The 72,089-nt window shown below is 38.8% G+C and overlaps 3 protein-coding genes and 1 pseudogene across 3 annotated transcripts in view; 2 read left to right on the forward strand and 2 right to left on the reverse strand.

The window, feature by feature from the left end:
• The first annotated feature begins 13,473 nt into the window (after positions 1 to 13,473).
• On the forward strand, positions 13,474 to 14,469 carry LOC126082468 (olfactory receptor 1N2-like; annotated as a pseudogene).
• A 14,281-nt stretch (positions 14,470 to 28,750) lies between these two features.
• LOC126082871 (olfactory receptor 1G1-like) lies at positions 28,751 to 29,692 on the forward strand. The gene has a single exon (XM_049895956.1). It carries the CDS (start codon positions 28,751 to 28,753, stop codon positions 29,690 to 29,692), a length of 942 nt encoding a protein of 313 aa, XP_049751913.1.
• An 8,508-nt stretch (positions 29,693 to 38,200) lies between these two features.
• Positions 38,201 to 39,148, reverse strand: LOC126082469 (olfactory receptor 24-like). Its single transcript, XM_049894981.1, has one exon. It carries the CDS (start codon positions 39,146 to 39,148, stop codon positions 38,201 to 38,203), a length of 948 nt encoding a protein of 315 aa, XP_049750938.1.
• Positions 39,149 to 70,453: 31,305 nt separating this feature from the next.
• LOC126082470 (olfactory receptor 24-like) overlaps positions 70,454 to 72,089 on the reverse strand; it is a 1,765-nt gene continuing 129 nt past the window's right edge. Inside the window, exon 2 of the mRNA XM_049894982.1 lies at positions 70,454 to 71,479. Coding sequence (XP_049750939.1) covers positions 70,454 to 71,470 — 1,017 coding nt within the window. The 5' untranslated portion in view covers positions 71,471 to 71,479. The remainder of the gene's footprint in view (positions 71,480 to 72,089) is intronic.

A 72,089-nucleotide genomic window follows, 5' to 3' on the forward strand; every position in this document is an offset into this window, starting at 1 on the left:
GACAAGGTTAACTGAAATCAGGGTTCAGGGCCAAGAATAATAAGTACAGCCAGAAGCAAAAGTCAGGTTACTAAACTGAAGTTTAAAACAGAGAGAGAGAGATTAGGATTCTAGATGAGGAACCCAAGGGAGCAGCAAAGTATGCAAAGCCAAGGCCGGATCTGAAGAGGAGACTGAAGTAATCGTAGTTATGTTCAGCAGCTGGACTAGAGAAGGCCAGAGGAAAGAGGGTCTGTACTGAGTGCTTAAGAAGGCCTGGGATACTCTGACCTCACCCAACCTAGATCTTCAGCTGAATAGTTGTATTCTGAAACTTGCACTGATGCACTCAGGTACAGGTTGCTGCTTGCTTATCAGACTAATACCAGGAGGAAGCTGAACGGGGTTCCACTCTGAACATTTAAAAGATGCAAGAGTCATGGGACGAAGTTCCCTAGAGCCTTGATAGAGCCAATACTCATAATTGCCCAATTTCCCTGCTGTATCTCTTTATAACAGACAAAATTAGTATAGTTCTGGCTTTGTTAAAAAATTGAGAAGCTTTATTTCTTTCTTTATGTTAAGTGGTAGCATTTAGGTGTGGCATGAGTCCTCTATAATCTCTGTTCATCCCTCAGGCCACTCTTATAAAATAAAAATTGTAATATTTTAAGTATAAACTATTGATGCTTTTCAATATTATGCAAAGTGTGAATAAAATACATTTATAAAACTGTTATTTGTGTTTATTTATAACCACAGCCTATAGTAAAAATGTATTTTCTATGCAACTAAATCTCCTTGCTGCCCCTTGTAACAAGATCATAGCCTTAAGCTCCTCCTACAAAGAAATTTTGAAACTGCCAATGTTCACATTCTCAAACAGTTTAGACAGCATATGACTTATCTTTCCTAAAGAATTCTCATACTTCTGGTTAAAGGTGTTATAGAAAATGCATTTTAACCCATGTGTTGTTATATTAAACATATGGTATATTAATCACTTCCTCCTAAAACTCTACTAAAATAAAGTGATTTTTAAAAAGACATAATATCACAAGAATTATCTTAGGTGAAGGGAAGGACAATACACATTACAAGGGAAGTCAGCACAACTGGACTAATCCAAAAGCTAAGAAGTTTCCTGAACACAACCAAACACTTTGAAAGACAGAGTAGCAGGGGCAGGGGTCTGGGGACCAGACATATAGGTCATTGGCATAACAAAGTTTATTAAGAAATCACCACTTCGGTGAGTGGCATATGGGGTCTTAAAAGCTTGTGAGAGGCCATATAAGATGCATCAATTGGTCCCACCCCACCTGGAGCAAAAGAGAATGAAGACCACTGAAGACATAAGGAAAATATTAGCCCAAGAGACAAAAGGGCCACATAAACCAGAGACTCCATCAGCCTGAGAACAGAAGAACTAGATGGTGCCTGGCTACCACCAATGACTGTCCTGACAGGGAACATAACACAGAGTTCCTGATAGAGCAGGGCAAAGTGTAGTGCAGTTGAAAAACAGTTGAATTAAATGATTATATGCACATCTGCTCTCATAAAGATTACAGCCTAGAAAACTCTATGGGGCAGTTCTACTCTGTCACATGGTGTCGCTGATTTGGAATTGACTGAACAGCATCTAACAACGCAACAGTCTAGCTGCTGTTATGGAGTGTTACATGCTCTGTTATGGAGTAGTTACATGTGATTGAATCAATTGATTTTAACTAAAGCAAATTACTTTCCGTAATATAATGTAACATAATATAATGTAGTGTAGTGCAGTGTAGCTTAGCACAGGCAATGTAATGTAAGGATCTTATACCTAATATAATGCAATGTAATTACTTTCCATAACGTAAACTAGTAAAATGTAATCAGAATTTTACAGTGAGAATCTTTATACTGACCACCTAGATACAACCATTTATATTTTATCATAGGTGATTTACACTATCCATCTATCCACGGCTCTCTCCATCCTTCATCTATCTTATTTCAAAATCTACTGCATTGATGGATAATTTACCTAAATATAATGTCCCCATTTTAACTACACATTTCAAAGAGTTTCAAGAAATTTATATACCCATATAAACACCACCACAGTTAAGATATAGAAAAATTTCCATCATCCCAAAAGTTCTCTTTTGTCTCCTGCCTAGTCAATTTCCCCAGTACCAGACCTAGAAAGTCAGAAATCTGCATTCTGTTACTATTGATTTGTCTTTTCCAGAGTATCAATTAAATGAAATCATTCAGTATGTACTCTTCCATCTGGCTTCTTTTGCTCGGTATAAAGATTTTGTAGTTCATCCATGTTGTGGTGTACATCAGTGATTTATGTTTTTATTACTGAATACTATTCAATTGTATGTTATGCCACAATTTCTGTATGCTTTCTATAGTTGATGAGAGCCATTATGCATAAAGCAACTATTAACATCCATGTACAAATCTTTGTGTGGACATGTTTCATACGTTAAGTGTATGTTTAACTTTATGCAAAACTTCCAAACAATTTTCCCAAGTAGTTGTACCATTTTACATTCCACCAACACTGTACGAGAGTTCCAGTTGCTCATATTCTCACCAACACTTGATATCGCCAGTCTTCAATTGCGGTCATTCGAGGAGGTATATAGCAGTATTATGTTGTAGTTTTAATTTTCATTTTCCTGGTGACTAATGACGCTGAACACCTGAAAACTTTCCCTTAGAACCCAGTTAGGTTGTGAGAAAGCCTAGACCACATGGAAAGGCCATGAGTAGATATTTCAGAGGAGAGTTCCAGCTAAATTCCAGGCTAACCCTCAGCATTAATCACCAAACATGTGAATGAAGAAACCTGAAGATGGTCCAGCTTCCAGCGTTCCAGCCACCAAGCTGACATCACGTTGAGTAGAGATGAGCTATTCTAACTAGGCCCTACCAAAACAGAATGTGCATTAAAAAATGTTGTTGGTATTTAAAGCCACTAAGTTTTAGGGTAGTTTGTTACACAGAGATAGATAATTGGAACATATTTTGGTTAGGATAATTGTAATTTCTTTTTGGCAAGTTTTGCTAGCCTCATAAAATGAATTGGAAACTATTCTGTTTTCTTCTGTCTTTGAAAGAATTTGTGTCAGATTAATTTTAGCTTGCTTTAAATGATGAGAGAATTCAACAATGAAACTATCTAAGCTGGGATTTTCCTCTATGGATCCAAAAAATCAAAAACTCACTGCCATCAATTGATTCCAACTCATAGAGAATCCACAGGGTTTCCAAGATTATAAACCTCTACGGAAGTAGACTACCACATCTTTCACCCACAGAGCCATTGATAGCTTTGAACCACTGACCTTTCAGTTAGCAATAGATTACTTTAACCACTGCGCCATGAGGGCTCCTTTCCTTCTTGGATAGGTGTTGATAATTAACTTAATTTCATTAACAAGTACAAAAATATTCAGATTTTATATTTCCTATTGTATCAATTTTGATAAGTGGTATTTTTCAATAAATTGATTATCCAATTTTTTAGCATACTTTTTTCAAAATGTTGTTGTTAGGTGCTGTCTAGTCGGTTCTGACTCATAGAGGACAACAAAACAAAACACTGTCTGGTCCTGTGAAATCCTAACAATCGTTGTTATGCCATTATCATTGTTGTGGCCACTGTCAATCCATCTCTTTGAGGGTCTTCCTCTTTTTCGCTGACCCTCTACTTTACCAAGCATGATGTCCTTCTCCAGGGACAGATTCCTCCTGATACCATGTCCAAAGTGTGTGAGACATAGTCTCATCATCCTTGCTTCTAAGGGGGATTCTCTCTTTTTCCAAGACAGATTTGTTTGATCTTTTGGCAGTCTACAAAGTATTCGATATTCTTCACCAATACCACAATTTAAAGACATCAATTCTCTGATCTTTGTTATTCATCATAAAGCTTTCCCATGTGTATGAGGCAATTGTAAACACCATGGCTTGGGTCAGGTGCACCTTAGTCTTCAAGGTGACATCTTTGCTTTTTAACACTTTAAAGAAGACTTTTGCAACAGATTTGCCCAATCCAATGCCTCATTTGATTTCTTGACTACTGCTTCCACAGCTGTTGATTGTGGATCCAAGTAAAATGAAATCCTTGACAACTTTTATCTTTTCTCCATTTATCACCATTTTGCTTAATTGTCTAGTTGTGAGGATTTTCCTTTTCTTTATGTTGAGGTGTAATCCACACTGAAGGCTGTGGTCTTTGATCTTCATTAGTAAATGCATCAAGTCCTCTTCACTTTCAGCAAGCAAGGTTGTACATTTGCATAACACAGGTTGTAAATGAGTATTCCTCCAATTCTGATGCCCCATTCTTCTTCATATAGTCCAGCTTCTCAGATTGTTTGCTCAGCATAGAGATTGAATAGGTATGGTGAAAGGATACAACCCTGAGACACATCTTTTTTGACCTTTAACCATGTAGTAGTATCTCCTTGTTCTGTTCGAACAAGTGCCTCTTGATCTATGTACAGATTCCTCATGAGCACAATTAAGCATTCTGAAATTCCCCATTCTTCACTATGTTATCCATAATTTGTTATGATCCACACAGTCAATGCCTTTGCATAGTTAATAAAACACACGTAAACATCTTTCTTGTATTCTCTGCTTTCAGCCAAGAAATATCTGACATCAGCTATGATATCCCTGTTCCATATCCTCTTCTGAATCTGGCTTCAATACCTGTAAGTTCCCTGTTGATATACTGCTGCAGCCACTTTTGAATGATCTTTAACAGAATTTTACTTACATGTGATATTAATGATATTGTTTGATAATTTTTGCATTCCATTGGACCACCTTTCTTTATAATAGGCATAAATATGAATCTCTTCCAGTCGGTTGGTCAGGTAACTGTCTTCCAAATGTCTTGGCATAGATGAGTGAGCACTTCCAGTGCTGCATTTATTTGCTGAAACATCTCAGTTGTTATTCCGTCATTTCCTGGAGCCTTGTTTTTCACCAGTGCCCTCAGTGCAGCTTGGGCTTCTTCCTTCAGTACCATTGGTTCCTGTTCATATGGTACTTCCTGAAATGGTTGTACATTCCACACATTTTAATTATTAATGGCTGTTTGCAGCTGTTTCTTCTCATTTTGAGTCATGCCACATCAGCAAAGGAAAGTCCCAAAAGCTTGACTCCAACCACGTCATCAAGGTAGACTCTACTTTGAGGAGGCAGCTGTTCCCCAGTCATACTGAGTGACTTCCAGGCTGGGGGCTCATTTTCAGGCCCTATATCACACAATGTCCCACTGCTATTCATAAGGTTTTCACTGGCTAATCTTTTCAGAAGTAGACTGCTGGGTCCTTCTTCCTGGTCTGTCTTAGTCTGGAAGCTGAGCTGAAAGCTAAGCGCCATGGGTGACTTTGCTGGTGTTTGAATACCTGTGGTATAGCTTCCAGCATCACAGCAACATGCAAACCCCCACAGTACGAAAAACTGACAGTTGTGGGTTTTTTCCAATTATACTATCATTATCTTTCAAAAAAAATTTATTGTAATAAAATATATGTGACAAAACATTTGTCATCATAATGATTTAAGTGTACAATTCAATAACATTATTTGCATTCACCATGTTGTACAATCATCACCACTACGAATTTCCAAATTTTTTCATGGTCCTAAATGGAATCTCAGTACCTCTTAAGCAAAAATTCCCCATTTCTCCCTCCCCCCAGCTTCTGGGAGACATGAATAAACCTTTGTCTCTGTGTATTTGCGTATTCTAGATATTCCATATAAATGGGATCAAACAATATTTGCCCTTCCATGTCTGACTTATTTCACTCAGCATAATGCTTTCAAGGTTCATCCACGTTATAGCATGTATCAGAGCTTCATTTCTCTTTATGGATAAATAATACTCCACTGTATGTACATACCACAGTGCGTTCATTCATCTGTTGATGGAAACTTGCATTGTTTCTACCATTTAGCCTTTGTAAATGATGCTGTATTGAACGTTGGTGTACAAGCATCTGTTTGAGTCCTATTATGGATTGAATTGTGTCCCCCCCAAAATGTGTATCAACTTGGCTAGGCCAGTATTGTATGGTTTTCCTCCATTTTGTGATGTGATATAATTTTCCTGTGTGTTGTAAATCCTAACCTCTATGATGTGAATGAGGTAGGATTACAGACACAACCTACAGGATTAGGTTGTATTTTTAGTCAATTTCTTTTGAGCTATAAAAGAGAGAAGTGAGCGCAGAGGAGAGGGACATCATTACCACCAACCAAGAAGACGCAGGAGTGGAGCACATCCTTTGTAGCTGGGATCCTTGCACTGAGAAGCTCCAAGACCAAGGGAAGATTGATGACAAGGACATTCCCCTATAGCTGAGAGGGAAAGCCTTCCCCTAGAGCTATAGGGTTGCTATGTGTTGGAATCAACTGAATGGCAGTCGTTTGGTTTTCCCCTAGAGCTGGCATCCTGAATTTGGACTTCTAGCCTCCTAAACCGTGAGAGAATAAATTTCTGTTTGTTAAAGCCATCCACTTCTTGTATTTCTGTTATGGCAGCAGTGGTTAACTAAGACAAGTCCCTACTCTAAATTCTTTGAGTATTTACGTTGGAGTGGAAATGCTAAGTTTATGGTAATTCTATGGTTAACTATTTGAGGAACCACCAAAATGTTTTCCATAGTGGCTGCTCCATTTTATATCTCCACCAACAAAAGATGAGGATTCTCATTTCTCACATTCTTATCAATACTTGATATTTTTTGTTTTTCTGATCATAGCCATCCTAGCAGATGTGAGGTAGTATCTCATCATGGTTTTGATTTATACTTCCCTAATGACTAACAGCATTCAACATATTTGGTTGTGCTTATTGGACATTTGAAAATTTTCCTTGGAGAAACATGTATTTAAGTCTTGTGTCCATTTTTAAATTGGGTTGCTTGTCTTTTTGTTTTTGAGTTGTAAGAGTTCTTTTTATATTCTCGATATTAAACCATATCAGATATACAATTACTAAATATTTTCACCCATTCTGCAGTTTGTCTCTTCACATTCCTCATAAAGTGTTTTAATGCACAAAAGTTTTTAATTTTGATGAAGTCCAAATTACCTATTTTGTCTTTTGTTGCTTGTACAACATATATTACAAAGCTTCTCATTATAAAGCATGAAGGACACAACAGTTCAAACTATCAAGCCATAATTCCTTAAAACTTATCCATGCAATTACCTTTAATGAAGATATGTGCGGCTATGTATGGCCATATGGCTACCTATGTATGGCTTTGAGTTGCTTTCTCGTGTCTTCTTTTCCATCTCAAAGATTCCCTTTAGCATTTCTTGTAGGGCTTGTCTAGTGGATATGAACACTCTTAGCTTTTGTTTACCTGGGAATGTCTTAATTTCACCCTCTATCTTGAAGAACAGTTTCACCAGATATAGTATTCTTGATTGACAGTTTTTTTTTTTTTTTTTTTCCTTTCAGCTCTTCGAATATGCCACTCTATTGTCTTCTGGCCTCCAAAGTTTCTGAGGAGAAATTGGCACTTGATCCTATGGAGAATTGCTCATATGGGATGAGTTGCATCTCTCTTTCTGCTTTCAGGATTCTCTCTTTATTTTTGGTTTTTGAGAATTTGATTATAATGTGTCTAAGTGTGGGTATCTTTGGGTTTATCCTACTTGGAGTTCATTGAACTGATTCAATCTGTAAATACATGTCCATCATCAAATTTGGAAAAATTTCTGCCATTTTTTCTGCAAATATTTTTCTGTCCCTTTCTTTTCTTCTCCAGTGACTTCCATAATGTGAATATTTGTTTGATGATGTCCCACAAGTCCTTTCCTCTCTGTTCACTTTTCTTCATTTTTTTTTCAATTTACTCCTCAGACTTGATAATTCCAGTAGTATTATCTTCTAGTTTGGTGATTCTTTCTTCTGCCAGATCAAATTTGCAATTGTGCCCCTCCAGTGAATTTTCCTTTGTTACTATATTTTGCACTTGTAATTCTGTTTGGTTCCTTTTTATAGTGTCTCTTTATTAATATTCTTATTCCAGTCATGTATGATTTTTTTATTTCCTTTAGTTCTTTTTCCATGTTTTCCTTTAGTTTTGTGAGCATATTCAACACAGTTGTTTTAATGTTCTCTAGTCTGTCCACTATCTGAGATTCCATAGGGATGATGTATGGCAATTCATTTGTTCTTTTGAATGGTCCATCCCTTCCTGTTTCTTTGTATGCCTTACTATTTTTTTTTTTTGAAACCAGGACATTTGATTATAATAATGTGTAAGCTCTGGAACTCAGATTTTTTCTCTTTTCCAAAATGTAAAATTTTTTTATTTTAATTGTTGGAGGCTGTGTTAACCCATCTTCTCAGGAACCTTCTCCAGCTATTTTTGCAATAACTGCCCTCTGGGTGTATACTAAGGACTCTATTCCCTAACCCTTGCCTAGCTAGTGTTTCAAAAAGATTTCTTTGTACTCCAGGGGTTAGAAAAAAGAAAACTACATTTTCCTGTGTTTTCAACTTGGCTGTGTGCTGGGACTTTTCCTCAACATTTAGGATTATTTGCAGTATGCTTAAAAATCAGCCCAAGGTGAAAGTATAAGGTCTTCTTAGGTATTTCCCACACATGTGTTTTCCCATGAGCATGTGTATGGTTTTCTCTATTCCCCCATATATACAGCACTTTTGAAAGTGATAAATTCTTCTTCTTTTAGGCTTTTCAAGGAATGCTCCAATCACATTGTTTAGCCCCATGTAGTTACAGTGTTCACAGCCTTCAGTTATTGCCCACTGGTTCCCCTATCCCACCCTACATTAGCTCTGTGGCAGGTCAAACAAATGGGAATGCCACACTTCCTTCAGGAAGTATCTAGAAAGATGGATGAGGCAACTTTGAATGGAACACTTACACAGCCAGATATCAAGACTTATGATAACACAGTAGTAATTAAAGCAGTGTGTATTGAGGCAAGGATAGACAAACTGACCAATGAAACAGTATACAGAGTCTAGAAATAAACTCACAAATAGTCACCTGAATTATTATAAATGTAATGCTTCTGCATAGTGGGAAAACAATGGTCTTTTTATTAAATCATCTGAGTCAATTGGCTATTCAAATGAAAATAACATACAGTTTGACTCTGAATCATGTCATGTGCAAAAATCAATTTTATTTAAATTTAATTAAAAATTAAAAATCAATTAAAAATCAAATTGATTAATATATAAATGTAAAAGAAAAACAAGTTTTCAGGTGAAAACATAGGAGAATACCTTCATAATGAAGAAGTATGTAAATATCTGCCAAACAGGACACAATCAACGTAACCAGAAAATATAAACTGTACTATATTAAAATTAAGAATCTCTATTTATCAATGGACACCAATAAAAGAGTAAAATCCTCAGAGAGAAAGAAGATATTTGTCACCCATACTTCTCACAAAATACTTATATGCAAAATATATAAAGACCTTTCAAATCAAGAAAAAGACAGAAAACTCAATAGAAAACATTAAAAAGACTTGAAAAGATGGGTTATACAAGGTCATATCAAGTATTTCAATAAATTATGAGCAGGGTTTCAACTTCATTAGTCAATAGGGAAATTTAATTTTTAACTATAGTATGTTAGTGCTACATACCTACCAGAAGAGTTAAAATGAAAGGAGACTATACCAACTGTTGGTGGGATAAGAACAACCAGAATTCTCATAGACCACTCTTGAAAGAGTAAATCAGTGCAATCACATAACAAAACTGAAGCTGAACATATGCAAAACCTAAAACCCAAGAGTTCCATTTCTAGGCATATATTGAAAAAAATGTGCACATGTATTTCCAAAAGACATGTAGTTGAATGTTCATGTTACAACTATTTGTAAAAGCCCAAGCATAAATCATCTAAATGTCCATCAGTAGTAGAATAGATGAGTTGTGGTATACTTAATTACCAGTGGAATATTATCAACAACGAGAATGAATAAAATACAGATTTGAGTTCTGTGCCCACTCTAACTCCCTCTCCCAGGATTGGAAGTGTATATTGAAGTTATCCTATGCCTGTCTCACCATTATGTTGAATATGTGTATGTTGAGTGAGAGGGGGACAACTTGCTCCCTAAGTTTACAGGTATTCATACTGAACAGAACAATACACAAGGAGCTGCACTTGAGGAAACTCATTTTCACCCAGACTTGATTTAGATGAAAAGATCTAGGACTTTGACCTGGTACTGCAATGGGATAAAATTCTGAAGGTCTTGGAAAGGGGTGAGTGAGTGTATTTTGAATGTGGGAAAAATGTAAATAATTTGTAGCAAGAGTGCAGACTGTAGAAAATTGAACATGGCCAAAAATTCTTTGCTACTCCTTCTTTTGAGAGGAAGACTTAATTACCTTCCCTTAGTGATTGCCCTGGCCTTAGTGACTTCTTTGACCAGTAGAAGATGGTACAAAAGACATTCTGGGGTTTCCAAAGCTAGATTATATGAGATCATGGGAATTCTATCCTGACCTTTTGAAATGTTTGCCCTCAAGGTGCTCCCTTTCAAAACCCTGCTGCCATGCTGTGAGCAACCCAAGCTATATCGAAGGGCCAGGAGTAGGTGCTCAAACCTAATAAAACAAATGGAGAATGCTGGAGCTATTAAAAAGTGGCACTGATAAAACTATTTGTGAAAAATTTAAAGTAAAGATAGATGCCTCTCTCCCACTATACCACAAAATAAATATCAGGTAAATTAAATATTTAAATACAGTACTTAAAATTTAAAGAAATAACTAAGTGGAATATCCCTGGTCTATGGGATAGAAAGGAATTTTGCATATGAAAATAATACATAAAATCACAAAACAAAATATCTGTCCATCTTGGCTATGGACATACTTTTTTTAAAAAAAAACTTCTATACATAATGTAATCACAATGGCAAGTAAATAAAGAACAGAATAAAAAATTATGTTTTGTTCTGTTGCCTTTAATATCCATTGGAAAAAGCACAAACACCCTAATAGAAAAAGGACAAATATATTAACAGAACAATTTGAGGAATAATTACTCATGGTGAAACAAATGTTCAATTTTACTAGTAACCAAAGAAACGTAAGGTAAATATTAAAATATTATTTTATAGCTATGAAATTCCTAAGGATTAAAATCAAAGATGATATTGTGATGATGTATAGTGGTTAAGAGCCTAGATCCTAGAGTCATGCCAAACTGGATTGGAATTTCATCTCCATTTAGTAGTCATGTGACATTTGGCCAGTTGCTATCCTCACTAAGCCTTGGTTTTTTCATCTTGAAAACGGTGATACTACTAATTCCTATGTTCTAGGTTTTTTGTTAGGTTACTTGAGATTATGTAACGAAAGCGTTCAATTAGCAGCAGCTAAAAAAAATTTTTTTTTTTTTTTTTAGTATTTATAGTAGTTTAGTATTAATAGAAACACAGGAGCTGTGAGCAATTCTTTTAGTAGCTGCTATAATTTTTTTTTTTTTATGTATCAGCATTATGGCTGGTGTGATTTACATAGCCTGCCTTATTTAATTGAGAGAGTTTTGGACTTGTTTGTGTGGTAGCCTCATATTAAGTTTACTCTGTTTAGTGAAATGGCCAGCAGAAATGCTCATGCTATAATGTAAGTTCCTGACATCTTCTCAATCCTAGGGCACAGGGCAGGCACTGAATTACCCAGTGCAGAGAAAGGATTTCCCAGGAGGCCTGCATGTTAGGCGTACATGCACTCCGCCCTCGCAAGAGGCTTCAGAATCATACCCCTGAGACCCACATTTAAGAAGTTAACCCCTGGGAAAAAGATCCCCTGTGTTCTCCTAGGACCCAGCCAGCGCTAGCTGGAGAACAGGCTGAACACTGAGGTTGGCTCTAATGAATACTTTGGGGGATGGTTTCCAGGAAACTTTATAACCCTAAAAAATACTCCTGCCATCTCAGACCTGGGGAAGATGAAAGTGACTCATACATCCCAGTTGCCCCTGATCAACTCTGGACTCAATAGACTCCAACTTTACTGTTTCTGAGTCGGAAAGGTCCCAGAGAATTTCTCATTGTGAATTTTCCATCCAGAGGCAAAAACTGGAGAACTTGAAGATGCCTGAAACTGACCCATACCCTGACAGGTGAGAATCTGGAAGGTACAGAATGCACATATACACACACCACACACACATGCACACAAACGCACATCCCTCCATTTCCACCCCAATGACCAGTCAAAGTTCTGTGGTAGGGTAGATGAGCCAAAACTCTGGCTAAGATCGGAAATCTCTTCTATGAACCAAAGAATGATGATGGACTAAAATATCCACAAAAGCTTTTAAGATCACAGCTTCTACAAAGCCAATATGAGCTGGCCTTTCATGCCAGGTTGCTCTAAATCCTAGGAGAGTCAAAAACAAGAGCAGTTATTTTCAAGGCTAAATAGCAAGAGCCTGATTTTTTTCACCTTCCTTCTCTCTAATAGGAAGGAAATTTCAGAGTAATATAGTACAATGTAGGGATGAAGGCACAGGATTTGGAGTTTGACAGATCTATATTTTGCATATTTTACTAGCTATATGACCTTGGGTACATTAGGTATCTCTGAGACTCAGTTTCATCATTTGCACAATTGTGGAGTATAATAGTGCCTGGAACTTAGTAAGCCTTTGTAAATAAGTACTAATCATGATGACATGACATCCAAGAGATTAGGGAGACTAAGTGATCAGTTCCCAGAGCAGAGAGGTACAGAGGTGCAAAAGAGAGGACAGGGATAATGGAAAGTGATAGAGGGGAGAGGGTAGTCCCCTGTCCTGTTTGTAGAGAGGAGATTCTAACAGTGAATGAGGAGAATAAGACATCACAGACACACACCGTGCTCAGCCCACGTATCCTATGCTCTCAGCTAGAGAAGAGTACAGGGGCTGCAGCTTCATGGGTGAGACAAAGTTCTTGGAATTGGGGAGGCAAATAGAGAGAAGGCTATGTTATCCTTCAAAGCCATTCTCAGTACCCCTCACATACAGAAGGCTCTAATGTGTGTGTGTTTGTGTGTGTACTTGCACATGTGCATTGTTGGGGGAGGTGGTAAGAAAGTAACAGAGATCATGCAACTCGTTTCCAATTGACAGCATAAATGACTTTTCCTATCTTGCCATCTGGGCCATGCCCAATTCTCATTCTCTCCAAATAGCCCACATTGACATCTCTGGTCAAACTGATATCCTTTGTCTGGACCCTACTATAACATAAAAAAAAAAAAAAGATGGCACTATTTATATTTGACTGGATATTACCTTGACTGTTATCTAAACATCCCATGAGTATTTTCTTGTATTCCCAGTTATATCCAAAGATTCTCATTGACAAGGGCTATTAATTCTCCTTCTTAACATACCACAGTTCTGTAACTCAGAGTCGTAGATACATATCTGCAAATTAATAATTAAATACTGACACATGTAAGGGTTTTATCTACACAGGTAACAAGGACTACAAGGGATGGGGAAACCAGGCAGAGTGAACCAAACTACTGTTTCAGACTTCCTCCTTCTAGGACTCTCTGAGCAGCCGGAGCAGCAGCTTCTCCTATTTTGCATCTTCCTGGGCATGTACCTGGTCACTGTAGTGGGGAACTTGATCATCATCCTGGCCATCAGCTCTGACCCACACCTTCACACTCCTATGTACTTCTTTCTGGCCAACCTGTCATTAGCTGATGCCTGTTTCAGTTCTACCTCGATCCCCAAAATGCTAGCCAACATTTATACTCAAAGCCAGGCCATTTCCTATTCTGGGTGCCTTACACAGCTGTATTTCCTTATCACATTTGGTGGCCTTGACAATTGCCTCCTGGCTGTAATGGCATATGACCGCTATGTGGCTATCTGCCAGCCACTCCATTACAGCACAGCTATGAGTCCCAAACTCTGTGCACTAATGCTGGGCATGTGCTGGCTGCTAACCAACTGCCCTGCCCTGACGCACACATTGCTGATGACTTGTCTGGCTTTCTGTGCCCAGAAAGCTATCCCCCACTTCTACTGTGATCCCAGTGCTCTACTGAAACTTGCCTGCTCAGATACCGGCATTAACGAGCTGATGATCATCACTATGGGCCTGATGTTTCTCACTGCTCCCCTCCTGCTGATTGTCCTCTCCTATGTCCGAATCTCCTGGGCTGTGTTTAGCATCTCATCTCCTGGGGGGCGGTGGAAGGCCTTCTCCACCTGTGGCTCTCATCTCACAGTGGTCTTGCTCTTCTTCGTGTCTGTTATGGGTGTGTATTTACTTCCTCCATCAACTCACTCTACAGAGAGTGAGAGTAGGGCTGCCATTCTCTATAATGTGGTTATTCCCATGCTAAACCCATTCATCTATAGCTTAAGGAACAAAGACATGAAGGCAGCTTTGCGTAAACTTTTTGGCAGTGGGAAAACATCCCTCTTACCATGACAGTAATACCTGATTCTGGCATCTGGACCAACCCCTGCCCTCCCATCACTTCAATGACTCCACCACTCTCAGACTGATTTTAAGGGACAGTTACCAGGTAACTTTTATGCTACACTTAGCGGTGTAACAGAAAGGATATTTCCACTTCTTAGGCTGTGGATTGAGATATTTCTGCCTCAGTCTCTCTCCCAGTACCAGTGAGGCACCCATTACTAAGAGCAGAAAAAATGTTTCCTCTCCTCTCCTCTAAAATCAGCACATTAGCCACATGAACCAAGGCATATGATGTATGGCTCTGGAGTCAAGAAATTCTGCCCTTTGGGAAACATGGGATGAGATGAAGAATATAACCATTTCTTGACTACCTGCAATGTTTCTCATTGCTCCTCACACCAGTTCTTTGACGTAGAATTGTGAAAACTGTGACTTAGGATGTTGAATAACTAAACACTTGGCAAAACCAGGTAAGTTTGCTTCTGATGCTCATTCTCTTTCTATCATACCACATTGTGGAGGTCACATCAGGAAGTTTTTAAAGAAACAGAAAAGTTTGGGGGCATAAATAAGGCCAATATTGCTGTGGCTATCACAGGCTATGGAGAATTTTAAAAAATGTATTTTATTGTATTTCCTCAATATTTCATTTCTTCAGCTATTTAAAAGCCCTTCTTTATGTTATTGTGAGAAATGTTAAAAAGAAGTCATTATTTGTTGTATGCCTGCTGTGTGCCAGTCGTGTACTGAGTGCACAAGTGATTCTCTAGGTTCTGTCATAACATATTCCCTAAAAAAACACATGTGTTGGGAATTTTAGGATAATAATCTGATGAAAAGTAGTCTGGTGGAAATTGGTGTTGTAAGAAGTCGCACAGCTAAACCGTGGTTATCTTTTTGCAGTGGGATTACAAGTCATGATTTTATTTTTATATCTACACTTTAAAAAATGTATGTATTTTTAGAATAATAAAATAAAATTGAGGGGGGCACAGAAAAATGCTCTAATGATTAGCAAGGCATCCCAGAGATTAAAAAAAAAAAAAAAGAATATTGGGTACCTTCATGTGTTTCTCATTGGCCATTCCCTCCCCTTACCCGCTCTGTCCCTTCTCCTTGGAGAGAAGAGGTTAGATTAATGAGACAACTGGAGAAACTAGACTAGACCATCCTAGCCTTGAATCAGGTTACTTGTCCCTGACCACATCAATTTACAACTGCAATTTCTACTGCAAAAACAAAAGTCAGAAAATGCAAGTTTTGTGTTTGTGAGTAATCTTTTTCTGAACTAATTTCCTACCACTAACATCCCCAGTCCTCTCCTCCAGTCACCCAGGTTTCTGACATCATGTAGTTTACTGGCTATTTAAAGCTGGTTCTCTCCCTGCATCAATACATTATAGTAGTGATCTCAATCAAAACTCTCTTTCCTGGGGCACTCAGCTAAATATAATTATATCTTTTAAAAAAGATATGCTCTATTTATGAATAAAGCTCATTCTTTCCTAGGAAAATTTGCATTTTCAAAGGGGAGCTTTTTAAACCAAAATAATTTCACACATGTCTGGAGAGATTTCTAAGCCCAGAAAATTTTAGGTGCAAGGCATATGCTGAATGGTTTTATGGTTATACTCCATCCATTTCTCCATTCCCAACTTTTGAAATCACCTCTATAGGATTGCGAGTCACCAGACTCAGAATATAAAGGGGATATTGTTTAGGCAGAGAGAATGAGTGAGAAAGAATAGCACATATATTGTAAATAAGTAATCCAGAAGTAAAAAATTACTTTACTTTTTCCCACAGAAGTTACGTGTCCCTTCAATTGACATTTTTTAACCTATCATCAAACTTTAATGTGCTTTAATAAGGAAAAGCATTTCTTTTTGTAAATGAAAATTTAGATACTTCATATGTTATCTAAGAAGCCACTGTGTATTGGAAGTACAGCAAATAAAATTCTGAGAATAGAAATAGTCCTTTATATAACACAGAATAATGAAGTATTTTAGAAATAATACCATGTCACATTTATATTTTAAAATACTGTTAGATATTAAAACTGGCTTTTAAAATAACAATTAATACTGTAGAGGGGCAAGCAAGAGAGGTACTCTCAAATGCTGGTAGTACTGGGAACATAAATTAGCACCACTTTCCAGGAAATAAGTTGACAGTATTTATCACAGGTACTAAAAATATTTGTACATCACGACCTACTCTTTCACTTCACAAAATCTGATGAAGAAAAAAGTAAAAAAAAAAAAAAGTTAAGAATTTTTATACAAAGTTGTTAATCAGATGAGAACAGAAACCATCCAAATTCAATTAGTAGGACATAGTTGATTAAATTATGGTGTATTGATATGACATGATAGACTATTGTGTGGACTTGCTAATTCTTTAGTAGCATATCTTTAAAGGCCTGAAAATCTAAATCCAGGATAATGTTAATGGAAACTCTGGTGGTGTAGTGGTTAAGAGTTTGGAAGCTAACCAAGAGGTAGGCAATTCTAATCCACCAGGCTCTTCTTGGAAGCCCTAAACGGCCGTTCTACTCTGTCCTATAGGGTTGCTATGAGTCAGAATCGACTGGATGACGGCAGTGAGTTTTTTTTTAATAATGTTAATAGAAAATAGTGCTACATGACTAGGAAAAAAATACTAAAATATTAACAGTGGCTATCCCAAGGTGATGAAATTATGAATTTTTTGCTTTCTCTGTTCATCATTCTTTTTCAACTCATATTTATTCAAAGAAATGCTACATTGATAACTATAGATTTAAATATATTTAAAATTTTTATGTTACATTGTCATAAACAATAACTATACTTTGGTTATCTGGTGATTGCTCTGGAGATAAAGTTGATATTTCTCTTCTTTAATAGAAAAGTAAAATCATCTCTTTCTACTGTGGAAAAAGACTGCTAGAAAATTCCATGTTGTCAACAAATACTAGATGAGATTCTTATATATTCTGCTACAAGGATGAGGCAGAGGATTTCTTACAGAAAATTAACTATTTAAAAAAGAAAAATAATTTTTACTTCTATATTAGAAATCAGTTGTGATGCTTTTATTTGGACCTGAAGTTTTCTGTCTATCTATATAAGAAGTCCAGTATCGTAGCTATTCCAGGATCAAGACTACATTTAATTATCTATTGTATTAATCAAATTTCTGTGTAGGGGAAAAGAAACCACCATAAATGTTTTAAACAGAAATGGAGTAAATTCATAAAATTGGGTGCTTATAAAGTCATTGGAAGCATTATAGGATCATGGATCATAGGCTGTAGGTTGAGTCTCCAAGAATAACTCAAAGAATAATATAAATTGGACCCACCTGGTATGCTATCTCTTATCCAGTCAGGTAGGAGGGCAATCAGAAGCCTAACATTAGAATGTTGTATTACAAAAAAAAAAGCGGTGGAGCTGAAACCCAAGAATCAGAAAGTCAATATCAAAATGACCTCTTGCCTCCCACTAACCCGAAGATTGGACACAGAAATGTGGGGTCCAGCTGCTGCCCCCAATGCAACTGTCAGCACCTAAGGACCTGGCAATTGGACACGCAAATTCTGCTGCATAAAAAAAAGATCCATGAATATTTCTGACGGTAGAAAAAACAAAAAAAAATAAAAGCCAGGTGCCCTCCAATTCATTTCAACATTCCAAATTAGGCTTGTTTTCAGTATGCTTAGGATTCCTCTCAAGGTGAAAGCATAGGGTCTTCTTAGTTTTTTCTGTGTGTACATTTTGTCCTCAGCATGTATGTGGCTTTCTCAATTCCCCCATATACACGGTGCTTTTGAAAGCATTAATTTCTGGAAGAAACTCTCACTCATGCTCCTCCTTCAGCCCTTAGGCATTAGGTACATACTCTAATCACATTATTTCAGCCCCATGTGACTGAGGACAGTCACAGCTTTTCAGGCATTTCTCACCACTCCTTCTTAGCCTGGGCGAGCACCCTGATTCTGTCCTTCAGGCAGCCCCCAGAGAGATCAGAACACACACACACACACACACACACATAATTGACTAGCAAAACCTGGTCTGCTCAATCCAAAATCAGAAGTCAGGCCCCTTCTCTGAGAGCGCAGCCCAGGGTCCACTGCTGCCATCACTGCTGCAGCTGAGCTGGAAAGTAGGAGAGGTACAGGCAGTCAAAAATAAACCTTTTCCTGTCATTTAAAAGTTCCCTTTTTATTCATCCTGCATTTGCTTTGTCATTGCAACACCCCATTTGCTTTTCAGAGTTCTTACAGAGTTAAGTCTACCGATTTCTCGTTTTCCTCGAGGATTATGGAGATGTAAAGTGATCTGTTTAACATTATTGAGTCTTTCTTATAAGCTAATATATCATCCTTTTTTTCTAGAAACTCATTTAATTTTTGAAATTGTGGTAAAGTACACATAACAAAAATTACCATTTTTAAGCATAGAATTTAGTGGCATTAATTACATTTATCATGTTGTACAACAATTACCACTATCAGTTTCCAAAAGTTTCTCATCACCCAAACAGAAACTCAGTACCCCCAAAGCAGTAATTCACATTCCCATTCATCTTTATAATTTTGTTTTTGGCTCAAGTAGAGTGAATATTCTCACAGTTTTGAATCTAGTGTTCTTCGTGTAATCATTAGATCAAACATATAAATCATGTTATTACATGTGTTAAATCATTATTGGAGCCTTGGTGACACAGTGGTTAAGAGGTTGGCTGCTAACCAAAAGGTCGGCAGTTCGAATCCACCAGCCACTCCTTGGAACCCTATGTGGGCAGTTCTACTCCATCCTATAGGGTCCCTATGAGCCGGAATAGACGCGATGGCAACTTTTTTTTTTAATTATTATTGACTTGCTGCCTAATTAAACCTTCATATATTTGAGAGTTAAAATTCAACCTATTAAAAACTCCTTGTGCTTTCCATGTTGTTGTTAGGTGCCATTGAGTTGGTTCAGAGTCATAGTGACCCTGTGTACAACAAAACTAAACACTGCCCCGTTCTGCGTCATCCTAATGATCATTATGCTTGAGCCCATTGTTGCAGCCCATCTTCTTGAGGGGCTTCTTATTTTCCACTGGCCCTCTACTCTTAAGCATGATGGCCTTCTCCAGGGACTGATCCTTCCTGATAATATGTCCAAAGTATATGAGATGCAGTCTTTCCATCCTTTCTTCTAATGAGCATTTTGGTTGTACTTCATCCAAGAGAGATTTGTTCATTCTTCATTTGTATAGTCAATGTTCTTCATCAACACACAATTCTAAGGCACCAATTCTTCTTCAGTCTTTCTTATTCATTGTCCAGCTTTTGCATGCATATGATGCGATTGAAAATACCATGGCTTGGGTCACATACACCTTAGTCTTCAAGGTGACATCTTTGCTTTTTAACACTTTAAAGAGGTTTTTTTTTTTGCAGATTTTCCCAATGCAATGGGTCTTTTGATTTCTTGACTGTTGCTTCCATAGGTGTTGATTGTGGATCCAAGTAAAATGAAATCTTTGACAACTTCAATCTTTTCTCCATTTATCATGATGTTGCTTATGGGTCCAGTTGTGAGGATTTTTGTTTTATGTCGAGGTGTAATCCATACTGAAGGCTGTGATCTTTGAACTTCATCAGTAAGTGCTTCAAGTCCTCTTCACTTTCAGCAAGCAAGGTTGTGTCATCTGCATATCTCAGGTTGTTAATGAGTCTTCTTCCAATCCCGATGCTCTGCTTTCCTTCATACAGTCCAGCTTGTCATATTATTTGGTCAGCATACAGACTGAATAAGTATGGTGAAAGGATACAATCATGATGCACACCTTTCCAGACTTTAAACCACACAGTATCCCCTTGTTCTGTTTGAATGTTTGCCTCTTGATCTATGTATGGTTCCTCATGAGCAAAATTAAGTGTTCTGGAATTCCCATTCTTCACAATGTTTTTCATAATTTGTTATAATCCACACAGTCAAATGCCTTTGTGTAGTCAATAAAACACAGATAGACATCTTTCTGGTATTCTCTGCTTTCAGCCAGGATCCATCTGACGCCAGCAATGATATCCCTGGTTCCACATCCTCTTCTGAATCCAGCTTGAACTTCTGGCAGTTACCTGTCTAAATACTGTTGCAGCCGCTTTTGAACAATCTTCAGAAATTTTACTTGTGTGTGACATTAACGATATTGTTCAATAATTCCCGAATTTGGTTGGATCGCCTTTCTTGGGCATACTCATAAATACCTATCTCTTTCAGTTGAAGAGGTATGGATATTCCATATGGATATTCAATTGCTCCAGCAATTTCAATAAAAACCTTACCAGTATCTTTGTGTGTGTATGTGTGTGTGAGTTGTCAAAATGATTCTAAAATTCACATAGAAATACAAACAGCTGCAAATAGCCAAAATAACCTTGCAGGAAGAATAACAGGAGGAATTACACTGCTAAGTACTAAGAGTTATCATAACTATGTTGTAACTACAGCAGTGTGGTGTTGTAAAAAGAATAGATAAACCAATGAAACAGAAAAAAACCTACTTATATATGATCACCTGATACATGAAAAGGTGATACTGTAATGCAGTGAGAAAAGAATGGCCTTTTCAATGAGGCACTGGGGTAACTGAATAGCCATAAAGAAGAAGAATTATAATTCATACCATAAACAAAAACCACATCCGAAAGTATCAAAGATCTAAATATGAGAGGTTAAAAAAATAACAAAGGCTTTTTGGAAATAATGTAGGAGAGTATCTTTACATATGTATTTGTTCAGGTAAAAATAAAATAAAAAAACTATAAATGAACAAATGAAAAATTGGACTACATTAAATTTAAGAACTGCTATTCACCAAAATATATCATTTAGAGTGATAAAGCAACTCACAGACTTGGAAAATAGTCTATATCTATCCATTAATCACCTCTCTATCTATTGTCAATACAAAAATAAAATACAAAAAATATAAATATAAGCTATGTATCAATAATATATTATCATATATATAGATATATATCAATAATATATTATCATGTATAATAACGTAATAGTGCATTAATAAAGCATGTAATATAATAGTATATTGACACATGACATAAATATTACATATACATGTAAGAAAAAAGGGCAAAAAACAATAGAAAAATAAGCAAAAGAAATCAATAGCTAATTCACAAAAAAAGATAAGCAAATAACCAATAATCCCATTGCTGTCAATTCCAACTCATAAAACCCTATAGAAGAGAGTAGAACTGACCCACAGGGTTTCCAGGGATTGGCTGGTGGATTCCAACTGCCAACCTTTTGGTTAGCAGCTGAGCTCTTAACCACTGTGCCACCAGGGCTCCAGAAAACAGACATATTAAGAATGTTCCCATTCAGTTTATATCAAAAAAATACAAACAACAGCAGACTAGCAATTCAAGTCTTGCTGAGGCTGTGTTATAAGTCCTGTCACTATGATGTTAATAAAATGGATTACTGGCAGTTATATTGAAGAGATCTACAAGATTAGATAGTGTCTTAAGCCAATCTCTTTTGATATATAAAAGAGAGGGAAGCAAGCAGGGAGACAGGTGGAACTCATACCATCAAGAAAGCAGCACTGGGAGCAGAGAGTGTCCTTTGGACCCATGGGTCCTGGGTGGAGAAACTCCTAGTCCAGGGAAAGATTGATGAAAAGGACTGTTCTCCAGAGCTGACAGAGAAAGCCTATCCCTGGAGCTGACAACCTGAATTTGGACTTCTAGCCTCCTGTACTGTGAAAGAATAAACTTCTCTTTGTTAAAGCCATCCACTTCTGGTATTTCTGTTACAGCAGCACTAGATGACTAACACTTACCAAAAGATATTTACAAGACTATTCACAGTAGCCCTATTAATAATAGTTCAAAACTGGAAATGTATTTAAAAGTTGATCTACATTATAATGGGTTAAAATATTGTGTATATTTATTTAATGTCAGTTTGTTGTACTGTGGTGGCTTGTATGCAGCTGTGATACTGGAAGCTTTGCCGCCAGTATTTCAAGTACCAGCAGGGTCACCCTTGGTGGACAGGTTTCAGCAGAACTTCCAGACTAAGACAGACTAGAAAGAAGGACCTGGCAATCTACTTCTAAAAAAATTGTCCACTGAAAACTCTATGAAAAGCAGCAGAACATTATCTGATAAAGTGCCAGAAGATGAACCCCTCAGGTTGGAAGACACTCAAAAGACAACTGCAGAAAAGCTATCTCCTCAAAGTAGAGTTGATTTTAATGCTGTGAATGGATTATAGTTTTTGGTACCTTCATTTGCTAATGTGGGATGACTCAAAATGAAAAGAAACAACTGCAAACATCTGTTAATAATAGAATGTGGAATATATGAACCATGAATCTAGAAAAACTTGAAGCAGTCGAAAATGAAATGGAAGGCATAAAGAGCAATATCCTAGGCATTAGTGAGCTGAAATGGACCATATCGGCCATGTTGAATCTGAAAATCATATGCTCTGTTATGCTGGGAATGACAAATTCCAGAGGAATTCATCATCAAGAAGAACATTTCAAGATCTATCCTGAAGTACAACACTGTCAGGGATAGGATAATATCCATATGCCTACAAGGAAGACCAGTTAATATGACTATTACTCAAATTTATGCACAAACCACTAATACCAAAGATGAGGAAACTGAAGATTATTACCAACTTCTGCAGTCTGAAATTGATCAAACATGCAATCAAGACGCATTGATAATTACTGATAATTGGAATTCAGAAGTTGGAAACCAAGATGAAGGATCAGTAATTGGAAAATATAACCTTGGTGATAGAAACTATGCTGGAGATCACATGATAGAATTTTGCAAGAACAACTTATTCATGGCAAATACTATACTCGTGGACTTTGCCAGATGAAATACATAGGATTCAAATTGACTATATCTGCGGAAAGAGAAGATGAAGAAGCTCAATATCATCAGTCAGTACAAGGACAGAGGCCAAGTATGGAACAGACCACCAATTGTTCCTATGCAAATCGAAGCTGGAGAAAATTAAGACAAGTCCATCAGAGCCAAAATTCCATCTTGAGTATATCTCACCTGAATTGAGTGATTATTTAAAGAATAGATTTGACACATTGTATACTAATGACCGAAAACCAGATGAGTTGTGGGATGGCGTCAAGGGCATGTTACATGAAGAAAGCAAAAAGATCATTAAAAAGATAGGAAAGAACAAAATAAATGTCAGGAGAGACCCTGAATCTTGCTCTTGAACATAGGATATCTAAAGTGAATGGAATAAATGCTGAAGTAAAAGAGCTGAACAGAAGATTTCAAAGGGTGGCTTGAGAAGACAAAGTATTATAATGAAATGTGCAAAGACCTGGAATTAGAAAACCAGAAAGGAAGAACATGCTCTGCATTTCTCAAGGTGAAATAACTGAAGAAAATTTTCGATGTTCAAATTGCAATATTGAAGGATTGCATGGGCAAAATATTGAATGACTCAGGAAGCATCAAAAGAATATGAAAGGAATACACAGAGTCAATGTACCAAAAAGAATAGGTTGACTTTCAACCATTTCAGGAGGTAGTAGACGATCAAGAATGGATGGTATTTAAGGAAGAAGTCCAAGCTGCACTGAAGGCATTGGTGAAAAACAAGTCTTCAGGAACTGACAAAATACAGTTGAGATGTTTCAACAAGCAGATGCAACACTGGACGCACTTACTTGCCTGTGCCAAGAAATTTGGAAGATAGCTACCTGGCCAACTGACTGGAAGAGGTCCATATTTGTGCCAATTCCAAAGAAAGATGATCCAGTGGAATGCAGAAATTATCGAACAATATCATTATTATCACACAAAAGTACAATTTTGCTGAAGATAATTCAAAAATGGTTGCAGCAGTACATTGACAGGGAACTGTCAGAAATTCAAGCAAAATACAGAAGAGACCATGGAACAAGGGATATCATTGCTGATGTCAGATGGATCTTGGTGAAAGCAGAGAATACCAGGAAGATGTTGACCTGTGCTTTCTTGGCTATGCAAAAGCATTTGATTATGTGTACCATAACAAATTATGTACAACATTATGAAGAATGGGAATTCCAGAATGCTTAATTGTGCTCATGAGGAACTATATATAGACCAAGAAGCAGTCACTTGAATAGAAAAAGGGATACTATGTTGTTTAAAATCAGGAAAGTTGTATATCAGTGTTGTATCCTTTCACCATACTTATTCAATCTGTATGCTCAGTAAATAACCCAAGAAGCTACATGAAGAAGAAAGTAGCATCAAGACTGGATGAAAACTCATTAACAACCTGCAATATGCAGATGACAGAACCTTGCCTGCTGAAAGCAAAGAGGACTTGATGCACTTACTGATGAAGATCAAAGACTAAAGCCATCAGTGCAGATTACACGTCAACAAAAGGAAAACAAAAATTCTCACAACTAGACCTATAAGTAAAATCATGATAAATAGAGAAAATATTGAAGTTGTCGAGGATTTCATTTTACTTGGATCCAGAATCAACATCCATGGAAGCAGCAGTCAAGAAGCCAAAAGACACACTGCATCTGGCAAATCAGCTGCAAAAGGCCTCTTTAAAGTGCCAAAAAGCAAAGACGTCACTTTGAAGACTAAGATGTGCCTGACCCAAACCATGGAGTTGTCAATGGCCTCATATGCATGCAAAAGCTGGACAATGAATAAGGAAGACCAAAGAAGAATTGATGTTTTTGAATTATGGTGTTGGCAAAGAATATTGACTCTACTATGGACTGCAGAAGAATGAACAAATCTGTTTTGAAAGGAGTACAGACAAAATGCTCCTTTGAAGCGAGGATGGTGAGACATTGCCTTGCCTATTTTTCACATGCTATCAACAGGGATCAGTCCCCAGAAAAGGACACCATGCTTGGTAAAGTATGGGACAGTGAAAAAGAGAAAGACACTCAACGAGATGATTGGTGACAGTAGCAAGCCCAGAGCAGTGCATCCTATGGCGATGGACACTGGGCATGCCTCTGAGAGTTTACAAGTAGAACAGGAATCCCACTTAAAAATGTGTGCTCCCTCTCTTAAGGGATTCAGAGACAATTATTTTCTGTTCCCACTAATGAGAGCTCTGGAGCCTCCAAACCTGGTAAGTATTCCCAGCATGAGCCACCTCACACTTTCCCACTTCCACTGACTGTGACTCTAGAAATCGACCCCACATGTGCCAGTACCACTGGTATTTTTTTCCCTACGTTGTAAGCAGAAGAGGCTGAGTCTCCAGGTGGGGCTGTGATGTGAATTTGTAGATCCCACTGCTCAACAGCATCTGAGATTGGTTGAAATCAGATGGGTAAGTGCTGAATCAGGCCAGAATTTAAGTCTGGAATTTTCTATTTACCAGCTGTATAATCTGGGACAAATTACTTTATCTCTTTATATATCAGTTTCCTTATTCAAAAAATAGAGTTTGTCTTATGAAATAGCACAAATTCAATTAGATAAGACAAGTAAAGCACTCAGCACAGTACCTGGAAATATGTTAACACTCAATACATGCTTGTTAGCTCTCCTTGCTATTGTTGTTGCTATCATTGAGAGGTTTTGTAATTTACCCATAGCTAGTATATGATGCCAGAGTCTGTCTTACCCCAGAGTCTGAACTCTTGAGCACTAAGTCTTTCTGCCTCTTCCTATAGAAAAAAAAATTCAAGAGAAATAAAGTAAATTGTAAAATCATTAGATATCTACTGTGTCTTCCTGGAATGCCAGGTATCTTGACTACTGTTTCCTCTAAGTCTATTCCAACTTTCTTAGTTTCTGTTCTTCCATTACAAAGATTTACACAAGGCTCTTGTGACCAGGATACTGTCTCTTTTTTCAACTCTAAATGAATTTTTATCATCAAAACCAAACACAGACTAGCTAGACTCTCTATATCACTAATTCCAAGTTTTGAAAAGACAACCTGACCAGCTAAAGTTGATTCAGTTGACTTTATGGCTTAATCAGTAATGGCCAGAGGGTCAAGGTCATATGTCCATGTCTCTTGTTAACTCTTCTCCAGCCACACTGGTCTTAGGACCTTCACATATGCTGGAAAGTTTATATCTACTCTTCTTACTTCTGTTCTTGACATAGTTACTACTTTAGGTCTTACGTTACATTTAACTTCCTGAAGAAGCTTTCCCTGAATTGTAATATAAATTATGTCCTCCAATTATAGTTTCTCAGTGGTACTTTCATGCCTCTCCTTTTTAAACACCAATCAGTGTATATATGTTTACTTGTTTTATTGTTTATTGCCAGTCTCCTTTATTAACCTGTAAGCTCCATAAAGGCAAGGGCAGTGCCTGTTTCAATTAACCTTAAATAACAGGTATTCCTCTCATAGAGTAGGCAATCAGTAAATATTTAAATAGATGAATAACTATAAACATGGCTCCATAGAATCACTCTGGCAGCATTCCAAAGAATGGGTCTACTCCATGTGGTTACATTCTCAAAGCAGTTGACAAATATCTGTAGTGGGTACCTATGGGAAAAATTAAGGTCTGCCCGCCTCAGGAGGTGGCTTTGCATAATGAACCAACTGCCAGGTTTGGAAGAAGAGAGACCTTAGTTTGAATGCTATTTTGGTCATTTATTACTACTATCCGTTGCTGTCCAGTTGATTTCAACTCATAGTCATCCTATAGGACAGAGTAGAACTACTCCATAGGGTTTCCAAGGAGTGGGTGGTGAATTTGAACTGCCGACCTTTTGGTTACCAGCCGAGCTGTTAACCACCGTGCCACCAAGGCTCCTGTTCACTTATTAGCTGTGTGACTTTAGGCTCGTCAGCTAACCTGTTTCCTGATCTGAAAATGTAGGGTGGTGACATATAGCTCATAGGCTGTGTGGATTAAATGATATAAGTTATTAGCCCATAGTAAACATCTCATAAATGCTTCTTATACCTACAATCTTGTCTCTGCAGCCTTTGCCTTTTCCATTCTTTCCCTTTTTGGAAATAACTCAAAGTCATCCAAATCTCTGGTACTCCTCCTTTCAGTCTTCTGATGTTTCCAGGATGTTCCAAAGATTCTACCATTTCAGAAATAGTCAAGATATCATTTCTCAGATGTTTTTAGCCATTTCCTTTATAAAGGAAATCACCTTAATTCCTTCCCCTTTACTTCAAAGCCTTTTAATACTTGTACCCCAAGGGCACAGCTGGTGGGGTGAAAAGCCTTTTACTCTAGAGCCCAGATTCATTGCTCATGTTCCTTGGGCAAGTTACTAAACTCTCTACAGCCCAAATCCCTCCACTTCACTCTATCTCCACAGCTACCACCCAGGGGTCCTAAAGGTGTTCCCTTACTGGTTTTCCTGCTTGCACTCTTACCCCTACAGTCCTCTACGTAGTAGCAGAGTGGTCTTTCCATATCATAAAATCAGGTCATGGCAGTCTGCCGGCTTAACCACCCTTTCACCCCTGCAAGCCTCTGACTGCACTGAAAATATCTAATTTCCCTAATTTGCACTCTGTGGACATATATGATCTGTTCCTGATTACCTCTTCAAACTGCTCTCTTACCTCTCTCCTTTTACTCGCTATACCTGAGCCACACTTTGCCTTATTTCTTCTCCTCCAAATGCATGCACTCATCCCCATGTTTGTACTGACTGTTCCAGAATCTGAAATATTCTTCCACTCTTATTATAACCTAGAAAACCCTATGGTTCAGCTCTACTCTGTCACATGGGGTTGCTGCATTGAAAATAGACTCAACAGCACCTATCTACAATAACAAAAACAAGCCTTAGTAGAGGCAGAGCAGTGGAGAGGCTAAGGTCACAGATTTTAAAGTCAGAATTGCCTCAGTTTAAACTTAACCTCTATTTCTTTCTAGGAGACTCAGTTCCTTCATCAATAAAATGAACATAACAATAACTACCTCATAGGGCTTTTTAAGATTTCAATGAAATAATGCACATCTATTAATATCCTGGGGGCCCTGGTGGCACAGTGGTTAAGCATTTGACTGCTAACCAAAAGGTCGGCAGTGCGAATCCACCAGCCGCTCCTTGAAAACTCTATGGGGCAGTTCTACGCTGTCTTATGGGGTCGCTATGAGTGAGAATTGACTGGATGGCAATGGATTTTTTTGTTGTTGTTGTTATTAATATTGTGAGGCCATCTTTATTTTATGCTTTTGCTTTCATTGAAACAATTTCAGGGCAAGGAAATCTCCTAAAGTGTCATCCTTCATTTTATTCCTTGGTTATGCCAATGACATGAAACCAGAAAACCATACCAGTGTCTCTGAATTCCTCCTCCTGGGCCTCTCTGAGCAGCAGAAGCAGCAGCCTTTCCTCTTTGGTATCTTTCTGGGCATGTACCTGGTCACTGTGGTGGGAAACTTACTCATCATCCCGGCCATCAGCTCAGATCCACACCTCCACACCCCCATGTACTTCTTCCTGGCCAACTTCTCCTTCACTGACCTGTGTTTGTCATCTACCACTGTTCCCAGGATGCTGGTGAGCATCCAGGCTCACAAGAACACTATCCCCTATGCTGGATGCCTGTCTCAGGTCTACTTCTTCCTGTGGTTCATTGGTCTAGATGTTTTCCTCCTGGCGGTGATGGCTTATGACCGGCTTGTGGCTATCTGCCACCCTCTTCACTACACCTTGGTCATGAGTCCCAGGCGCTGCATCCTGCTGGTGGCTATGTCTCTAATACTTGCTCATTTATACTCTCTAACTCACACAATTCTCCTGACTCAGTTATCCTTCTGTGCTGGCAACGTCATTCCGCACTTCTTTTGTGAACTTCTCCCCCTGTTGAAGCTCTCTTGTTCCAATACTTATGCTAACCAATGTGTGCTGATGTACTGGGGAGGGGCATTAACCATCTTGATCCCCCTGCTAATCATCACTTCTTACATCCGTATCGTGGCTGCCATTGTGAGGGTCCCATCGGCAAGTGGGAAGTGGAAGGCCTTCTCCACCTGTGGCTCCCACCTCTCAGCAGTTTGCTTGTTCTATATGTCTGCTATTGGAGTGTACTTCATTCCCTCCATCGCTGACTCAGCTGGCAAGGACAGGATTGCAGTAGTGATGTATGCTGTGGTGACACCCATGCTGAACCCATTCATCTACAGCCTCAGAAACCAAGACATGAAGGGTGCCTTGGAGAGACTCTTGAGCAGGAGGGTACTACAATCTCCATGAGGCCAGAGACACCATTTTAGGAATTCAGGGGAAATCAACTTGCAGAGTTATCTTAGTGATCAAGTTCAAATCCTGATTCCACCATTTGCTAGCTTTGTGACCTAAGGTGACTTAAAATAACTTCACTTAACCTCAATTTTCTCACTCATAAAATAGGGTAATAAAATAAACTCTGTCACGCAATGTTTTGGTGAAGGTCAGAAAAAAATTATATATATATATATATATATATATATATATATATAGTTTTTGGGTTCTGTTGAGTGGATTCTGACTCATAGCAACCCCATGTGACAGAGTAGAAGTGCCCCACAGGGTTTTTACAGGAGCAGATCACCAGATCTTTCTTTCGTGGAGCCACTGTGTGGGTTTGAATCACCAGTCCTTTGGTTAGCAGCTGAGTGTTTTAACTGTTACAACACCAGGGCACTGTGTGTATATATATATATATGTATTTGTTGTTGTAGTTAGGTGCCGAAGAGTTGTTTCTGACTCATAGCAACCCTATGTACGACAGGACAACAGAACGAAACACTGCCTGGTCCTCAGCCATCCTCTCAATCATTGTTATGCTTAAGCCCATTGTTGCAGCCACTATGTCAACCCTCCTCATTTAAGGCCTTCTTCTTTTTTGCTGACCCTCTACTTTACCAAGCATGATGTCCTTCTCCAGGGATTCATTTCTCCTGATAACATGTCCAAAGTATGTGAGACATGTATGCATATATCTATATGATTTTATTGTTCTAGATCCTGTGCTTAGGTCTTCACTATGTTCAACATATTCTTCTAAGGTAAATATTTTTATCATTTTATTGTACATATGAGAAACAGAGGCTCAGAGAAATTAAATTACTTGCCTAAGATTACACAGCTAGTAAGCAGCGGAGGCAGAATCTAAACCCAGGTATCTAACTCCAAAGTGCATATTCTTAATTATTATACTGTGTCTAAATGAACACGCAATCCACATACTCCTCAAAGTTATTAGTTTTCTCTCTCTCCTTGCTTTCCTCACACTGTTCACATACACAGCTCTGTTGCAGGGGGAGAAAAATCACAAAGTTTAACAAAGCAAAAAGAAAGTTTTACTTGGCATATATTCAAAAAGGCAAAAGTGGGAAGTGAAAAAGCATGCTGCTAGAGCCATGTCTGTTCCAGTCCAAGGAAATATTATAGAACAGACAAAAGTGGGAAAATGGACAAGCATGCTGCTACAGCCATGTTTGCCCAAGTCCAAGGAACGTTAGAGAATCATCAGTATATATTAACATTACAAATAGGCAAAATCATTGAAAGCTTCACCTTTTCACAGATTGGCTAGAAACTGTGATCCTACATTTTGAATTGTCATTTTTAACAATCATTGGTCAGGTTTCAGTAACAACAGTCAGAAGAGTCTTCATTGGTTCAAAAAATTTTCTACTCACTAAATGCTAAAAGGTAAGAGTTAAAAGTCTCTTGTGTTCTGGTTGATTGGCTTATGTGAAAGGTTCCCTAAAAGACTTTTTCCAAGATTATCCTAGCTTTTGTCTTTATACTTCAGGGCCCAGTCGATGTGTCCTTGTGAGTCCTTGTGAGTCTTTGTGAGCCCTAATATTCTCTGTGCTCAAGGACAGGGAATAATGATTCCAATATTATTTTCTAAATCAGTTCCAAGGACAACCTCTCAATACTAACAAATGATTTGAAGACAGGGCAAGGCAAATAAGAAGCTAGAGGATGGAAGTGTAAAAGCTCTCAAAGATCCTGATACCTCCCAAAGGAAGCATGCCCTTTGGGTGAGCATGAGTCTCTAGTTAGATATTCTGAAATGATTTAAGAATCCGATCACATGATCAGAGAGAGGGTATTTGCATTATATTTTGAGCTGTCATTGAGTTTCTTTCACTGAACCATGCTTTAGCACTATGCCAACAGCCTGAGTTTATATTTGTTAAAATATAACTGTATCAATTTTATTACTGCATCTCCTCTAAACCAAAAAACCAAACCCACTGCCATAGAGTCAATCCTGATTCATAGTGACCCTATAGGGATGCTAATAAGGATATATTCTAACAATATGCTAAGGAGAACTTTTTGAACCTGCACTGCACTGTACTTTGTCAATCTCTTCCCTATGTAATTCTGACTCTAATAGGATCTCACTAATGATCTTAGACTTTCAAAATCTTTTTTTTTTTTTAATGAAAATAAGACTTACATGGAGTCAGAAATACCTGGGTTCATGTATTAGAGCTACCATTCACCACCTGTGTGACTTCCAAAAAGTTATCAACATTTTTAAGTCTCAGTTTCCAAATGTAAACAAATGGGATAGTAATGGTAACTATAATAACTATCACCTAAAGTTTTGAGAGTTCAAAATTATAACACATAGAAAGTGCTATGATCTGCAAGCTCTGCTTCAAGCAGAAACAAACACAGATCATAACTAGCGCCTCTGACTTTGAGAGGGAGAGAAGTTTGATATTTGCCATTTTAAATGCACAAAGGGACATGTCTACCCTGATTTTTGTTCTAATAAATGAATCTCTGGCTCCAGAAAATTAGCTTCCAATCTTAAAAAGATATTTAGGATGTGTCTCAATATAAAATAAGGGTATATCATGCCCCTGGACCACCTTCCTCTTGAATGGTACATGCAGTTTCCGTTATCTGCTACCACCCACGCCTTGTATCGATGGTGACCAGAATTACAGTAGCAGCAGCAAATTTCTGACTTTGAATCATAAGCATAGTCTTGAAACAGGCTGCTCAGCCATATCTTGAACAGTACCTGAGCCATTTTTTTTCCTTCTTCTTTCTTCTTTCTCCTTTCTCTTCTTTCCCTCCCCTAGCCCATCCCTGTGTCCAAGTACAGTCCTGGTGTTAGCTCCTCCAAAAGGTTAAGTGTTAACCAAAGTTTCCTCTAAGGACCATGAAAAACAAGTGATATTGATCTAAGCCTGTCGAATAAGACAGCCACCCCCTGAACCAATGTGATAATGGCACAAAAAGATGAACATGTTTGAGATATGACCACTGAAACCAAACAGAAGAAAGAGAACGCACATTCCTCAAGTCCCTAAAACCTGTGGCCCCTTTTCCCTTAAAAACCCTAGCAGACCTGTAGTTCAGTGAGGCAGGTGACTTTAGGAAGAGATCATTCCCCTCTGTCTCCATATATCTAATGAAGTTCTTGCTACCCACCTCACCCCTGTCTCAAGAATTGGCTGTTTGTGGCAGGTGGCTCTAACTTGCAAAATTGTGGTAACAGACTGATCAGTGAATGAATATCCAGAGAGCATTTTAACTGGCAGTCCCTGGTCTACATGCCACTGACTACATCAAGGAAATAGTTGAAGACCCTGAAATCAGGAACTTTAGATCTACATGTCGCCTCACCAATAGACTGGCAGTCTCTCATTTGTCTTTCTTGACATGTCTGTGCCTTTGTGCATTTTATTCTTCATACCTTGAAAAACTCTCCCTATTCTATGTTTTGTAATGTCTTATCCTCACTTCAAAATCCATCATGAAATGTTACCTCTTCTGTGAGGCCTGGATTCATTTATCCCATCAAATTGACCATTTGCTGATAGTGGACTCAGAATCAATTGGGCTTGACCCTCATAGAAAATTATACTGGGGTAAAGAGAAACTAGCAAGACTTTTCATGTTCAAGCAGGCCTCATGTGACATATTGGAATATTGAGGCACTCCAAACACTGCCAGTTTTCCTCTCATGAAACATTTGAGGAGTTCTAGAGCAGCATGTAGGATGGGATGTGGACTCCCAAAAGTCGTACTAAAATTTCCTATAATCTTGTGGTGCTTAGGAAACGAGATCCTATGGCTGGGAGGAGTCTTTCTCAAGTAACAGCAGATGTCTGCTTCAAGATAATTGCAGATATTGAAGAAGAAAGGTCATCACTAGACAAGAGAGGCCACATATTATATGATCCCATTTATATGAAATGCCCCAAATAGGCAAATTTATAGAAAGAGAAAGTAGATTAATGGTCTCCATCACAACAACAGGAATGGGAAGATTATGGGGGAGGGGGAGGATGGGACCGTGGTGGTGGAAATGGGTGGCTAGGGGGTTACCGCTAAAGGGTCTGGAGTTTCTTTAGGGGATGATAAAAATGTCCTAAAATTGATTGTGGTGATGGTTGTACAAGTCTATGAATATACTACAAACCATTGAATTGTACATTTTAAATGGCTGAACTGTACACATGAGTTATATCACAATAAAGCAATTACCAAAAAATAATTAATTGGATGGTTTAATAGCAAGCTGAACACAGCAGAAAATAAAATTAGTAAACTCATAGCTGAATCACAAAAAGAAAAACAGAACAGAACCAAAAAAACAATGAGGGAAACACTCAAAGCGTTTATCATATGCATGCGTATTCAGAGTCTCAGAAGGAGATAGAAAATAATGGGGCAGAGGCAATATTTGAAGTGATAGGGCCTGAGATTTTTCCAAAACTAATGACAGATTGTTTCATATCATATGATATTAGGTATGATTATAGGTTCTTCTATCATGCAGCTAAATGAAAAGCAGAACCCTTTGTTACCTATAGCTCCAAACAAGAAAAGCCTACTATGCAAGGTCACACAGGGGGTTTCCCTGGGGACAGGGTAACTATGAGCCGGAAATGTAGGAGAAGACTTTTGTGTGGCAAGAAGGGTGGGGTTAGCTATGTTTTGCAGACTCCCTGGGAATTGGGTATTTTGAATAATTCTGGGCTCCAGGGCATAGGAGCTGATGCTAATGGTTTGTTGCCTGGCCCTGGGGCATGGGGGCCCCAGAGTCTGGGAGCCCGATAAGGGAAGGGGTTACAGTGTGGATTTAATCAGCTGCCCAAGAAGGGAAAGTGACCTACTTCTATCCAGGGCCTCAAAACTGGGTCAAAACAGCATTTCAAAAAGAACTATATTGCACCAGCATGTGTTCACAGATTCAAGAAGTCGAATGAAATCAAAGCAGGGTAAATTCAAAGTAAAATACAACAGCCGTATAATAGACAAACTGCAGGAGACCAAAGAGAAAAAAAACTCTTAAAAAAAAAAAAAAAAGGAAGAAAGAAATTAGTGGGAAAGTAGTAAAAACAAAACTGACAGCTAATAGAAATTGAAATATAAATGCCACTGCATCCCTGTCCTCTGGTGAAACAACTCTGAGTTATGTTCAGTACAGTTTCTCATTGGCTTTTCTTGCTTCCTTGTCTCTTTTCCCTACTCTCTCATGTTAGTGAGTCAACCCAAAATGAGCATAAGAACAGCCCAACTGAGCCCAGCCCAAATTGCTGACCCTCAGAAACATAAAGTAAATGATTGTTATTTTTTTTTTTTGAACACTGAGTTTAGGGGTGGTTTATTATGCAGCAACTGATAAATGATAAAGGCTTCATCTGAGGCAAATGACTGTCCAGATCATATTTGTCTTCTTCAAAATGCCTGTCTTCCCACATTTTCTCTGGACTAATAATTTGGAATAGATTTCAGCATAGTCCCAACAAGAAACAGCAGTCCCTGCTGTGGGAATACATACCTTATTCATCATAAGAGGAGCAGAATCTGGCTTATGTATACCTGCAATAACTACAGGAATACAAATGCAAAGTAAATCTTCACAGTATTGGAAAGCAAGTGATGGAACATAAAGCTGTATTTGAAAAATTGTTTGATGTGGGAGCACTCTCATATGCCCCCGGAGACGGAAACACCTGAAACAAGTTCTGAAACACTGCTGAGACCCAGTGCTTCAAACTGGTTTGAAATGGCTCAGTCATGGCCCATAGAAAGAAGAGCAGCTCAAGTGTTGCATAGAAACCAAACATCTCACCTGTCAGATCCTGACCTGAATAGGAAACAGGCTATGGAGCCCTGGTGGCCCAGTGGTTAAAGGAACTGACTGCTAATTGAGAGGTCAGCAGCTCAAACCCACCTGCCACTCTGTGAGAGAAAGATGTGACAGTCTGCTTCTGTAAAGATTACACCCTTGGGAACCCTATGGGCAATTCTACTTGTGGCTGTGAATCTTAAAAACTGAGGTGCTGGCATATCTGAATTTGGTGACTTCAGACCTAAATTAAAGACTCCATTCTGAATTAAACTAAGATTTGCATTTCTTCTTTTCTAAATAACCTGTTCAGCCTTCTTGTCAAAGTTTTAGTACTTGAGAAATAAAGTCAAGAGTCAGAATTTCTACCCTAGATAAAGAATTGCTTGGTGCCTGTAAAGAATGTTTACATAACTGGCCCCAGAGAAGGTTGACCAAGGCCAACCAGGGTTTAGAAGAACTGATAATGTTAAATGAAGTTAGAACCTGTAAATAACTTAATATCCAAGATAGGTACATATCAAGTCTTTTTTCCACATTCTGACTCCCAAATTAAATCTTTGCTAAGTGAGATTTTTCCACTGTATTTCTTCTAGTTCTTCATAAATTTGGAACTAGGTATAGATTGTTGTTGTTGTTGTTAGGTGCTGTCCAGTCAGCTCTGACTCATAGTGACCCTATGTACAACGGAATGAAACACTGCCCAGTATAGACTAAGTTTGTTAAAATAAGGAGACAGATTACAGTTGAAAAGTCTTGAATGTAACACAAAGAGTGCAGAGACTGGAGTTTTAACTTATGTAAATAAACTTGCTATCTTAACTGCTTTTGGGGAATTCACCCAGTAAATGTCTGGGCCCTAATTCACTCCTTCTTAGCCTGATGGGCAATATTTACATTTTGAAAGGCTTCAGATTTAGAGCTCTTTTAATATTCACTCTTTCCTAACCAAATGGTCAACTTTACATTTCAAGCACTCCAACTAGGTTTGACTCAGTCTGCAATCCAGCACTAAATCCCCCACATCAAGAATGTTTATAATGTCTCACTTTAGAAATATTGTCTTAGTCAAAGCGTATAAGGAATAAGAGATTTGTGTTAGGCTAGAAATTGACATTAAGAAAGTTTGTAGCTTGACAACCCCTTATAAATTTCTCCTTCCTTCCCCTGCACCCTCTTTGATGTGAAGGTATTTGTCTTTGTTTACTCTCGCTGTTAAATACCCCGCTGTTCTCCCTGCAAGGCAGGACATGTGCTGCAGTCTGTTTGAATGCTGTGTGTTTCTCCATTTTAGAAAATGTAATAATACCTTCAATAAAAATTTTGGCTTTAATTTCAGTGAAGAGTCAATCTAGTGTTTTTACCAGAATATACTGTTTCCTACAGGGTCACTATGAGTTGGAGCCAACTCAACAGAAAGGGTTAGGGTAAATAACAAACTAGTCAAATTAGCTATTTTCATGCTTTACTTCACCTGCTCTTTTTTTGCTGGGAAAGAAATTCCACAATGTTTCTCAAACCTGGCTGCACTAGAATTGCCTGCTTTGTTTTTATGAAAGATACTAAGATCTCATCTCTAAATAGTTCTGGAGCTTCAGAGAAAACTAATCTGCAGCCAGAATTGAGAAGCACTGACACCCCAAAAAAGGAGAGACAGCCACAAAGAATACAATTGAGCAAAAGATTTTATGCAAACTACTGGGAAAGAAAAGGCAAGGCCTACATTCAGAGAGGTAACCAATAAGAAACAATTTCAAAGATAGACTAGATGGTTCCAAAAAACAGCATGGCCTCTACTGCAAATGGTCTGTCCCCATAGAATGAATCCTCACTGTTCATCTTTCTTCACCAGTTCAAAGGAGTTCACACTTTAAGGCTCAATAAAATGTCACCTCATGAGTAAAACTATAACTGACCACCTCCAGGCAGAATTCTTCTTTCTGTGTCCCAAGACTTACGTATGACAGCTATCACTATCTGACATGATTGGCATTTGCATAAATGTGTGTCTGTCTCCACCATCTATAGATAGGAACAATACGTTAATTATTTTTGCATTTTACCAATAGTGCATGGCACAGTACCTGGGGTGTGGCATTAACATATACATTTGTTGAATATAAATCTCTCTATTGGTACAGACATTAGCATTGAGAAGCAGGATACTAAAGCATGTAAGAGTTCAGACTCCAGAATCAGACAAGATTTATGGAAAAATCATCATGATCAGGCCTGTACTATAGTTAATTGCATATGTGCAATTACATATATTCACATGTGTGCAACTACATATCACATAGCTCCATAAGGCAGAGAATCAGTATCTCCTGTGTCTGACACAATGCTTGGTAAATGAGAAAGATTAAAAAATGATGGCTGGATTTTATCTTCTAAAAATACACACACTTTCTTTAGAATAGCTGCAAATAAAGTTTTCAATCATCTTGTCCCAGTCAGGTTCAGATCACACTCACTACACCAGAGAAATATTTACATTTATAAAAAATGCAAATTCTCTATGAAATATACTAACCATATACATTGTCAGATTTTGGGGTTTCAGGAACTAATTTTCAAGTAATGTTTCTCTAAAAGCTAAGCAAAAAAGTGCTTTATAAACACTTGAGCCCTCCAAATTGTAACTTCCAAATATGTATATAAGATTAAAGTCCCTGAGAAGAGAGTGTGTTAATTCCAAAAAGCCCTCTCATTGCAGTTTTCATGTCACTGTTTCTGAGGCTATAAACGAAGGGGTTCAACATGGGGGTCACCACTGTGTAAAATACAGCTGCAACCTTTTCTTTCTCCCCTAAGTGTGAGGAAGGGGGGTACAAATAGACACCAATTGCTGTGCCATAAAACAAAAAGACAACAGTTAGGTGAGACCCACAAGTGGAGAAGGCCTTTTGTCTGCCAGAGGCAGATGGGACCCTGAGGATGGTGGTGATGATACGTGCATATGACAGGATGATCAGTGAAAGAGGACCAGTGAGTATCATGGAGCACACAAGGAACAGGGCTATCTGGTTGGTGCTGGTTTCTGAGCAGGAGAGCTGTAGCAGAGGGAGTACATCACAGAAGAAGTGATGGATGGTGTTGCTTGCACAAAAAGATAGCCTAGCCATGAGCAGAGTGTGTAAGAGGGCAGCAAGGTTAGTGAAAATCCAGCATGCTGCAAGAAGGAGCACACACACAAGAGGACTCATGACTGTAGGGTAGTGAAGAGGCCTGCAGATGGCCACAAAGCGGTCATAGGCCATCACCCCTAAAAGGAAGTCATCCAGAGCCCCAAATGTCATGAAAAAATGCATCTGGGCTAAGCACTCCCCATAGGGTATGGTCTGACTATGTGTCTGGATGTTCACCAGCATCTTGGGGACCGTGGTGGTGGAAAAGCAGGCATCAGCAAAAGAGAGGTTGGACAGGAAGAAGTACATGGGGGTGTGGAGGTGCAGATCAAATCTGATGGCCAGGATGATGAGCATGTTGCCCACAACAGTGACCAGGTACATGGCCAGAAAGATGCCAAATAGGAGAGGCTGCTGGTCTGGCTTCTCAGAGAGCCCCAAGAGGAGGAATTCAGAGACACTAGACTGGTTGCTTCTGTCCATGTCACTACTCCTTCTGGAAAGAAGAAAAAAGACAGAGAGAGATAAGAAATATGTAGAAAGGTGATACATGTGGCCCTCACTGATATAATCATGTCCAATTCACTTGTGTCTAAAGTTTCAGGTGCTTAGACCTTCCCTTCTAAATCAGCCCCATCTCTTCCCTACTCTTCAATGCACCTGGGAAAGGAAAATAATCTGGCAGGAAGATTAGGAGACAAAAGCAAAGTGACAAGTACTGGTTAGAAAGATGAGTTCCAGATTACTTTCCTTCTTGCTACATATCTGCTAAGGTCCACTTTCCCTGGCTTCTACATCCTCAGCTAACACACAGGCAATGAGACTTGCCATTTATTGGTCCATAAGCACTATACGATGCAGCATCTAACTGAATACTCACAAATATGTGAAGTATATATTTTTATTAGCCACACTTCACGGATGAGTTGTACAAAGCTCAGTAAGATTAAGTCACTCTCACAATTGCACAAAGAAGATCGTAAGTGACAAACTGGGGCTCTGAAGCCAAATCTCATGTTCTTAAATACTTTGCATCGCAGCCACCTTGGAGATAAACTTCTCCCTCTGCAGAAGCAGGCAGACATAGGAAGATCTCCCTCTGCTCATCACAGAATGGTCTGAGAGAAAAGGGAAGTAAGGCTGGATGGAATCTCTGTGGGTCTCAGAGGGAGAGTATAACCCTGCCCCTTTCTCTCAGCACTCACCATATTTATCTGGCCCAAACAGCATTCATCACCAAAGGAATCCTCACCCTATTCCTACAGTTCTCCCTTTTGATCTCAGAGGACCAGACCTCAAGCATCTGGGGCACTTCTCACCTTGGAACAAAGAAAAGTGAGAGAACCCAGGGTTGTAGGTTGCAGTGGGCTGGCTAGAAAGCAGCAACCCATATTTCAGCAATGGATATTAGAAGTTCTTTGTGGAAATTATGATAGGAGCATTTCTATATTCTGGGCCTCTAGAGTGCAATTCCCCTGGCAGCTTCTCAGAGACAAACATGAAATAATTGCCCTAGCTTCATACTTGGCTCCTTAGGCCCAGGACTTACCAAGGAATGTGAGAAGAGAAAATGCAAAATGTGTTGGTGATTTTGTATTTGATAATTTTTTTACCCAATGGGCATGTGAATTTTCTATTCTTAGCAGTGAAGATTTCTCTGAGCATTTCCTAGGAATGCTAGATGCTGTGGCAGAAGGAAATCAGAACAGGATGTAGAGAAAACCAAACTCTGATTTCAAACCTGTCAAAAACTTTTCTTAGCCGTGCTACCTTGGGGTGGCTTGTTTTACTTTGTGGAGCCCTTGGGTTTCAACTTTCTTGCTAAGGTGACTAATAGACTGCTGGCTCCCACCAAGCAAAATGATCCTTGAGAAACATAGGGAAACAAAAAAAAAAAACAAAATCCAAGAAATAACTAAAATTACATAAACATTTAGAAATTCAAGGGTGAAGGAAGTGTGATATAAGCTGGAGTATGATTTTTTTTTTTTTTATGATATGGGGGAAGAAGAGTAGTTTGAGACTTGGTGTAAGGAAGAAGTCTATTCATCCTCTGTGAGATGATACATTGAGAATAAATGGGTTCAGGTCTGCCCTTGCCTCTCCCCTCTCTTTATCTTGGAAAATCAGGCCTTCATCTTATTTCACAAATGAGTACAGAGTCTCAGGCTTCTATACAAAAGCCTTTCTTGAGGGTGAAGTCAGAGAAAACAGATGATAAATGAGTAGCCTAAGGCATTCACTCCTACAGCTGTTCCAGACCAAACTTAGTGACTTCCCTGAACTAATTCTATAACGAGTGTCTCCCTAACACTATGCAGCTGCTGTCTCTGCTCACTTTTTTGTTGTAGTTGTGTACATTTTTTTTTGTTGTTGTTGTTAAACCTAGTTTCCTAGAGGGTCATCACTGCATTACCATAGATTAGAAGTCACTCAAGGATTGGTCAGACAGCCCTGGTGGCACAGTGGGTTAAAGTGCCTGGCCGCTAACAAAAAGTTGGCGGTTCAAATCCATCAGCCGCTCCACAGGAGAAAGATGTGCTAGTCTGTTTCCATAAAGATTACAGCCTTGGAAACCCTATGAGGCAGCTCTACCTTGTCCTGTAGGGTTGCTATGAGTCGAAATAGACTTGACTGCAGTGGGTTCAGTTTTTGGTGGTTATGGTTGGTCAGGGGCTGCTCAGACCCAACAAGGCTTTCACCCTTTACTTTGGATCTGTATGTGGGTTGGGGAACACATTCAATATTCAGTTAGCGCAAATCTGCCCTAGCTTTTTAAATTTTTTTAAGGCTGCCCTAGCTTTTATCCACTGGCAAGTCTGCTTTTGTCTTCCGTATATATACATAAGTCCCTGGATTCAGGCAAGGGTATGCAGAGAGCTTGGCCCTCTTGGGTGTCTCCTGAGCATGCCTGAAACTTTGCACATGTGTTCAGCCTTTCAGACTGCTAGGGTTGCTTATCAAATCTCACTATAACCCAAAAAACCCAGTGCTGTCGAGTTGATTCCAACTCATAGCAACCCTATAGGACAGAGTAGAACTGCCCCATAAAGTTTCCAAGGAGTAGCTATCTTATTCCCCAGATCTCCCTGTTAAATATCTGACAATCTGTTGCTGGCTCTAACCAGTATTGCACAATCCTCAGCAGCTGCTAAGCAGATAAACTATTGGAATTTCCTCTGAAAGTCAGTTTATTAAGAACATCTTGAGGGGATGGAAGTGTCCTCCAGATGCAGGATATACACTGAACCTATAGCCAAAGTATAATGCTGTATCACCAATAGGTAGAGTACAGGGGTCTGGGAACCTCAAGGTGCAAGTAGATTTGATCCCTCTCTCCAGCACTTCCACTGAACAAATTGGTGAATTTATGCTTCTCCTACTGAATTTTTAGCCTCCCTGGGATTAGAGATCCCAGTCTCCAGAAAGTAAATGCTTTCTCTGTGACACAGTAAGAGTTCTATTGAACCTGCAACTACTGCCTAGTCAGTTGAGCTTCTTATGTTGGCAGGTTGGGAAGCAAAGGTGAAATTGTCTTTTCTGACAGAGAATCAACCCTGCTAATCATAATCATGAGAAGCTAAGGCATCTGTGACTTAAAGGGGGCAGAGATGGGTATATATGGAACTTGAGAGATTCTTTGGGGCTCCTCTTGGTGCTTCCATACCTGGCAAGAACAGCAAGCGGGCAACTGCAGCAGCCACAACCTAACAAGAGCAAGGTAGCTAGGGGTTTAAATCAACCCGGGATTGATCCGAACAAACAATCTAGACCATCAGAAGTGCTGGTAGAGAGTGAGAAACTTTTAGAATGTTTGAGAAGTAAGGAAAATAATGAATATCTATTATGCATCAGGAGCAGCTGTTGTTTTTTCCATTGAGCCTTCCATCCTAAGTCTTTATTAGCAACTTCAGTGAATAAGTGACTCTGCCTCCACATCCCTTGGAGGGATGATTCTGACCCTCCCTCACAAATACAACAAAGAAACGGTGCTTGGCTTTGAGGGAATTTAAATTGGGGAGTAGAGGAAAGCAGCAGGGAACTGCAGACAGGCAAGAAACAACAAATAACAAGTGGCATACAGTAGGAAAATAATTTCTGCCACCGTCCCTGTCCCTCCCCCAGCCAAGTGGGCCACTGGCTGCTATAAACTGGAGTAGTGGCCCCAGAAAAAGTGCTTGCTTCCCTAACCGCCATAGCCCCTGCTTGAACAAAGAGACAGGACCTCAAGCTTCTGCTCTAAAATAAACAAGGCAAACCTCCCCGGGAGGTCTGATTAGTGTGCCAGTAACTCTCCCATCTAGATACCATCCATCACAAGCCTACCATGAATTACTACAGAAGGCTTGTGCAGTGGAGTCTGCTCTCACAGTCAACAATCTACTGGCCTCCCTGCACACTCCATAACTCTGAAACCAACAGGACAGACCTCCTGGGGAGTCATTTCAGGGCTGTCTGCTCCCCCTTTCGGTTGGTGCTGAGGACGGCTGACTGAGGCTGCTGTGTGCTAAAAAACAGGCGTGTTTAGTGGAGCTATACCCACTAAAAAAAAAAAAAAAAAGCCAACATAATACAGGGAGGGCTCTGATAGCAACAAGACAAACCTCCCTGGAGGTCCGTTTGGAGTGTGACAGCCCCCCCACCTGGACACTGTCACTTGGAAGCCTGCTGTGAATTACTACAGAAGGGCTCTGCACTAGAGTCCGCTCCCATAGTCAGCATTCTGCCTGAGTCCCTGTGTACCCCATAGCTCTGGCTTCTGAAGCCAACAGGACAAACCACCTGGAGGTCAATTGGGGTTAGTCTGCCTCCACTTCCAGTTGGCACTGGGGACTGCTGACTGAGGCTGCTGTGTGTTCAGAAGCACGAGTATTGCGTGGAGGTTGCATTCACAGCCAACAATCTACTGGGGGGACTCTGATAGCAACAAGGCAGACCTCCATGGGAATCCATAGAGTCTAGACTATATAGAGGACACACCCTCCCCCATCTGGTAATTGTTAGTCACCAGGCTGTTGCAAACTGCTACAGAAGGCCCCCACGATGGAGCCTGCTCCCAAAGTCAGCACTTTACCTGCCTCCCTATGCACCACATAGCTCAGGCCTCTGAAACCAACAGGACAGACCTCCCTAGGAATCAGGTTGGGTCTGTCTGCTCCTCCTTACAGTTGGCACTGAGGACTGCTGACTGAGGATGTTGTGTGCTAGGAAGCAGGCATCTTGAGTGGAGGCTATACCCACAGCCTACATATGATGGGATGGGTATACATTTTTCTTAACTTTTAAAGTATTTATTAATCCATTTTAAAACAACAATAAATCTATTACATGTTAATAAAAATAACATATATTTATAAAAAATAACCACATTTTCCAAACAAAAAAAAATTTAGTGAGAAGGATGACATTGTTTTGCACTTTTGCAAACCTCTTTAATGTCTGGCTTAATAGAAGGCAGCAGTACCCTCATATCTGTTTCTGCATCAGTCTTGTGAAGTACATTGTCATGGTTTAAAGGCAATCTCACCTCCCCTTGGTATGTAGTTGGAAAGAGAGTTCTGCACTTTGACATAGGGTATGTCGTGGGAGTCAACTTTAATCCATAGAGTCTAGACTATATAGAGGACAGGCAGACTTCCCTGGGGTCTGTTCAGAGTATGATTACCCTATTCCCAACCGTAACTGTCAGCTGCTGGTAACTGACAACCACAGGGCCACTATGGCTCTGAAACCAGTAAGACGGATCTCTCAGAGGTGTTTCTGGGGAGTGCTAGCTCTTCCTCCTCCTGCAACAGAGGAAAGTCTGCCGGTGATTCCTCTGAATACCAGCTCAGATATAAACAGCCCCCACACAGCAGAGAAGGAAACCTCAGGCAAAACCAGAAGGCAATGCTCGATCCAGAAAGGGACTTGTTGGTATGGATTTTCCAACTAAAAACCTGATTGCAGAAACAGAGAAAGGGAGTAATAACCAGAGAGAGGGGACTGCGCCCCCTTGTGGACAGACTGACTGCTACATCATGATATCTCGCCTGAGTTGTGGTGAATGCTGATGGACAGACTGACCACAGCATATCCTCTGGTGTGTTTGGGAGAAACTGAAAGTTGAGAAATGAGATCTGGAACTTTTAAATCCCGGTTAATCCAGGGAGGAAGAAGGAGCTATCATAAAGACTAAGAGGAAATGGTAAAAAAAAAAAAAAGGCCAGAGGTTCTACCCACCTAAGAGATTTTTGCAGAAAGTAGTGAAGGTACAAACATCAAATACTGGGGAAAACGGAGAAAATTAACACCCTTGAAAATTCCAATGTCCCCAACAAAAACTCATAAGACACACAAAGAACAGAGAAACAATGGCCCATCCAACTGAACATGAAAAATGGAGGGAAAAATGGAAGAATATGATACAAAAACATTAAACAAAATTAAAGAACTAAGAGAAAAGAAATAAAGACCTAAAAGAAATAAGAAAAACAGTGCAAGAACAAAATGAGGATCCAAAAAAGATATTTCAACTGAAATAAGAAACACAATGGAAGGACTTATGAACAGATTTAATCAGGCAGAAGAAAGAATCAGCAAATTAGAGGATAAGACAGTTAAAATTATGGGTGCTGATGAGCAACAAGAATGTGCTCAAGAAGACTGAGCACAGTTTAATGGAATTAGGGAACAGCAACAAGAGACCTAGTATACTCATGAGAATTCCAGAAGTAGATGAGAGAGAGAAAGGGACAGAAAGAACATTTGAAGAAATAATGACAGAAAATTTCCCCAATCTAACAAAGGACATGAATCTACAAAAGTAAGAAGCTCATAAAACCCTTAGTAGGATAAGCTTAAGAAATCTACACCAAAACACATCATAGTTAGGTTCTCAAAAATTAAAGATAAAGACAGAATCTCCTGAAAGTGATGAAAGAGAAGCAAACAGTCACATACAAAAGATATCCAATAAGATCAAGTGCTGATTTTTCTCTGGAGGACAGAAGACAATGGAATAATATATTTAAAGTGCTGAAAGAAAAAAAAAATCAACCAGGAATATTATACCCAGTGAAAATATCCTTCTTCAAGAATAGGGGTGAAATCAAAATATTCCAATAAAAACAGAAGTTGAGAGAGTTCATATCCACCAGACCAGCTCTACAAAAAATACTAATGGGGAGGCAGAGGCAAGTTGGCAGACTAGTCAGACTCACTAAGCCATCTCACTGCAATAAAGACCCCCCAAAAAACAAGTAAAACAGATAAAAATGTCAATCCTAGAACCCTGAACTTCAAATGAAGAGATAAAGTATTATACTGGAAGTCACTGAGGAGATGAAGAAACTGATAAAAAATGGGGAAGGAGCAGAGATACAGAATGGAGGTTCCTAACCAAACAGCACGTGTCATGGATCGAATTGTGTTCCCCAAAAATATGTGTATCAATTTGGTTAGGCCATGATTCCCAGTATTGTGTGATTCTCCACCATTTAGTCATCCATGTGATTTTCCTATATGTTGTAAATCCTATCACTAGCATGTTAATAAGATGGATTAGCAGCAGTTATGCTGATGAGATCTACAAGATTAGATTGTGCCTTAAGCCAATCTCTTTTGGTATAAAAAAGAGAGAAGTGAGCAGAGAGACAGGGGGACCTCATGTCACCAAGAAAGAGGCACAGGGAGAAAAGTGCATCCTTTGGACACTGAGAAGCTCTTCAGCTGGGGAAGATTGATGACAAGGACCTTCCTCCAGAGCTGACAGAGAAACGAAAGCCTTCCCCTGGAGCTGATGTCCTGAATTTGGACTTACAGCCTACTAGACAGTGAGAGAATAAATCCATTTGTGGTATTTCTGTTACAGCAACACTGGATGACTAAGACAGCATGGCTCAGAATTGCCATCTTGGAAAAAAGCCAACAACCCAGCTTGCAGAAAGGCACCTCCACAGAATTCCCAATAGGAGATAGAGGTATGGCACGGACACACCCAGTACTAAGTAAGACCATGTTTACTGGCTGCAACTCAAGAATCCCAGACTCTCTAAACTGCTCTGCAACTGACCCTGCACACCATGACAAGGTGATGAGAACAAACGTGCCTACAAATGAGCAAGTAACAAAGCACACCTGGCCCACTATCCCAGACAAAACCACATGAAACAAAAAAGCAGGACGAAACAAACCTACAATCAGTAAATAAAGAAAATAACACCTGAAATTCTTGAAGACAACAGAAAATATCAAAACACATTAAAAAAACCAGGACAAGATGGCTCCAGTAAGTGACCACAATAAAGCAACAGTTGACCGACCAGCAGAAGAAAAGTCACTGGAACTACCTGATAGGAAATTCAAAGATATAATATTCAGTGCTCTCCAAGAGATTAGGAAAGATATCAAGGAAAAGGCAGGCAAAATCATGGAAAACATGGATGAAACCAACCAACACATAGCCAAAATCAAGGAAAACACAGACAAAGCAATAGAAGAATTCGGGAAAATAATATAAAAACAAAATGTCAAAATAATAAACAATTAGAAATACAAAAACAGCAAATAGAAATCCAAAAGTTAAAAAACAAAATTTAAGAAATGGACAAAGCAATAGAAAATTTTAGGAACAAATTTGAAACAAGGGAAGACAGAATCAGTGAAATTGAAGAGAAATCCATGGATGCCAAATTGTTTGAGGAAAAATCAGAGAAAAGAATGAAGAAAGCCTAAGAATTCCGTGGGATACAATCAAGATAAAAAAATTGTGCATAATCACAGTTCCAGAACAGGGAGAGAAAATGGAAAACACAGAGAGGATCATTGAATATTTGGTGATAGAAAACTTCCCTAATATCATGAAAGATGAAAAACTGATCATCCAAGAAGCTCAATGAACCCCATACAGGACAGACACCAAAAGAATATCACCAAGGCATATCATAATCACATTTGCCAAAACCAAAAATGAAGAAAGAATTCTGAGAGCAGTTTCAGAAAAATGAAAAGTCATGTACAAAGTGGAAAGGATAAGACTAAGTTTTGATTACTTGGCAAAACCCATGCAGGCAAGAAGGCAATGGGATGACATATATAAATCCTTGAAAAAAAAAAATACTAACCAAGATAATATATCTTGCAAAACTCTCAACTCAAATATGGTGCTGAAATTAGAACATTTCCAGATAAAAAGAAATTAATGGACTGTGTAAAAACCAAACAAGAATTATTAAAGGGAGTAATTCAATTAGAGAACCAACAATGTCAGACAACAACATGAATTTAGGACACAGGTAATATATATTTTTTTTTATTAGCCAAATGTTGACCTAGGTAATGAACTCTCAAGGATAAAGCAAAATTAAAATATTTAAAGCAGTGAACTAGAGAATTCAATCTGTAAATGCCAACCATATCAGAACAATAAAGGGAGTCAAGGCAATATCAAGTAATAAAGATTGGTTCAAACTCAGGAAGATATGGGTAAATTTCAAGGCAACCACAAAGAAAGTTAACAACCCTCATCAAAATAAGAAAAGTGTAAAGTCTCAGTGAACACAAAATTTACAATAATGAAAGAAATTCACAAACAAAAGGAATTCTGTGCAAGAGAGTAAGAACCAAGAAAATGTCAGCATCACAAAAAAACACACTACAAAACGGCAGCAATAAACTCATACCTGTCAGAAATCACGCTGAATGTAAATAGCTTAAATATGCCCACAAAGAGACAGAGAGTGACAGAATGGATAAAAAATAAAAATAAAACATGACCCATCAATATGCTGTGTATAAAAGACACATCTTAGAAACATAAGTATATTAAAAATCAAAGGGTGGAAAAAAATACATCAAGCAAACAGCAAACAAAAAAGAGCAGGAGTGGCAATATTAATTTCAGATAAAACAGACTTTAAGACAAAATCCACCATAAAAGACAAGGAAGGACATGATATAATAATTAAAAGGACAATCCACCATGAGGATATAACCATAATAAATACCTATCCATTCAACAACATGGCTCCAAAATACATAAAAGAAACTAACAGCACTGAGAAGAGAAATTGACAGTTCCACAATAATAGGAGACTTCAATACACCACTCTGAGTAAAGGACAGAGCACCTACAAACAAACTAAGCAAAGATGAAGAAGATCTTAAAGCCACGATCAACCGTCTTGACCTCATTGACGTATATACAACAGTCCATCCAACAGCAGCAAAGTATACATTCTGTTCCAATGCAAATGGAACATTCTCCAGAATAGACCACATCTTAGGCTACAAAACAACCCTCAACAAAATCCAAAACATTGAGGTAATACACTCTGATCACGACACCACAGAAGAAGAAAATAATAACAGGAAGAGCAAGGAAAAAAAAAAAATGAAATACATGGAAATTGAATAACACCTTGCTTAAAAAGCACTGTGTAATTGAAGAAATCAAAGATAGAATAAAAAAAAAAAACATAGAATCAAATGAGAATGAAAACACATCATGCCAAAACCTATGGGACTCACCTAAGGCAGTGCTTAGAGGTCAATTTATAGCAATAGGGGCACACATCAAAAAAGAAGAAAGGGACAAAATCAAAATGTTAGCCCTACAACTTAAATAGAAAGAGAACAGCAAAAGAAGCCCACAGCCACCAGAGGAAAGGAAATAATAAAGATAAGAGCAGAAATAAATGAAATAGAGAGTAGAAAAATAACATTGTGCTGGAAGTCCTAGCTAGAGCAATAAGGCAAGAAAAGAAATAAAGGCATCCAAATTGGTAGAAAAGAATTAAACCTATCCCTTTTTGCATATGATATGATACTATACATCTACGGCACTAATAGAAAGATTCAGCAGCATTGACACATCACAGGGCTGGCAACCAATGTCAGAACAATTTCTACATTAACTGTTTAATAAGAAACTAAACTGTCACAATTAAAAAGAAAAAAATACTAATGGGAGTTCTGTCGATGTAAGGGAGAAGAACTAAAAAGGAATTCAAAGCTATATATGAAAAAGAAAGATCCCTTATAAAGGGAAATGCATGAACAAGCATAAGGACTGACTAGTAATAATGCATTCATGCTTAATAATTCTAAATGTTTGTCCTTCATGCTTTTAATAACAAACATATAAAGGGAAAGGATAAAATTATGTTACAGGAGACATGAAATACAAAGACACAGCAATTAGTGAGAACAACACAACACAAGGGGGTGAGGAATGGTATAGATATAGAATTTATTGTATGTTACTGAAGTTAAGTTGATACAAACTTACGCTAGAATGTTGTAAATATAAGCTCTTAAATGCAATATTCAAGGTAACCAGTAAGAAAGTATATAAAAATGTACACAGAGGGAAAGGAGAGGGAAACAGAAAGGCTTACTACAAAAACAACAAAACATAAAAGCAAGCAGTAGTACAGGTTGAAGAAAAGAGGGCTTAAGACACACACACACACACAATAAATAAATAAATAACGGCAGAAGTACATCACTTCTTATCACTAATTACAGTGAATGTAAGTGTACTAAATGTTCCGAACAAAAGGCAGAGAGTGGTAGAATGGATTAAATTTCAACTATATGCTGTTTACAAAAGACACACCTTAAACCTGAGAACACAAACAGGTTGAAAGAGAAAGCAGGAAAAAAATATTGCATGCAAATAACAACCAAAGAGATACGGGGTGGCAATCTTAATATCAGACAAAGTAAACTTTAAGATAAAATCTGTCAGAAGAGATAAAGATGGACATTACATGGTGATAAAAAGGTAAATTAATCAAGAAGATTTAGCAATCATAAATACATATGCACCCAACATTAAAAAAATTTTTTTTTTTTTTTTGACAAAGAAAACACTGATAGAATTGACAGGAGGAAAAGATAGCAGTACAATAATAGTACATCCCACATTCCAATTATTAATGGATGTTTGCAGCTGTTTCTTCTCATTTTGAGACATGCCACATCAGCAAGTGAAGGTCCCAAAAGCTTGACTCCATCCACGTCATTAAGATCAACTCTGCTTTGAGGAGGCAGTTTTTCCCCAGTCGTCTTTTGAGTGCCTTCCAACTTGAGGGGCTCATCTTTCAGCACTATATCAGACAACGTCCCTCTGCTAATCATAATGATTTCATTGGCTAATTCTTTTCAGAAGTAGACCATGGAGTCCTTCTTTCTGGTGTGTTTTAGTCTGGAAGCTCAGCTGAAAACTGTCTGCCATTGGTGACTCTGCTGATATTTGAATACCGGTGGCATCGCTTCCAGAATCACAGCAACACACAAGCTCCCACAGTACAACAAACTTACAGGCATGTGGGATGGAATGCATAAACATCGATATCCTAGGTATTAGAGGGCTGACATGGACAGCTATTGACCATTTTGAATTGCACAATCATATGGTCTGCTATGCCTGGAATGACAAATTGAAGAGGAATGATGTTTCATTCTTCATCAAAAAGAACATTTCAAGATCTATCCTGAAGGACAACGTGGTCAGTGATAGGATAATATTCATACGCCTACAAGGAAGACCAGTTAATACAACTATTATTCAAATTTATGCACGAACCACTAAGGCCAAAGATGAAGAAATGGAAGATTTTTTACCAACTTCTGCAGTCAGAAATTGATTGAATGTGTAATCAGGATGCATTAATAATTACTGGTGATTGGAATGCAAAAGTTGGAGACAAAGAAGGATTGGTAGTTGGGAAATATGGCCTTGGTGATAAAAACGATACCAGAGATCACATGATAGAATTTTTCAACACCAACGACCTCTTCACTGCAAATACCTTTTGTCAACAACATAAATGGCAACTATACACAGGGACCTTGTCCGATGAATACACAGGAATCAAATTGACTACATCTGTGGAAAGAAAAAGAGTTGATGGAAAAGCTCAATATCATCAGTCAGAACAAGGCTGGGGGATAAATGCAGAGCAGATCATCAATTGCTCATATGCAAGTCCAGTTTGAAGATGAAGAAAATTAGAACAAGTCCACAAGAGCCAAAGTAAGACCTTGAGTATATCCCACCCAAACTAAGAGACCATCTCACGAACAGATTTGATGAGTTAAACGCTAATGTCCAAAGATCAGATAAGTTGTGGAATGACATCAAGGACATCATACCTGAAGAAAGCTAGAGGTCATTAAAGACAGGAAAGAAAGAAAAGACCAAAATGGATGTCAGAAGAGACTTTGAAACTTGCTCTTGAACATCAAGTATCTAAAGCAAATGGAAGAAATGATGAAGTAAAAGAGCAAAACAGATTTCAAAGGGCAGCTCGAGAAGACAAAGTAAAGTATTATAATGAAAAGTGCAAAGACCTGGAGTTAGAAAACAAAAAGGGAAGAAGACACTTTAGCATTTTTCTAGCTGAATAAAAAACAAAGAAAAAATTTAAACCTCGAGTTGCAATATTGAAGGGCTCTATGAGCAAAATACTGAGCGACAAAGGAAGCATCAAAGAAAATGGAAGGAATACAAGGAATCACTGTACCAAAAAGAATTGGCTGACATTTAACCATTTCAGGAGGTACCATATGATCAGGAACCGATGGTACTGAAGGAAGAGATCCAAGCTGCACTGAAGGCACTGGCGAAAAACAAGGCTCTAGGAATTGACAGAATACCAATTGAGATATTACAACAAAAGAATGCAACACTGGAAGTGCTCACTTGTCTATGCCAAGAATTTGGGAGACAGCTACCTGGCCAACCAACAGGAAGAGATCCATATTCGTGCTTATTCCAAAGAAAGGTGACCCAACCAAATGTGAAAAATTTTGAACACTGTCATTAATATCACACACAAGTAAAATTTTGACAACAATCATTCAAAAGGAGCTGCATCAATACATCAACAGGAAACTGTCAGAAATTCAAGCCAGATTCCAAAGAGGATGTGGAACAAGGGATATCATTGCTGATGTCAAATGGATCATGGCTGAAAGCAGAGAATCCCAGAAAGATGTTTACCTGTGTTTTATTGATTATGCAAAGGCATTTGACTTTGTGGATCATAACAAATTATGGATAACATTACGAAGAATGGGAATTCCAGAACACTTAATTGTGCTCATGGGACGCCTGTACATAGATCAGCAGGCAGTCTTTCAAACAGAACAAAGGAGTGCTGTGTGGTTTAAAGTCAGGAAAGGTGTGGGTCAGGTTTGTATCCTTTCACCGTAATTATTCAATTTGTATCCTAAGGAAATAATCCAAGAAACTGGACTACATGAAGAAGAATGGGGCATCAGGATTGGAAGAAGACTCATTAACAACCTGCATATGCAGATGACACAACATTTCTTGCTGAAAGTGAAGAAGACTTGAAGCACTTACTGAGGAAGATCAAAGACCACAGCCTTCAGTATGAATTACACCTCAAAATAAAGAAAACAAAAATCTTCACAACTGGACCAATAAGCAACATTCTGATAAAGAGAGAAAAGATAGAAGTTGTCAAGGATTTCGTTTTTCTTGAATCCACAATCAGTGCCCATGGAAGCAGCAGTCAAGAAATCAAAAGATACATTGCATTGGACATATCTGCTGCAAAAGACCCCTTTAAAGCATTGAAAAGCAAAAATGTCACCTTGAAGGCTAACGTGCACCTGACCCACACCATAGTGTTTTCAATCACCTCGTATGTGTACAAAAGCTGGACAATGAATAAGGAAGACTGAAGAATTGATGGCCTTTGAAACTGTGGTGTTGGCGAAGAATACTGAATATACCATGGACTGCTTAAAGAATGAACAAATCTGTCTTGGAAGAAGAACAGCCAGAATGCTTCTTAGAAGTAAGGATGGTGAAACTACACCTCACATACTTTGGACATGTTATCAGGAGGGACCAATCCCTGGAGAAGGACATCATACTTGGCAAAGTAGAGGGTCAGCAAAAAAGAGGAAGACCTTCAATGAGATGGATTGACACAGTGGCTGTAACAATGGCCTCAAACATAACAATGATTACAAGGATAGCGCAGGACCTGGCAGTGTTTTTGTTGTGTTGTACATAGGGTCGCTATGAGTCAGAACAAACTGAATGGCACCTAACAGCAACACAACACAATAATAGTTGGAGACTTCCATACACCACTTTCGATGTTGGACAGAACATCTAGAAAGAAAATCAACAGAAAAACAGAAGACCTGAATGACACTATAAACCAACTAGACTTAACAGATATATACAGAACACTCACTTCAAAACAGCACAATATACTTTCTACTCCAGTGCACATCACGTGTTTTATTCTCCAGGATTGACCACCTTTTAGGTCACAAAGCAAGTCTTGATAAATTTAAAAAGATTTAAATCATAAAAAGTATATTCTCTGACCACAACAGAGTGGAGCTAGAAATCAATAACAAAAACCTAGAAAATACACAAATACATGGAAATTACACAATACACTATAAACTACCAATGTTGTTGTTGTAGTCATCTAATGCTGCCATAACAGAAATGCCACAAATGGATGGCTTTAACAAAGAGAAATTTATTTCCTCACAGTAAAGAAGGCTAAAAGTCCACATTCAGGGTGTCAGCTCCATAGGAAGGCTTTCTTTCTCTGTCAGCTCTGGAGGAAGGTCCTTGTCCTCAATCTTTCCCTGGTCAGGGAGCTTCTCAGGCACAAGGACCTCGGGTCCAAAGGACACACTTTGCTCCTGGTGCTGCTTTCTTGGTGGTATGAGGTCCCCCTGTCTCTCTGCTTGCTTCTTTCTTTTATATTTCAAGAGATTGCTTCAAGACACAATCAAGTCTTGTAGGTTGAGTCCTGCCTAACTAATACATTTGCCACCCGTCCTCCCTCCTTAACATCATAGAGGCAGGATTTACAACATATAGGGAATCTAGGCCTAGCCCAATTGATACACACATTTTGGGGGGGTCATATTTCAATCCATGACAAGTGCCATCAATTTGGATCTGACTCATAGCAACACTCTGTAAAACAGAACAAAACACTGCCCTGTCCTGTGCCATCCTCATTACCAATGGGTAAAAAAAAAAAAATCATAGATTTCTTACAGTCAAATGAAAATGAAAGCATAACATACCAAAACTTATGGGCTGCAGCAAAGGAAGTACTCAGAGGGAAACTTACAGCAATAAATGTCTACATAAAACAAAAGAAGAACCATCTAAAATTAACATCATAATTTAACAACTCCAGGAATTAGAAAGAGAAGAACAAACTAAGCCTAAACCTACTAGGGGAAAGGAAGTAACAAAGACCAGAGCAGAAATAAATAAAATCCAAAAGAGAAAAATAATAATCAATAAAACCAGAAGTTGGTTCTTTGAAAGGATCAATAAAATTGACAAACCTTTAACTAGACTGACAAAGAAGAGAAAAATGCAAATAGCCAAAAAAAAAAAAAGAAAAAGAAAGGGAGAACATAACAACTGACCTAATATAAATAAAGAGTTATGACAGAATATTATGAATAACTGTACAGCAACAAACTAGAAAACATAGATGAAATGGACAAATCCTTAGAAGCACACAACCTACCCAAAATAACTCGAGAGGAAATAGAAAGTCTCAACAGACCTGTAACAAGTGAAGAGATCACGCAGTGATCAAAAAAAACCTCGCAACAACAACAAAAAAAGTCTTGGACCAGATGGCTTCACTGAGGAATTCTACCAAACATTTAGAGAAGAGCTGACACCAATACTGTTTAAACTCTTCTGAAAGATAGAGAAGGAAAGAATACTCCCTAATTCGTTCTATGAAGCAAACATAACCCTGATACCCAAACTAGACAAAGACACCAGAAGAAAAGAAACTATGGGCTGATATCTCTTATGAACATATACACAAAAGTCCTCAACAAAACATTAATGAACAGAATGCAAAAGCATATTAAAAGAGTCATACATCATGTCCAAGTCGGATTTATTCCAGGAATGCTTGAATGGTTCAACAGTAGAATATCAATTAATACAATACACCACATCAGTAGAACAAAGGAAAAGAACCACATGATCATCTCTATGGAAGCAGAGAAATCATTTGATGAAATCCAACACCCTTTCTTGACGAAAATCCTAAAGAAGACTAGGATAGAAGGGAAATTCATTGATATGATTCAGAGCATATATGAAAAGCCAACAGCAAACGTTATACTTAAGGGAGAAAGACTGAGCGTTTTCCCCTTGAAATCAGAAAAGAGACAAGGGTGCCCACTCTAACCACTTCTATTCAATATAATATTAGAAGCCCTGGCCAGAGCAATAAAACAAGAAAAGTAAAAAGAAGTAAAATTATTTCTATTCATGGATAATATGATCCTACATTCAGAAAATCCCAGAGTCCACAAGAAAACATCCAGAGCTAATAACGGAATTTAGCAAAGTTGCAGGGTACAAGGTCAACAAACAAAAACCAGATGGGTTTCTATACACTAGCAATGAGAAATCTTAAAGGAAAATTAGAGAAACAATTCGATTTACAATAGCATCTAAGAGAATAAAATACCTAGAAATAAATCTAACCAGGGACATGAAGAACTTATACAATGAAAACTGTAAAACACTGCTTAAAGATATTAAAAAAAAAGGAAGACTTAAATAAAAAGATACTCCATGTTCATGGAATGGAAGACTTAGTATTGTTAAGATGTCGATATTACCCAAAATGATCTATATATTCACACAATCCTGATCAAATTCCACCAGCCTTTTTTCCAGAAATAGAAAAATCAATTCTCAACTTTATGTGGAATGGCCAGGGGAAGAACAATGTAGGAGTGCTCACACTTTCCGATTTAAAGACATACAATACAGCTACAGTTGCCAAAATAACCTGGTATAACGATAGACACATAGAACAATAGACCAGAACTGAGAGCCCAGAAATAAACCCACACTCCTACAGTCAACTGATTTTTGACAATGATGCTAAGTCCATTCAATGGGGAGAGATGGTTCTCTTCTATGCATGGTGCTGGAAAAATTGGATTTCCACATGCAGAAAAATCAAACAGGATCCATGTCTTATACTGTCTAAGGCTGGGTTCTCTAGAGAAGCAAAACCAGTAAAGTGTATATACAGAGAGATCTCTATCAAGGAAATGGCTCATGCGATTGTAGGGGCTGGAACGTCTCAAGTCCGTGGATCAAGATAGAGGCTTCTCTTGATTCATGTAGCCACAGAGGCTGGTGAACCCAAGATTGGCAGGTCGGAGATCAGGGCTCCAGCTCTCAGGCTGTGAAGATTGACAAATTCCAAAATCTGCAGATAACCCGGTAGCTCAGGTCCCAAGACCCGGAGGTCAGATGAACAGGAGGCAGCCGCAGGATCTGAGTCCCAGTATCTGCAGATAAGCTGATAGCTCAAGTCCCAAGAGCTAGAGGCCAGAGGAACAGGAGGCAACCACAGGATCCAGAGTGAGCAAAAAGCCAGAACGTCTGCTTATATTCAGGTGCAGGCCACATCCCCAAGGAAACTCCCTTTCAACTGATTGCCTACTTACAGCGGATTCAACCATGGGGTGATCACATATAAACACTGAGAATCATAGCCTAGCCAAGTTTACACACAATTTTAACCATCACACACACCACACACAAAAACAAATTCAAAATAATTTAAGGACCTAATGTGCGAACTAAAACCATAAAATTCTTAGAAGAAAAGGCAGGAGAAAACTGTCAGACCTAGCTTTCAACAATGGATTATCTAATACAATAACAAAAGCACAAACAGCAAAAGACAAAATAAATGGGACCTCATAAAAATTAAAAAATTTGTTCACCAAAAGTTTTTATCAAAAAAGTTTTATTACCAAGGGGTAAAAAGACAAGCTACTGACCAGCAGAATATCTTCAGAAACCATGTATCTGACAAGAATGTAATAACCAAAATACATATGAAACTTCGACAACTAAATGACAACAAGACAAATAAATCATAAAATGGGCAAAGAACTTGAATAGACATTTCATCAAAGAGGACATTCAAATGGCCACCAAACAGATGAAAATATGCTCAGCATCATTAACCATCAGAGAGATGCAAATTAAAACCACAACAAGGCACTATTTCACTCCTACTAGAATGGCTAAGAATAAAAAAAAAAAAACAGAAATTAGCAAATGTTGGTGAGGATGTGGGGAAATTGGAACCCTTATCCATTGCTGGGGGGATGCAAAATGGTATGGCCATTGTGGAGAACGGTGTGGCAGATCCTCAAAAAACTAAAACTAGAACTACTGTATGACCCAGCCAGAAATTCCACTCCTAAGTATATACCCAAAAGACTTGAAAGTAGAGACTCAAACAGAGACTTGTACAGCAATGTTCATTGCAGCACTATTCATAATAACCAAAAGGTGGAAACAACCTAAATGTTCATCAACAGATGAATGGATAAACAAAATGTGGTAATGCATACAATGGAATACTACTCAGCCAGTAGGAGAAATGAAATCTTGATACATGCTACAGTATGGATTGAGCTTGAAGAATTTTTCTGAGCAAAACAAGCCAATCACAAAAGGACAAATATTGTATGACCTCACTTACATAAAAAGACAAGAAAAGACAAATGTCTAGAGACAAAATTTATTCCAGGGTTGGGAGGCAGAGGGAAAGGATGGGCAGGGCGGGGGGGGGGGGGCAGGTGGTGGAGGTTAACAGTGATGGAAAATTTGCATTGATTAAGGGTAAGGTTGTATAGCTGATTATTGTAATTGCTGCCAATAAGTTGCTGTACACCTGTAAAAAGTTGAATTGGCAAAAGCTCTGTGATAATATAGTTACAACAATGACAAAAAAAAAAAGAGTAGCTGCTCAAGCTACTTATGTACAACCAAACACTTCATGGGATTTGGTTTCTTGGTTTGGACGTTTAGGATCATGGTTTCATGGGACATCCTATTTAATTGGCCGAATAACATGTTTAGTGTTTCTGTTTTACCTCCTAGTTCATTTTGTAGTGCCCGCCTGAGGTCTTAAAAGCTGCAATTAGCCATTCAAGGCACAGCAGTTGTTCTCTATTTACCCGAAGCAACAGAGGAAGAAGGAGAGTTAGGAATAGGAGGAGGATATGGAATGTGTGCCTAATTGCGTCCACAAACAACTGCATCCTTTGCCAAGAGTCCCAGAAGAACTGGATGGTACACAGCTACTATTACTGAGCATTTTGATAGAGATTCCATAAAATAATCCTGATCAAAAGGGGGAAAATGGAGAAAAGAATTTCAAATTCTCATGGATTCTAGACTTTCTGGAGCTATGGTGGGTGGATAAGCCCCTGCAATGATTGCCCTGAGATAATCTTTAAATCTTAAACCAACAATATCCCCTGAAGTCATCTTAAAAATGAAAATAGTTTAGCTAAACTAGTAAAAAAAATTCTGCCTTAAGCATTATGCTATCTTAAGAACTATATATGAGATCAAATTGTCAACAGCAATTCAAAAGATTAGACAGGAAACTTAGGGAACAGTGAGTTTATGTTAATGATGGAGGAACAACTCAGAAAAGAAGGGTGAGAATGGTTGCACAACTTGAATAATGATATCAATGTCACTAAATTGTACATGTGGAAATTGTGGAATTGGTGTATGTTTTGTCATGCATATTCTCAACAACAGCAGCAAGATAAATAAAATCTAGAGAGAAAAAAAAGATTACAGCCAAGAAAATCCTATGGAGCAGTTCTACCCTGTAACACATGGGGTCTCCATGAGTTGAAATTGGCTGGAGAGTAACAGGCTTAATCCTTGTACTAAACTTCTTTTTCTTGCTTAAGAGTGTTTGAACGGGATGGTGGGGCTGGAGCCAACACGGCATGATCAACAGAAGCACCATGCTGTCCATCCACAGAACGACTAAAATAAGCTAAGTAAAACAGATACAAACATCTATCCTGGAACCCTAAGCATCAAATGAAGGGATCGAGAGCTCATTCAAGCATCAAAAGGAATGAGAAACTGAGAGAGAACAGACAATGAGGAGAGCTACGAATTGGAGGTGCCCTATCAGCTAAGGTGGCATGGATTCCCGATCTTAGACCTCTTAGCCACCAAGAAAGGTGGACACAGAGGATGGGGAGGCAGTTTCACAGAGCTCCCAGCAGAAGACAGAGCACCCGGTAATCAGCGATATGTGCTTTCCCACTCCCACACTTTTTCCCCCTGTGTGACCTCCACCGCTTTCTGGAGGCCTGCAGTCCCCAGCTTGGGAGCCGCTGGCTCCTTGCTGCTTGGATTTGTCACACCCCTACGACCCGCTCCTTCAGTGCTATTTTTTTTTTTTTTTGTTACTGTTGTTGCTTTTTTGGTTTCTTCTCTCTCTTACCTCCTTCCATTCCTTTGTCATGAACACTTGGCACTGTGTGTCATCTCACTCCTTCTAGATGGATTGTGCAGTGCCGCTTGGCTGGGAAGCCCTTTCCCTGGTCTCTGCCACCATGCCAGTGGTTTCCTTCAGTGCCTTTTTTTCTCTCTTTTCTCGGATTCTTGTCTTTTTTTACCTTCCTTCCTTACCCTTCTCCTGAACAGCTGGTGCCATGAGCCATCTCCACTCTTTCCTGATGGGTTGTCAGCTTGAGAAAAGTGAAAAGTCACATATAGAGGGGAAACAATAAGACTAAGCTCTGATTACTTGGCAGAAACCATGCAGGCAAGAAGGCAATGGGATAATATATATAAAACCTTAAAAGAAAAAAATGCCAACCAAGAATAATATATCCTGTAAAACCCTCACTCAAATATGATGGCAAAATTAGGATATTCCCAGGTAAACAGAATTAAGGGAATATGTAAAAACCAAACCAAACTTACAAGAACTATTAAAGGGAGTTCTTAAGTTAGAGAACCAACAATATCAGACAACAGCCTGGATCTACCACACAAGACCACATCAACCAGATACCAACCTAGGTAATGAACTCTTAAGGAGAAAACAAAACTAAAAGATTTACAACAGGTAACCAGAGAGGTCAATCAGTAAATGACAACAATGTCAGAATAATGAAAGAGGGAATAAATGGTGTAAGTATAGAACTTTCAAATGGAGAGGAAATCAAGGTGATATTAATAAAAGACTGGTTTAAACTTAGGAAGAAAGAGGTAATTTTCAAGGTAACCACAAAGAAAGTTAACAAACCTACTCATCAAAATATAGAAGAAGAACATAATGTCTTAGTGAAAACAAAATCTACAAAAACAAAAGAAAAGAATACACAGACGAAAGGAATTCAGCACAAGAGAGTAAGAGGAACAAAGAAAACATCTACACCACAAAAAAGCACTACAAAATGGCAGCAATAAATTCATACTATCAATAATCACACTCAACATAAATAACCTAAATGCACCCATAAAGAGAGAGTAACAGGATGGATAAAAAAACAGGACCCATCAATATGCTATCTACAAGTGACATACCTTAGAAACAAAGACATAAATATATAAAAATCAAAGGATGGAAAAAAACATATACCAAGCAAACAGCAAACAAAAAAGAGCAGGAGTGGCAATACTAATCTCAGATAAAACAGACTTTAAAACAAAGTCTACCATAAAAGACAAAGAAGGGCACTATATAATGATTAAATGGACAATCCCTCATGAAGACATAACCATAACAAATATCTACGCATCCAGTGACGGGGCTTCAAAATACAAAAAAAAAAAAAAAACTGTAACAGCACTGAAAAGAAAAATCGAGTGTTCCACCGTAATAGTAGGAGACTTCAAAGACACATCATTCTTGATAAAGGACAGAACATCTAGAAAGAAACTCAGCAAAGATACAGAAGATCTAAGGATCTAAAGGCCACAATCAATCAGCTTGCCCTCAGACATATAGAGAACACTCCATCCAACAGCTGCAAAGTACACATTCTTTTCCAATGCACATGGAACACTCCCCAGAATAGACCACATCTTAGACCACAAAGAAACTCTCAACAAAATCCAAAACATTGAGGTAATACAAAGTATTTTCTCTGATCACAACCCCATAAAAGTAAGGATTAATAACAGGAAGAGAAGGGAAAAAAGTCAAATACATGGAAACTGAGTAATGCCTTGCTTAAAAACCACTGGGTAATAGAAGAAATCAAAGAAGGAATAAAAAAAAAAATTCCTAGAATCAAACGAGAATGAAAACACATTATACCAAAACCTTTGGGACACAGCAAAGGCAGTGCTCAGAAGCCAATTTATAGCAATAGATGCACACATTAAAAGAGAAGAAAGGAACGAAGTCAAAACATTAGCTGCACACAACTCGAACAAATAGAAAGAGAACAGCAAAAGAAGCCCACAGCCACCAGAAGAAAGGAAATAATAAAGATCAGAGCAGAAATAAATGAAATAGAGAATAGAAAAACAATAGGACCAACAAAGCCAAAAGTTGGTTCTTCAAAAGGATCGACAAATTCAATAAGCCACTAGTCAAACTGACAACAGAAAAACAGGAGAGGATGCAAATAATCCAAATAAGAAATGAAATGGGGGACATCACAACAGGCCCAACTGAAATAAAAAGGATCATAACAGAATATTATGAAAAACTATACTCCAACAAATTTGAAAACCTAGAGAAAATGGACAAATTTCTAGAAACACACTACCTATCCAAACTAACACAAAATGATGTCAAAATTCTGAACAGACCCATAAGAAGAGAAGAGATTGAAATGGTAACTTAAAAACTCCCAACAAAAAAAAAGCCCCGGCCCAAATGGCTTCACTGGAGAATTCTATCAAACGTTCAAAGAAGAGCTTACACCAATACAACTCAAACTATTTCAGAACACAGAAAAGGAAGCAATACTTCTGAATTCATTCCATGAAGCCAGCATAACCCTGACACCAAAACCAAGCAAAGAAGCCACAAAAAAGAAAATTACAGACCAATATCTCTCATGAATATAGATGCAAAATTTCTCAACAAAATTCTAGCTAATAGAATTCAGCATCATGTCAGAAAAATAATACATCATGACCAAGTGGGGTTCTTACCAGGTATGCAAGGATGGCTCAACATTAGAAAATCAATCAATGTAATTAACCACATAAATAAAAGAATCACATGATCATACCAGTGGGTGCAGAAAAGGCATTTGATAAAGCCTGACACTCTTTCCTGGTAAAAACACTCAATAAAATAGGTATAGAAGGTAAGTTCCTCAACATAATAAATGGCATCTGTACAAAACCAACAGGCAACATCATTCTTAATGGAGAAAGCCTGAAAACATTCCCCTTGAGAACAGAAACAAGACAAGGATGCCCTTTATCACCACTCCTATTCAACATTGTGCTGGAAGTCCTAGCTAGAACAATAAGTCAAGAAAAAGAAATAAAAGGCATCCAAATTGGTAAGGAAGAAGTAAAACTGCCCTATTTGCAGATTATAAGATACTATACATAGAAAACCCAAAAGACTCCATGAAAAAACTACTGGAACTAATCGAAAGATTCAGCAGGTTAGCTGGATATATGATAAACATAAAAAAATCAACTGGATTCCTATACACCAATAAAGAGAATGACGAAAAGTAAATCAGGAAAATAATACCATTTATAATAACCTCTAAAAAAATAAAATACTTAGGAATAAATCTAACGAGGGGTGTAAAAGGCCTATACAAAGAAAACTAGAAAACAAGAAACCAAAAGAATTCTACATAAATGGAAAAACATACCTTGCATGCTCATGGGTAGGTAGGGTTAACATTGTGAAAGTGTCAATTCTATCCAAAGCAATCTACAAATACAATACAATCCCCATCCAAATACCAACAGCATTCTTTAACGAGATGGAAAAACTAATCGTTAACTTTATATGGAAAAGGAAGAGCCCCAGATAAGTAAAACACTACTGAAGAAGAAAAATAAAGTAGGAGGACTCACACTACCTTACCTTAAAACTTAGAACCTACTATATAGCTGCAGTAGTCCAAACAGCCTGGTACTGGTGCGATGACAGATACATTGACCAATGGAACAGAATTGAGAATCCAGATGTAAATCCATCCATCTATGGTCACCTGATCTTCAGCAAAGACCCAGAATCCATCAAATGGGGAAAAGAGAGGCTTTTTCACAAATGGTGCTGGCAAAACTTAATGTCCATCTGGAAAAAAAAAAAAAATGAAACTAGACCCATACCTCATACCATAAAAAAAAAAAATTCAAAATGGATCAAAGACCTAAATATAAAACCAAAAACTATGAAGATCATAGAATTAAAAATAGGGTCAAAGCTAGAGGCCCTAATACGTGGCATTAACAGGATACAAACCATAACCCACAATACACAAGCACCAGAAGATAAGCTAGATAACCAGGATCTTCTAAAAATTAAACACTGATGCTCATCAAAAGACTTCAGAAAAAAAGTAAGAAGAGAACCTGCAAACTGTGAGAAAATTTTTTTTCTATGACAAATCCGAGAAAGGTCTAATCTCTAAAATCAACAGGAAAGTCCAACACCTCTCCAACAAAAAGGCAAATAGCCCAGCTAAAGAATGGGCAAAGGATACAAACAGACACTTCACCAAAGAAGACATTCATGCAGCTAACAGACACTTGAGGAAATGCTCGGGATCACTAGCCATTAGAGAAACGCAAATAAAAACCATAATACGATATCACCTCACCCTGACATTACTGGCATGAACCAAAAACAAAACGGAAAATAACAAATGTTGGAGAAGCTGTTGGGAGATTGGAACTCTTATGCACTGCTGTTGGAAATGCAAAATGGTACAACCGTTTTGGAAAACAATATGGTTAGAAATAGAAATACTGTATGACCCAGAAATCCCACCCATGGGAATATATCCTAAAGAAATAAAAGCCATCACACAAATAGACATATGCACACCCACGTTCACCGCAGCATTATTTACAATAGCAAAAAGATAGAAACAACCTAGGTGCCCATCAACAGACGAATGAGTAAAGAAACAATGGCACATACACACAATGGAACACTATGCAACAATAAAGAACAATGATGAATCTGCAGAGCATCTCACAACATGAATGAATCTGGAGGGCATTATACTGAGTGAAATAAGTCAATCACAAAAGGACAAATATTGTCTGAGACCACTACTATAAAAACTCATGAAAAGATTTACACACACACACACATACAAAATCTTTGACTGGAGGCTGAAGACACTGAAGGCACCTGATTAATTAGTACTCCACCAGGTTTCAGCCCACCCCTGGTCACCTCCCCACCACGTCAACTCACTCCCTCTAATGTGTTTTTCAGACTCTCCGGAGAGCCTTGCAAGAGTGCAGATCTAACCAGCTCAGAGTAGCCTGACATGTGCAGAGCAGACCATGATGACCTACAAACGACCCTGGACTGCCATGCATGCTCAATAACACAAGAGAACTTATGTCAAGGAACCAAAAAACTCATGCCAAGGAACCAAAATCACCAGAAATGCATTATGGACAATAGCCAAACCCCTTTTAAAACCGTTTGGTCTGTTGGTCACTTTGGTGCTGAGTCTTGCCCTGCCTCATAATAAATAATCAGTAGAAACTATGAGTACGTAAAACCTGATTCTGCCTACCATTTCCCTCTACCCCTAAATGAATATGCTTAAGTATAAATTATACATTGCTCACGCAGATCGTGGAACTCAATTTGAGGTCAATACCGCTGAGTTCCCGCTTGCTAGCCTGTTAAATAAACCCTTTCTTTCTCTTAAAACCAGCACCTGAAAGTTTGTCTTCTTGCACACTGGGCATGGACCCACTGGCCCAGTTACGGTTACAAGGGAGGGGAGGGATGGAGGGGAACACTAAATATACAGTAAATAAGTGGTAACTTTGGTGAAGGGCAAGACAGTATGCAATACTGGGGAAGCCAGAACAACTTGTAAAGGTAAGGTAATGCAAGCTCCATAGACACATCTACACTCCCTAAGAGACCAAATTGCTGGGCTGAGGGCTCTGGGAGCCAGGGCCTCAGGGAACATCTAGCTCTATTGGCATAACATAGTTTATAAAGAAAATGTTCTACATTCTACTTTGGTAAGTAGCATCTGGGGTCTTAAAAGCTTGTGAGTGACCATCTAAGATACTCTACTGGTCTCACCCCATCTGGAGCAAGGGAGAATGAAGAAATCCAAAGACACAAGGGAAGGAAAGGACCACAACTACCACAGCCTCCACCAGACTGAGTCCAGCACAATTAGATGGGACCTGGGTACCATCACCAACTGCTCTGACAGGGATCACAATAGAGTGTCCTAGACCAAGCTGGAGAAAAATGCAGGACAAAATTCTAGCTCACACACACACAAAAAGACCAGACTCACTGGTCTGACAGAGCCTGAAGAAACCCCAAGAAGTATGGACTCCATACACCCTTTTAGCTCAATACTGAAGTCACTCCTGAGGTTCACCCTTCAGCCAAAAATTAGACAGGCTCATGAAACAAAACGAGAGTGAATGGGCACACAAGCTCAGGGGCAAGGATGAGAAGGCAGGAGGGTACAAGAAAGCTGGTAATGGGGAACATAAGGTGGAGAAGGGGAGAGTGTTGACATTTTGTGGGGTTGACAACCAATGTCACAAAACAGTATGTATACTAATTGTTTAATGAGAAACTACTAGTTTGCACTGTAAACCTTCATCTAAAGTACAATTTTTTAAAAAATGTTTGAATGGATTTGCAACTAAGTAGCTTTTGTCAAGGAGCTGAGAGAGCTGAGGTGAGTTGTCAGGGGCTGGAGAAGCCAGTTAAGACAACAAGCCAAAAATAAAACTAACAAACAAGCCTTTAATCACCTACTGCCATTGTATAAGAAAGAAAAACCTGAGAAGAAGGTGTTTGATACTTCTTTTCCATATTTCCCCTAATGACACCAAGGTGAGGTTCAGGTGGATCAGCATAGATGTGGGGACCAGTCTCACTGCTGATGACAGAGCTCTGAACAAAGGGCTCCTGCAGTTTTATGGACCCAGGGGCTAGTGGGAGCAGGAAGGGGGAAGGGCTAGTAGTGGAAATGTACTGAGTATTGGATAGACAAAAAAAAAACTTGTTTCTGTCGAGTCGATTCTGACTTATAGTAACCCTATTAAAAAAAAAAAAAACCCTATAGGACAGAGAAAAACTGCCCCATAGGATTTCTAAGGAGCACCTGGTGGATTTGAACTGCTGATCTTTTGCTTAGCAGCGAATTTCTTGACCACCACACCACCAGGGTTTCCTAGTGTTGGATAAGAGTAGGGGAAAATATCTTCAAGTTTACCTCCCCATTTTCCCCAATAAGGAGGCTTCAGCAAAGGCACCTCACTGAGTCTGGTTGGGGAGGGCACCTTTCCCCCTGAGGCCTGCCAAGTAAAGTATTTTTAATTTCCTACATTCGGGCCTGAAAATTCACAGGTAACTTTTTATCCAGGAGCTGGGCTCCTCAGCTTTGACTAAGGCAGAGGCAAAGCCCATCAATGGGAAACTTTAGGTATAAATGTTACTCAGAAAGTGGTCAGCATCAAAAGAATGTCAGTAAATCACAAAGTCCAGAATATAAGGTTAGGCTTTAGAAACACAATTACCCAAGCCCAGGACACAAGATCAGTCCAGGCCAGTAGCAAGAGATGTCATGTTTGAGCATCAATATGTTTGAGGCATTTTTACCTGTGTGATCCTACAAGCTTTTATCTGCCCAACACATTTTGGAGGCACCAGTCATCTCCATTCTTATTCCATGTGCCTTCAGGCAGGGCTAACCTCACTTCCCAGCATCAGGAGTGGGTGTGTGACACAGGCTAGATAAATGAGAATAGTTGATCCTCCAGCCATAGGTTTTAGTTTAGAGATGTACATGTCTCTCCCCAAGCCAGAGGGATCTGATCCCCTTTTGAAACTTCTGCTGGAAACATCTGAAAACGAAATTTCTTTTTTACTGGGATTGCTAACTTTGAGGACATAGAAGTGCTGGCGGCTCAAGTAAACTCAGCTGCTGTGGCAAAAAGATGCTTCACACTTACAATAATGATATTAAAATGGGAAAAACATACAAAACTGAGGCAGACATTAGTCAAGAGTAGAGGAACAGGAAGGAGCCCTGGTGGTGCAGTGGTCAAAGCACTCAGCCGCTAACCAAAAGGTGGGCAGTTCAAACACACCAGAAAACCCAGGAGAAAGATGTGGCAATCTGCTTCCGTAAAGATCTACAGCCTTGGAAACCCCGTGGAGCAGTTCTATAGGGTTCTATAGGATTGCTTTGAGTTGGAATCAACTTAATGGCAGTGGGTTTGGGTTTATAAAAGAGTTAACCTGAGGTCAGTGTTCAGAAACTTCTTTGTGCTGCATACCTGCTCTATCCCAAACTGATTTTGGTGTCATGAGTATAATGGAAAATATCTACTCTTATGTTGCATTGCTTCATCTGTTCATTTGTTGCTGGTAAGGAAATCCTATAGCAGTATTTCTCAGCCCTGGCTGAACTCTAGAATTTCTTGGAGAAAACTTTTTAAAATAAAGATATTAGGGATTCATCTTCAGAGAGGTGTGGAGTGGGACTTGAGTTATCAGTGTTTTTTTAAAAGATCCATGTGGAAATGATCAGCAGTCATAATTGAAAAATATTGACACCTAGAAGAAGAAATGGAGAGGAAAAAAGACAGAATTAAGCAAAAGACTTCATGGACACTGTACATAAGATGCTAGAGCAAGTTCTTTTCAAATGAGGCAACCACTAAGAAACCGATTCCAAGGTTATGCGGGGCAGGCATCATGAACCAGTATAGTCTGTATTGCAAGTAGCCTGCCCCTACAGAATCCTTGAAGTTCTTTCTTCACCATTTCAATGGCTCACGTTTTGAGGTCCAATAAAATGTCATGGATTAAACTGCAACTTACACTGACTTAGGAAATAATACTCGAGCCATTATTCCTTATCCTAGAATGTGACCCAGCTGGAGCTGGTCTCACAAGAATACATTAACTGGGCCCTGACATATAAAGCGATAGCTAAGACGATCTTGGAAAACATCTTTCAGGGTAAATTTCTCATACTCTAATCAAACAGAACACAAAAAGGTTCTTATCTTTTTCTATTAGCATTTAGTGAATAGAAAATTTGTTGAACCAGTGAAGATCCTCCTGACGGTAGTTACCGAAACCTATACGAATGGTTGTTAAGAAAGCCGATTCAAAATGTAGAATCATGGTGACGTAACAGTTTCTAGCCAATCTGTGAAAAGGTGAAGCTTTCAATGGTTTTGCCTATTTGTAATGTCAATATATACTGATGACTCTGTAACATTCCTTGGACTCTGGCAGACATGGCTATGGCAGCATGCCTGTCTGTTTTCCAATTCTTGCCTATTCTGTAATATTCCTCGGACTCGGACATACATGGCTCTGGCAGCATGCTTGTTCATTTCCTACTTTTGCCTTTTTGAGTATATGCCAAATAAAACCTTTCTTTCTGCTTTACTAAACTTTGTGGTGTTTTCACCTTGCATCACCACCTCTAGGTAGAATTCTTTTTCTCGCCTCTATGTTCCAGTCCTTATTATGGCACCTATCATAGTCCAACCTAAGTACCTCTAAACTGATCATATGTCTGCCATAACCATGTTAAGACAGGACCAACTCTTACTCATTTTAACTTTTATCAATAGTGCATAACACAATAGCTGGCACATGATGGGCTTCTACATATACATATTTGTTGAATATGAATTTGTCTAGTTACAAATACTGGCACTGAAAAGTAGGATACTATAGCAAATCCTCAGTAACCAGAGTTTCTCCATCTCTAAATTATGAAACCATAGTTCCTACATCAAGACAGTCAACATTGGAGGACCAAATGAGTTAACACATAAATAGCAAGCATATAGAATAAAATAAATCTTAACTTTTATGGCAATATGTCTTAGTTATCTAGTGCTGCTGTAACAAGTGGATGGCTTTAACAAACAGAAATTTGTTTTCTCACAGTTTAGGAGGCTAGAAGTCCAAATTCAGAGCACCGGCTCTGGGGGAAGCCTTTCTCTTTCTGTCCTTTTGGAGGAAGGTTCTTGTCTCTTCAGCTGCTACTTCCTGGTTCCTTGGAGCTCCCCATGTGTCCTGGCATCTCTTACCCCACCTCTGCTTTGCTCACTTGCTTAACCTCTTTTATGAGTCGGAATCAACTCAGTGGCAGCAGAGTTTGTCTTCTTTTTGTTGTTATCGTTGCTGTTTATTGGTTATACCTCAAAAGAGATTGACTAAAAACACACCCTTACACTAATCCTGCATCATTAACATAACAAACACAACCCATTTCCAAATGGGATTAAAAGCACTGGCATAGGGATTAGGATTTACAATACATATTTTGGGGGTACATAATTCAATTCATAACACAATGCCATCATGACCAGACCTGTTTTATGATAACTTGCTTTTGTGTACAATAACATACTACATAGAAAGTGAGTTACTTAAGTACAGAGGCTTCCTTATTTCAATATTTCCTATGCCTAACACGGCATTGGGAGAACAGTAACAATAAATAAATGCCAAATGCCGGTTGAATAGTATCTTCCAAAGCTACTCATATTTTCATTAGATTATCTGCAACCAAATTAAATTTTGATTGATCTTGCCAAAGGAAGGTAGAGATCCCCATCAAGACATAAGAGAAAAATTTGTACATTTTGTATGCAGTAAGGTCCTCTGTGATTTATTTACAAAGGTACACTGGCCACATGCATGGCTGGATTTGGAGCTCAAGAAAATTTTTCAGATGGTTGTTCCCTAATACCTATTCATATGGGGTTGAAGGGAGGGCTACTACTTCCTGAGCATGTGGGCCTTCCTGGATGTAACCTGGACGTAAAGTTAGAGAAGAAAGTGTGTTCAGGCCAATAAGTCTGCTCAGTGCTCTCTTCATATCCTTGTTTCTAAGGCTATAGATGAAAGGATTTAGCATGGGGGTCACCACTGTGTAAAATACAGCTGCAATTCTATCTTTTCCCCCTGAGTGTGAAGAAGTGGGGCACAGGTAGACAACAATTGCTGTGCCATAGAACAGGAAGACAACTGTGAGGTGAGACCCACAGGTGGAGAAGGCCTTTTGTCTGCCAGAGGCAGATGGGACCCTGAGGATGGTGGAGATGATACGTGCATATGACAGGATGATCAGTGAAAGAGGACCAGTGAGTATCATGGAGCCCACAAGGAACAGGGCTATCTGGTTGGTGCTGGTTTCTGAGCAGGAGAGCTGCAGCAGAGGGACCACGTCACAGAAAAAGTGATGGATAGTGTTGTCTGCACAGAAAGATAGCCTAACCATGAGCAGGGTGTGTAAGAGGGCAGCAAGGGTGGTGAGAACCCAGCATAGTGCAAGAAGGAGCAAGCACACAAGAGAACTCATGACTGTGGAATAGTGAAGAGGCCTGCAGATGGCTACATAGCGGTCATAGGCCATCACCCCTAAAAGGAAGTCATCCAGAGCCCCAAATGTCATGAAAAAATGCATCTGGGCTAAGCACCCCCCATAGAGTATGGTCTGACTATGCGTCTGGATGTTCACCAGCATCTTGGGGACTGTGGTGGTAGAAAAGCAGGCATCAGCAAAAGAGAGGTTGGACAGGAAGAAGTACATGGGGGTGTGGAGCTGTGGGTCAAAACCAATGGCCAGGATGATTAGCAGGTTGCCCATGACAGTGACCAGGTACATGGCCAGGAAGATGCCAAATAGGAGAGGCTGGTGGTTTGACTTCTCAGAGAGACCGAAGAGAAGGAATTCAGAGACACTAGACTGGTTGTTTTTGTCCATGTCACCAATCTGCGTGGAAGAAGAAAAGAGACACACGTCAAAAACTGTAGAAAGGGTGGTACTTGTAGTCCTCTCTGATAGATTCAACCCTCACACTATTTACATGTCTCTGAAGTTCCAGGTCAATGGATCCTGCCTCCCAGATCTGCCCATCTGTTTCCTAGTCCTCAATCTACATTGGAAGGGTGAGAAAGCAGACAGTGAGATGAAAACACAAAAGCAAGGTGATGGAAAATGTTGGAAAGGTGAGCTCCAGATTATTTCCATCTTTGATACATATCCATTAAGATCCACATTCCCTGGCTTCCAGGCCCTCAGCTCATCTAACATAGGCAATAAGAGCTGCCATGTTTTGACCCATAGTCACTGTACAAAACAGTATCTAATGGAATACTCACAAATCTTACACACATTTCATAGATGAGCTTTCAAGGCTCAGTGAAATCAAAAATTACTTGCACAAGATCACAAGTGGGTAGTAGGTCTAAACTGAGACTCTGAAGTCAGATCTCATGCTCATAAATACCTTGCATTGTGGCCACTTTTGAGATAAGTCCTTCCCTCTGCAAGAGTGAACATAGGTGACTTACTCTGTAAGGAAGGATATCCCAAGGCTTAT

The sequence above is a fragment of the Elephas maximus genome, chromosome 9 (assembly GCF_024166365.1).
Source record: "Elephas maximus indicus isolate mEleMax1 chromosome 9, mEleMax1 primary haplotype, whole genome shotgun sequence".
Lineage (NCBI taxonomy): Eukaryota > Metazoa > Chordata > Mammalia > Proboscidea > Elephantidae > Elephas > Elephas maximus.

Bases quoted from the DNA above. Each gene is read 5' to 3' on its own strand.
- LOC126082871 (XM_049895956.1), top strand. From the start codon at position 28,751: ATGAAACCAGAAAACCATACCAGTGTCTCTGAATTCCTCCTCCTGGGC.
- LOC126082469 (XM_049894981.1), bottom strand. From the start codon at position 39,148: ATGGACAGAAGCAACCAGTCTAGTGTCTCTGAATTCCTCCTCTTGGGG.